At 49.0% G+C, this 72,089-nt stretch overlaps 1 protein-coding gene across 2 annotated transcripts; it reads right to left on the reverse strand.

Annotated features, from left to right (window-relative positions):
• Positions 1–10,305: 10,305 nt before the first annotated feature.
• On the reverse strand, positions 10,306–56,073 carry WDR62 (WD repeat domain 62). 2 transcript variants are annotated; one of them, XM_066581547.1, is made up of 31 exons: positions 55,968–56,073; positions 52,638–52,729; positions 49,444–49,506; positions 49,004–49,061; positions 48,758–48,928; positions 47,226–47,363; positions 46,184–46,366; positions 45,926–46,086; positions 44,778–44,955; positions 43,579–43,701; positions 40,081–40,235; positions 39,885–39,976; positions 39,009–39,134; positions 38,786–38,856; positions 34,154–34,275; positions 33,863–33,935; positions 31,993–32,104; positions 29,771–29,834; positions 27,550–27,672; positions 27,283–27,401; positions 26,884–26,945; positions 23,657–23,839; positions 23,467–23,582; positions 21,171–21,244; positions 20,432–20,530; positions 17,627–17,738; positions 17,453–17,540; positions 16,335–16,395; positions 13,968–14,645; positions 11,737–11,822; positions 10,306–10,585 (listed from the first exon to the last, which is right to left on the reverse strand). In XM_066581547.1, the coding sequence occupies exons 1-31, from the start codon at positions 56,061–56,063 to the stop codon at positions 10,382–10,384; spliced, it is 4,083 nt and encodes a 1,360-aa protein (XP_066437644.1). In that variant the 5' UTR covers positions 56,064–56,073; the 3' UTR covers positions 10,306–10,381. The 2 variants fall into 2 exon arrangements, with proteins under 2 accessions (XP_066437644.1, XP_066437645.1); XM_066581548.1 differs by lacking the exons at positions 27,283–27,401; positions 27,550–27,672; positions 29,771–29,834.
• Between the last annotated feature and the right edge of the window lie 16,016 nt (positions 56,074–72,089).

The raw sequence follows: 72,089 nt of genomic DNA on the forward strand, positions 1-72,089 counted from the left end.
CCTCCAACCACAGGCCAATAAGCGGCACATTTAATTACAGCGTTCTGTTTCTGCACTACTGGTAATACACCATGCTGAGGGGTAGGGGTAGGCCAATAGGACGTGGACGCGGGCGAGGACGCGGAGGCCCAAGTCAGGGTGTGGGCACAGGCCGAGCCAGTGCGGTGGCCAGGGGTAGAGGCAGGGCCAGACCGAATAATCCACCAACTGTTTCCCAAAGCGCCCCCTCGCGCCATGCCACCCTGCAGAGGTCAAGGTGCTCTACGGTGTGGTAGTTTTTCACAGAGACGCCTGACGACCGACGAACAGTGGTGTGCAACCTGTGTTGCGCCAAGATCAGCCGGGGAGGCACCACCACCAGCATGCGCAGGCATATGATGGCCAAGCACCCCACAAGGTGGGACGAAGGCCGTTCACCACCTCCGGTTTGCACCACTGCCTTTCCCCCTGTGCCCCAACCTGCCACTGAGATCCAACCCCCCTCTGAGGACACAGGCACTACCATCTCCTAGCCTGCACCCACACCCTCACCTCCGCTGTCCTCGGCCCCATCCAGCAATGTCTCTCAGCGCAGCGTCCAGACGTCGCTAGCGCCTCTGTTTGAGCGCAAGTACGCCGCCACGCACCCGCACGCTCAAGCGTTAAACGTGCACATTGCCAAATTGATCAGCCTGGAGATGCTGCCGTATAGGCTTGTGGAAACGGAGGCTTTCAAAAGCATGATGGCGGCGGCGGCCCCGCGCTACTCAGTTCCCAGTTGCCACTACTTTTTCCGATGTGCCGTCCCAGCCCTGCACGACCACGTCTCCCGCAACATTGTACGCGCCCTCACCAACGCGGTTACTGCCAAGGTCCACTTAACAACAGACACGTGGACAAGCACAGGCGGGCAGGGCCACTATATCTCCCTGACGGCACATTGGGTGAATTTAGTGGAGGCTGGGACAGAGTCAGAGCCTGGGACCGCTCACGTCCTACCCACCCCCTGAATTGCGTGCCCCAGCTCAGTGGTGGTATCTGCGGCGGTGTATGCTTCCTCCGCTAAACCACCCTCCTCCGACGCAACCTCTGTCTCGCAATCAAGATGTGTCAGCAGCAGCACGTCGCCAGCAGTCGGTGTCGTGCGGCACAGCAGCACAGCGGTGGGCAAGCGTCAGCAGGCCGTGCTGAAACTACTCAGCTTAGGAGAGAAGAGGCACACGGCTGACGAACTACTGCAGGGTCTGACAGAGCAGACCGACCGCTGGCTTGCGCCGCTGAGCCTCCAACCGGGCATGGTCGTGTGTGACAACGGCCGTAATCTGGTGGAGGCTCTGCAGCTCGGCAGCCTCACGCACGTGCCATGCCTGGCCCATGTCTTTAATTTGGTGGTTCAGCGCTTTCTGAAAAGCTACCCACACTTGTCATACCTGCTCGGAAAGGTGCGCCGGGTCAGCGCACATTTCCGCAACTCCAAGACGGACGCTGCCACCCTGCGGACCCTGCAACATCGGTTTAATCTGCCAGTGCACCGATTGCTGTGCGACGTGCCCACACGGTGGAACTCTATGCCCCACATGTTGGCCAGGCTCTATGAGCAGCGTAGAGCTATTGTGGAATACCAACTCCAACATGGGCGGCGTAGTGGGAGTCAGCCTCCTCAATTATTTACAGAAGAGTGGGCCTGGTTGGCAGACATCTGCCAGGTCCTTGGAAACTTTGAGGAGTCTACCCAGATGCTGAGCGGCGATGATGCAATCATTAGCGTCACCATTCCTCTGCTATGCCTCTTGAGAAGTTCCCTGCAAAGCATAAAGGCAGACGCTTTGCACTCGGAAACGGAGGCGGGGGAAGACAGTATGTCGCTGGATAGTCAGAGCACCCTCATGTCTATATCTCAGCGTGTTGAGGAGGAGGGGGAGGAGCATGAGGAGGAGGGGGAAGGGACAGCTTGGCCCACTGCTGAGGGTACACATGCTGCTTGCCTGTCATCCTTTGAGAATGTATGGCCAGAGGAGGAGGAGGAGGAGGAGGAGGAGGAGGAGTAGGAGGAGTAGGAGGAGGAGGATCCTGAAAGTGATCTTCCTAGTGAGGACAGCCATGTGTTGCGTACAGGTACCCTGGCACACATGGCTGACTTCCTGTTAGGATGCCTTTCTCGTGACCCTCGCGTTACACGCATTCTGGCCACTACGGATTACTGGGTGTACACACTGCTCGACCCACGGTATAAGGAGAACCTTTCCACACTCATTCCCGAAGAGGAAAGGGGTTCGAGAATGATGCTATACCACAGGGCGCTGGTGGACAAACTGATGGTAAACTTCCCATCCGACAGCGTTAGTGGCCGAAGGCGCAGTTCCGAGGGCCAGGTAGCAGGGGAGGCGCAGAGATCAGGCAGCATGTACAGCGCAGGCAGGGGACCATTATCCAAGGCCTTTGCCAGCTTTCTGGCTCCCCAGCAAGACTGTGTCACCGGTCCCCAGTCAAGGCTGAGTTGGCGGGAGCACTGTAAAAGGATGGTGAGGGAGTACGTAGCCGATCGCACGATCGTCCTCGGTGACGCCTCTGCCCCCTACAACTACTGGGTGTCGAAGCTGGACACGTGGCCTGAACTCGCGCTGTATGCCCTGGAGGTGCTTGCTTGTCCTGCGGCTAGCGTCTTGTCAGAGAGTGTGTTTAGTGTGGCTGGGGGAATCATCACGGATAAGCGTACCCGCCTGTCAACCGACAGTGCCGACAGGCTTACACTCATCAAGATGAACAAAGCCTGGATTTCCCCAGACTTCTCTTCTTCACCAGCGGACAGCAGCGATACCTAAAGCAATACGTAGGCTGCACCCGCGGATGGAAGCATCGTTCTCTATCACCATCAAAAACGGGGACCTTTTTGCTTCATCAATCTGTGTCTAATATTCCTCCTCCTCCTCCTGCTCCTCCTCCTGAAACCTCACATAATCACGCCGAACGGGCAATTTTTCTTAGGCCCACAAGGCTCACTCATAAAATTTTTGTAAACAATTTTTATACGTTTGAATGCTCATTAAAGCGTTGAAACTTTCACCTCAACCAATTTTTATTTTAACTGGGCTGCCTCCAGGCCTAGTTACCAATTAAGCCACATTAACCAAAGCGATTAATGGGTTTCACCTGCCCTCTTGGTTGGGCATGGGCAATTTTTCTGAGGTACATTAGTACTGTTGGTACACCAATTTTTGGGGGCCCTCGCCAACAGTGTAATCAAATTAATTTTTAGCCCACCTGCCTTAAACATGACATTACCTCAGCTGTGATGGGCACTGCAATGGGATATATTTATGTACCGCCGGTGGCTTCCTGGCAGCCACCCATGCTGTCGGTCCACACGGAGTTGTAACTGCATGTGTCCACTTCTAAAGAACCCCAGTCTGACTGGGGTATGCAGTGTGGGCCGAAGCCCACCTGCATTAAGCACGACATTACCTCAGCTGTGATGGGCACTGCAATGGGATATATTTATGTACCGCCGGTGGGTTCCAGGGAGCCACCCATGCTGTGGGTGCACACGGAATTCCCATTGCAGAGTTGTACCTGCCTGTGACTATTTATAAAAAACCGCGGTCTGACTGGGGCATGCAGACACCTTGACAGAATGAATAGTGTGTGGCACATAGGTTCCCCATTGATATGCCCACGTGTGCAGCTCCAGATGGAGGTGGCACAGGATTGGATTTCTCATTGCTTCTGTACAGCATTGTGGGCTATCGCCCCGCCCCTTTTAAAGAGGGTCGCTGCCTAGCCGTGCCAACCCTCTGCAGTGTGTGCCTTCCTCCTCATGGCAGACGCACTTATAAATAGACATGAGTGTGGCGTGGCATGAGGGCAGCTGAAGGCTGGGCAGGGACAGTTTGGTGTGCGCTGTGGACACTTGGTCGTGCGGGGGGGGGGGGGGGGGGAGAGTTAGTCAGCATGTAACCCAGAAGTGGCAGCGGAGTGTCATGCAGGCAGTGATTATGCTTTGTTGGAGGTAGTGTGGTGCTTAGCTAAGGTATGCCATGCTAATGAGGGCTTTTCAGAAGTAAAAGTTGTTGGGAGGGGGGGGGCACTCTTGCTGCTATTGTGGCTTAATAGTGGGACCTGGGAACTTGAGATGCAGCCCAACATGTAGCCCCTTGCCTGCCCTATCCGTTGCTGTGTCATTCCCATCACTTTCTTGAATTGCCCAGATTTTCACAAATGAAAACCTTAGCGAGCATCGGCGATATACAAAAATGCTCGGGTCGCCCATTGACTTCAATGGGGTTCGTTACTCGAAACGAACCCTTGAGCATTACGATAATTTCGTCCCGAGTAACGAGCACCCGAGCATTTTGGTGCTCGCTCATCTCTAGTTGGGATCCATTGCTGATGCATTCCCGTGGCCATGAGGAAAGGTTCTGCTCAAGCTGCTTAACAGTCTATCCCTCCCCTTGGCCTTGTAGTTGGGATCAAGGATGGTGGCCACCCAGTAATGATCTGATGTTTTGATATGGGCTATGGGATTGCCCTTCTGCAAGCAATGCAGCGTAAAATGTCGCTTAAAAAGGGAATCTGTCACTAGGTTCACTCTGCCAAAACTGCAGGTGCCATGAACACAGGACAGGCACATTGTTACCCATGTATGTCTTATTCTGCAACACTGCGGTGTCTCAGAATAAACATATCTCAAAGTTTAGTTCTGAAGGGCGCTCCAAGTCACTGGGGCAGCACCATGCTGGATCATCTACAGTGGCAGCTCTACTTGCTTGCATAGGGAGAAAGTCACCACGGTAGGTGATTTGGGTGGGGAGCGGCCAGCCAGACGCTAAGACAGTGACTCAGGATGGCTTTTGAAATTAAACTTCAAAGTGCGTTTTAGAATTGCAGAATAAAACACACATGGGTACAATGTATATGCCTGTCCCGCAGTCATGCTGCCCATGGTTCAGGCAAAGTAAACCTAGTGAGAGATTCCCTTTTAAAACCCAATGTACATATCAATTAGGGAGCATTGTGACCTATTTAAAGACTGCCTACACCCTTGGGCTGTGCTCTCTGGTGGTGCTTTCAATGAGAACAACTAACGCCCGGACTCACATGTATGGCGTCTCACCTAACCAAACCAGAATCTTACTGTGCACTGAAGAGGAGCAATAACACAGAAACAGCTGTCTGTACATGGATATTCTGGTTTGGCTCACATCCCTAGTCATATCGCAAGGCCCGTTTAAAGGTTGGATATTGACTGAGCTTTGTGGAGATTCCATCGTTCTTTTACATGACTTTTAAACATGACTATAAATATTCCTACAATAATAATAAACTTTATTTGTATAGCGCCAACATATTCCGCAGCGATTACATAGACAGGGGGAATACAGAAAGACAAAAAATACAAACATTACAGAACCACGGTTACATAGTAATCAGTTGATGGAAACAATAGGGGTGAGGGTCCTGCTCCAACGAGCTTACATAATACAAGTAATGGGGTGATACAGAAGGTAAAGGGCTGGAGATGTGCACAGTATGGCAGGGTGGAGAGTGAGGGATGCTATACACATAGACAATGGTCAGACATTTAGCCGTGTGACGGCAGAAACGGTGTGACTGCAGGAGCGGTTTATGATGGCTAGCAGGGATTGCAGTCAGTAGGTCAGGGAGCATGTTATCAGGCGGAGTACAGAGTGGTTTGTTTAGGGAATGCGGTATGCCTCCCTAAAGAGGTGCGTTTTTATAGCACGCCTGAAGTTCTGTGAGTCCTGGATTGCTTGGGTAGCCTTTGGTAGTGCGTTCCAGAGGACCGGTGCTGCTCTGGAGAAGTCTTGGAGGCGGGAATGAGAAGTTCGAATTAAAGGGGCGCTCAATCTGGTTTCATTTGCAGAGCAGAGAGCCCGGGCTGGGTGATGGATTGAGATGGGGGAAGCAATATAGGGGGGCGCTGCGCTGTGGGGGGCTTTGTGGATGAAGGTAGTGAGTTTAAATTGAATTCTGTATTTAACTGGCAGCAAGTGCAGTGACCGGCACAGGGCAGAGGCGTCCGAGTAGCGGATGGACAGGAATATGAGCCTGGCTGCCGAATTTAGGATGGATTGGAGAGGGTAGAGTCTAGTGCAGGGGAGGCCGATCAGCAACGAGTTGCAATAATCAAGCCGGGAGTAGATGAGGGCAACAGTAAGCGTTTTTTAACGTCTCCACAGTGAGAAAAGAGCGGATTCTTGCGATGTTCTTGAGGTGCAGCTGACATGTTCGGGTGAGAGATTGGATGTAGGGGGTAAAAGAGATCAGAGTCAAATATGACCCCAAGGCAGCGGGCGTGTTGTCTAGGAGTTATGGTGGCGCCACACACTGAGATGGAGATGTCAGGATAAGGTCGGTTAGTGGAGGGTGGAAATAGCAGTAAGTCAGTTTTAGAGTGGTTTAGTTTTAGGTAGAGAGAGGACATAGTGTTAGAGACAGCAATAAGGAAAAACAAAGAACATAAACAGAGTTCATAGTCAGTTACTGAAGGTAATGTTAAAATACATTTTGTAAAAAAAAAAGAAAAAAAAAAGTCATTTCCCGATACAAAGGAACGTATTTAAATTCAATCCGAAATATAGTTTAAAGAAGCAATTAGATAAAAATCGTTAAGAAATTACACAATGGTGATGATTGAGTTTTCCAATCAGGAGAGAACTTCCGTTGACTTCCAAAATTCACTTGAGCATTGCACTCAACTCAAAGAGTCTGCTGGCAGGCTTGGAACAATCTGTGAGACAGCAAAGATCCCAAAGTAGACTTCCCTTGGCCCTCAGAGATTCAGCATTTGAAGTTTCGGTAGAAAGTATATCTCCCTGTTCAAGTTTGAAAAGTCCTCCTTGATATATTGGTGGACCTAGGGGAAAGAATATTTCACCTCACATACTGTTGTGGTGCCCTATTAGAAACACCCAAGTTTTGCAATAACCAGGCGTGGAATACTGCAGGCAATGACTCGCTACCCAAGCATACGGCTGGAGATTGGAGGGTGTAGTGCATGGACCTGTCATAGTGGCACTTACCAACTCCTGTTCCCGGAGGAAGTTACCACAGCAAAGGAAAGGGCCAGTAGTCCTCAGGATGAGGGGGGTAGTAGTTGTCAGTTTGTGACGCCACCGTTACATACACCGGCATTCATACAAGCCCAATCAATAACATTGGACAAGTGTATGGTACCTCGGGTCCTTGGGTACGGTAGAAGCCTGGTAAAACGTTACTAGTGACTTTTGAAACCGTACAAACAACTTCAGCAGGCAGACTGGTATAAATTTTAGCGAAACTTGACATGAGAGTCAATGGCCACAGCATGGCAGTAATGATCAACCCGCTCTCAGACTTCAGTACACGTCGGTGTCAGTTAAAGGTGTACCACTATATGGTGATCCAGACTTCAGATGGCCACATAAGCAAGCATACTCATCCGAGCTTATAATTCCTATCTCTACTAAACATGCTACCTGGGTCTTAGCGGTTCCTAATACACCCACTATGCCTTGGAAGAGAAAGCGATCAGCTGCTAATCCAGGCAAATTTATTATATTTGTTTTTTAGTGACCACCACAGGATCAAGATGGCGTGGCTGGACGTCCACAGTGCAGCTCTCCCTCTTCAGAGACAGCAGAGAGCACACCTGAGTGCACAGAATCCATGGAGAAGCGACAAGGGCACAGCACATAATACTCACATTGCAAGGTTTCCTTCCTGGTTTCGCTGCTCTGATCATTTGTACGAGCCGTACTTCAGAGAACCCCATGGAAAATAACCGAAAGTCCTCACGGAAGCAGTCATCATTATCCAAGATTGAATACACGGTGTCCACCGCATCTTGCCTTGCACGTTCTGCATAGTTTGGAGAGGGTTATGTCTTCCATTCACAAGTCTACAATAGCTGCTCACGGATCATCATGTTTATACTTGATAGGGATTTACTATCATTATCCCACGATTCAATGATTGAGACCTTTGAATGGTCCGATCATGCTGCAATATCCTTGACTATGGAAGGATATAACTGTCCCCCAACATACATGCGGTGCAGCATAAACTTATCTTAGCCTAAACACAAGAGCACCCCTGAAAATGACAAAGGGAATATTTCAACATTAAACGTATTTAATAGAATTTAATATCACAAATGGGACTCAACGAGGCTGTCCACTATCTCCATGGATGTTCATAGCATTAGAACCTCTTGCTCAATTTTCCCTAATTGGATACTGCATACATCTAATATCTATAAGCAGATGAGATCATACCCTATACACACTTTAGATGCTGCGCTGGACAGTTAAAGATTTTGGCAAGACCTCTTATTTACATGATCACCATTATCTGATTGATAACAGCGATCATGCGGCTGGGAACTGCATACAGCGGACCCCGGTCACATCTCCCTGCACTTGGACATCTTTGACAGCCAGGTGCAGGCAGATTTTACATTTGCCAGGCCCTCCGACCTTCTGCGCATGCGCGCCACAAGCGCAGGAGCCCGCAGCAGGTCCAGATCGCCGCAGGACATCACGGAGGGTATTTTCAGCTGCCCCATGGATTTTATTTTAACTTTTCTTTGATCGCCAGTATTCATTCTTTCACTTTTCAGTGATTGCATTGTCAGGGGTGGGAGGCCAAAGGAGGTGTCCCCGCGACCCTCCCATGACAGCTCCATGTTGTCGGCTACCTCCGGGAACCAACAGCATGTAGCTGTCATGTCCACAGCCCACGTGGCTTTAATCCTCAGGGGATGCATGTTTTTACATCTCTGAGGATTAAAGCCCACTTAGCTAGGATATAAAAAGGCAATGGGGCCGTCACTAAGGGGTTAAGATATTTTCCAGAAAAACTAAACAGGGTTAAAATTTATTTACATACTATTGAATAACTGAGAAACTTTCCAAAATACATAGCCAATAAAAGAAGAGAACTTGCCCAGACTGATACAGAATGGAAAAAAAAACCCTTTCCCTAATCTACAAAGTGCTTACATGCAACTCAAGTAGAAACGCTAATGAAAATCCTGCTACGTTGGTACTACACCCCGTGGGGTTGGCCTGGCCCAGATGTATCCTCGCTGCTCTACACATTGTTGGAAAAACTGCAGGAATAGAGGAAGAATACTACATATTTTGTGGAGCGGTCCACTTCTCCAGTAATGTAAGATCTCCTCCTTGGTGGGTCGGGTTGTATTGAAGACTCTTCTAATGAATTTGGTCTCGCACCGTCCCAACGTTCCAGCTACTAAGATGTAAAATATTAGCTTTGTCTAAACTTGAGTATAGAGACACTGGAAACGTGTGGACACTTCTAACATAGGGGAAGCTCACGTTAATGAATCGGGTGCATTACATTATATGAATGCACATCTGGTTAATGAAGGGGAGAGTTTCCAAGTTTCATCATATTTGGAGAACATGGTCATCTAGCCCCTACTGTGCAGCAGATGGAACACGAGCCTCATTGCCAGACAAATCAATCTACGACTGAAGTGAGATGCAAGCATGCGGAAGACTACCTTTATGAGGTTACTAAACCTGGTAATTATAGATCTATAGGTTTTTTTTTCTCGCTCTTGTTTTTTTAAGTTTTAAGCCTCTTAATTGTAATTCAAATTTCATAATATTGTCCAGTTGACTAACCTGCTACACGACCCCCTGAGTATTCCTGCACAAAGAGTTTTATCATTACTGGATTCAGCTTTAAAAAAGGAGTGTTTTTGGTGACCACGTTTGCTTTAATGAGTCAACCCCCCTCCCCCTCCTATACAACGACGCTTCAGTCCAGCTTACATTGCGGAATTTTGATCTTATTATTTTAATCTAATTACTCCTCCTGCTAGAAGAATCTGAACGATTTATCGGCCCGTGTAGGAGGGCCCCGTAGGGTGATCCATCTTCCGCAGAGAACAGAATCAGGGGACTCTTGCATCATGCTTGGTTGCCATGCGAGTAATAGAGAAAAAACATCCTCTGGGTCTAAACTCCAATCTCTTGTTTGAATATTAGGGTGTCCCCCATGGGGTCTTATGAGCTCTGAGCAACATTAGGTTATTAGCTTCCGCCCTAGCAGGGAAGAATACGGATTACCCCCTTTGTGGTGCTGCTGGAGGACAGTATGGTAAGTATTAGAGCCGAGTACACCATGCTTCTCTTCTGGGCTCCACAAGCAACTGGAACTTTGAGCAGTTGAAATGCAGCAAATGCCTTCATAGAAGCAGAGAAACCATCAGGTAAGATTTTGCACAATTCATTAGTCCGGCCGAGTCCTCCAGCCTGCGGTATGTTGGAATACACGAGGAACAGAAAACAACGGTCAGAAGTTTTCAGTAACAATTTATTTAAAGTGAAAAAAAAACAAACAAGAAAGTGCTCCCCTCGTCCGCGCCGCAGAGTCATTTATCGTCCCTTTTCTCCCTTAGGAGCTGCAGCATCATCTCCGAGTAATGCTCCAGCAATCGCAGGGTTGGCGTTGTTGCGCTCCGGGAGTTTCCCCGTCCGACTCTTACCAAGTCTATTTCACTGCTAATTTTATCAAACGCATCATCAAATAACGACCGGAGACAAGACTTCTGTTCAGGAGTGGCGCAGCTTTCCATCTGTAAGTGACCAAAAAGTCAGGAAAAAATGTGATCAGAGGCAAAAAGTAGGAAACCTATGAGACAACGAAACCTGCGAGACGACCCCCCACACTGCGGTGAGCAGCGGGCTTCTAGGGGGGGTCTATCAGAGGGGGCAGCTGATCTACATAGGATAGAGGGGGGATGTAGATTACAGACGTATCCACTCCAGATCAGGGCTTCTCATAGAGGTGGAGCTCAGTGCACAAGACTATCATCATCTATCCTCACCAGAAGAGCTCACGCTCTAATTTGTATTAAAAGTGCAGTATAGATCATAACATCTCACAGTATGGACATGTAAAGGCTACAGATATTCTGTGTATATTCAGACACTATATAGACTGTATAAGAGCCTCAGCATTACAGCATCCTTCATGTACAGCAAATAGTAGTGCCATGCGAGACAGAAAAACCCGTGAGATGTGAAATCCTCTTGTGTGAAGACAGAAGCATTATACAGGAGGTCCTTTACCAGCCAACTGTTAATACCGGGCGTCTCGCTGTGTCCATACACAATCCTAGCTTATTGCCCCGGCTTATCTCAGTAACGCATCACCCCATCTACAATGTCTGGAAGTAACTTATAGGTTGTGCTTTTTCTCTCAGGGCTTCATGTGTTATCTGCCTGATGAAGGGGCCTCTGAGCTCCAAACAGAATTTTTCTGGTTGGCTGATAAAAGTATTATGGTGGTGATACCTTTGTCTTTTATAAACCCGTATTTAAAAAAGGATTGTTCATGTGTAAACTATTAATGCCCCATCCTTAGACTAGACCATCACTAGTAGGTCAGCAGGTATCCGCCACCTGGGCCAGTGTCTTTATGCACTGAGCTCATTTCGGCAAGAAGCAGACAGCTCCTTTCTCAGTGCAGTGGCCAGATTTGGCATTACACCCATTCACTTCAACTAGAACTTTGCCTGTCATGCCAAGACTGGCCACTGTAGTAAGAGCGGAGCCATTTTCTCCCTGCAGAAATAAGCTCCATACACAAGGAGGCAGACAGGGATTACGGGCAGCAGACCACTGCTGGTCCACCACTGATGACCTTTCCTGCAGGAAAAGCCAGTCAATAGTTTGCAACTGGACAACCTCTTTAACACCACGTTGTGTCCTTCTGATCACTTACCTCTTTGTATGTTTGTAGTGTCTTTTGGAAGGCGTCATGTAGCTCTTCTATAATGTGTTCACAGCGGCTCAGCAGTACATCCGCATCTGACAGAGGCAGATTACACATTAGAAGACAAATTCTCCCAGAAAGCAGCATGTAATACTCAGACCCTTATAGGAATTCCAATCTATAGGGGTTTTCTGGGACTTGACCTATCCTGAGAGGTAATCAATAGTTGGTCAGTGGAAGTCCCCACCAATCTGTTCACCGTGGAGTTGTGAGCACAACCGAGCCAGAAGCAGACAGCACTGTCAACATTGCAGTGGCCAGAGGTGGTATTGCATTAAATTTAATGAGAGCTGGGCCTGCAATACCAACCCAGACCACTACACTATGGACATCACGTATGGACAGAAGGCTAGGTGAACAGCTGATCAGCAGGAATCCTGAGTGGTGGACCCTGCCTATCAGCTATTGATGACCTATCCTGAGGACAGTTCAACAGATAAGTCCCAGAAAACACAGATAAAACAGATGCTTTCGGGAGGTGTTTCTATAATGACAGAAATGGCACTAATGCCCGTGGGTCTAGACTGGAGGGGGCTCTTTAACAATGCTTAATAGAGGTCGTCCAGGAGGGCCGCTCACCGTTTGCTAGGCTTCTACATGGCCTTCAAGGCCGTCCGTGGTGCTACTGAGGCAAGCCAAATATTGCGGTTCTCCAACTGCAGGCTAAACGGAGTCAACCGCCTAGTTCCCAGAGTAGGGATTTAAAAGTGGCACTCTAGCGGGGGTAAACACTGCTTCCAAAGAGGCACACTATAGCTGTGCCCCTTCCATATAGAGTGACTCCTAACACCATGTGGCACGCCCACGGCAAATATTTGTACACAGCAATGACCACCACCACAAACACAGCACTGAAAGATCATGCAACAGAGTTGGCGCATCTACCATTGCCTCAATCACTCGTAACTTCCACCGTGAGAGGGAGAAGAGCCAAGGGACCGCACAGGGTTTTTGTCCTGAAGTTCGGGAAGGAAGGACGCAGCCCCCTGATCAAGCCCAGTCCACAGAACCCACACAAAAGATACTGTCTGTGTCCACTTTTGGGGCAGGGAGGACACTGGACGTGGGTGGGGGAGGAGGGACTTATAAACTCAGTGTTCCTGCCCCTACAAAGGTTAGAGGGCAACCTACAGTCGTGCTGTCATGACTTGACGATGTGGAAATAGGAGGTTGAAGTGGGAGAAGCATAAAGCTGCAGTTGTCACTTCTGACTATTTCTACAGGTTCTGCCTCCAGCCAGATCACAGTAAGAGTCAGGATCCTGGTCTTATTTGAAAGCCACAAATCTCAACTTTGAAACAAGACCAAGAGAACTCTAGATGGGATCTAGTCTGAGACCACAGGTTGACCGTTTCAGGTCCGAGGGCAGCGATTGGCTACAGTAGTCACATGAATGATGAACAGCACATGACCACTGCAGGCGCTGAACGCATGAAATCTGCTGGAGAGGTGCAACAAAATCCACCACGTGTGAACACACACTTAAGCTTAAGTTCCCTTCATGTTGAACCCTGTTCAATTTTGTTTGCAACTAACATGAACTGCACACAAGAACCACTCCAGTCAAAACTGGTACACTGCGGTTAAGCCAACCCTAGCACAGTGTCTGAGGGGGTCGAGCATGACACTGGTTCAAGGCATATACAAAATAAGTCCTGCTCCGCCCCCTCCAGCCCTGCGTGAGGAATAACAGTTTGCATTATTCCTTGACTAAGGTTACTCAAAACTTGCGTTTGCGTTTTTTGTTAACACGATTGTCAATGGGACTTTCTAATGTTAAAAACGCAACGCAATGCACCAAAAACGCAATTGCGTTGCGTTTTTAACATTAGAAAGTCCCATTGACAATCGCCTTAACAAAAAACGCAAACCCAAGTGTGTGGGAGCCCTTATAGGGGTTCAGTAAGCAGAGATCTGGGGTGATGTTTGAGGGAACCCTCACACTGTAGTTCCAGTTCATTTGCCCGTGACATGGAAGAAAAACATTGGGCAGTCACTAAATATATTTTCCTAATAAAAAAAAACCCACGATACTTATTTCAGGTCACAAAAGCAACGGCTCAGTGTGAGAACCCCAAATAGCTCCCCATATCCCAGCTGCCAGGACATACAGGAGAGAAGCAGGATGACAGGGGTTAACTGTAGCAACACCTGACATGCTTTAAACAATTAACGTTTACTTGGTTCTCCAGCGCCGCTGCATGAAGTCACTTGTGATGATGATGGATTGCAGCTTGAGGTGAGCACATCTTCCATGATGCCGCTGCCTGCATGGATATCGGCACCTGCGACGTCTGGACAGGCCACCACAGATGCTCTTCTGGGCAAGTCCTGGACGTCCGGTGGCCTGCTGGTGGATGAAGAGCTTTTTCTTTTAGGGAAATCTCCACCTTTGAGCTTCGCACCAATTACCTCCTCTTTTCTAGAAGTCTTTGAGAGGTTACTGATGGACTTCGCCTTTTTCTTGAGGCGAGGAACAATTCCATAGGTGGATGGCGGTGGCATTAGGAGTTTATCAGATAGCGGGTCGGAGGAGTTATGCTCACAAGACGCAGAAGGCTGGAGAGGTTTATCGGAGTAGTTCTCTGCAGGAACAGCCTTATTCTGCTCCAGGAAGCACAGGCTCGCGCTGGACCGCCCTCGGGCCATATGAAGAGACCTCCTGTGCTCCTCGGCAGCGTTGATATCCCCCATCGATGCGCTGCGGTACATTTTTGCCTTGAAACTAGCAGTCGCTTCCATGTAAGATTTCAATTTGTTAGATTTGTTCTTATTTGGCCAACCACCTGGGTACGAGGAGCGCGACGACTTATCATTCAGTTGAGGTTTTTGTAGACTGGAAGCCGATTTTGAGATTTCTGGGTAAAAATGTAAAAGAAATAAAATTGTACAAAAAAAAAAAAAAAGTGCATTAATATGTTATGTAAAGGTGCCCCGCCATCTTATACCCATCACAGTGCCAGGCAGCCAGATCCCTGCCGATTGCTCTGCTTTTTCTATCCCTCCGCCCATTCGGTCACAGTGGATAATACCAGTCAATGGAATGGGCAGTCTCCACTGTCCAGCATCGTTAAGCCAGTCATTAACACTGAGCAGTGGAGAACGTTCACTTGCCAAACAAATAGTATCCGGCTGCAAAAGTAACGGGAGTCACATTACAGGCAAACAATAAGGAGAGCAGGAGAATGCGGCCCGTCTTGTGGGTCAGAAGCCACGACAGGTTCTCTTTAACGCGTATCCATGGAAGGAGGGAGGAACGGGTGGATCTCAAACCTTTGTGACCTTTATATAATAGGGGAGCGTGAATGCAGTCGGCGAAGTACCCGGCCAGCGGCATCCAGCATGCGCGACACATTCACAAGAATTACCCATCATGTACAGCTACCATTGGACCTACACCACACACCTTTGGAGATGGGTTATCGGTCGGTTGGATGTTGTATAGGGAATTAACCCTTCCTGCCCCAGGATTAAAATGTACATCCTGATTGGGAAGGAGTTTATGCAAATGAATGTAAATTAATATCCTTTGGATGGTGTTGGCTCAGAAGTTGAGCCTGCATCATCCGCAAAGGGAGGTGGCTGTGACTGACTGCAGCATGTCCTATCATTGGGCGTGCCCTCGCATAGCCGGCAAAGCATTGAAAACAATGGGAAACACTCCGCAACTAAGAGTCACGACTGAGGGGGAAGCTAATTCCCCGAAGTGATATAAGGCGGTTTTAACACAGAAACGTCCCACGCATGTTGATAAGCGCGATATCAGGCCTTAAAGGGGAACAAAAAGGGCAAAATGTCTTTTCTCCCTGCCCTCCAAAAAGAATAAGAGTTATACAATACCTTATATGTACCCAAAAACAATACCAATAAACTACAGCTTGCCACGCAAAAACGAGCTCATCTGGCCATGTCGATGGAACAATGACTTTTTTAATAGATGAAAATCCCCCCAAAATCGTTGTGTCCTTAGGTTTGTGTCACTAAAGGGTTAAGCGTCTTTTTTTCCAATTATAATTAGGCTGCCTTCACATGGGCAATAAAATCGTGTGATTAGAGTGAAAACGCAGAATTATGAAACCAATGATTTTCCTTGCTTTCCTCCACATTTGCGATGTTTTTACTCATGCGATGTTGCGATTTAATAAATCAATAAATAAATCGCGGCATGCCCAATCTTTCTGTATTTTGCTTTTTTTTTTTTTATCACCCACGTTTTTCTCAATAAAAAGCATCGCCGACTCAAAAAATGCTTGAATACAATTGTGATTTTTGCTGCTATTTTCTTGCGGCAAAAACGGTGATCGGCAGTGTGAAGGAGTCCGCACTCTTTCTGCATTTACCAGGCACAACAGGTCGAGCGTTGCCTTTAGTCTTCTGTAGACGGTTCTGTCTATTCTGGAGCGCGGCGGTGCATTGCAATATCCAATACAACTTCAGGGTGAAAAATCCTTTAATTGGATGCAGAAAGGACATCCGGATACACGGCGGTCCGGCAGAGGTCAGAACATAAAGCACCCGGAGGAGAGTAAACCTATAGAAGCACTTACCCGCGCTGCAGTCAGAATTCCTCCTCTCCGTTGTGTCCAGCGCCTCCTCTGACTGCATCTTCTACAAGAATAAATGCTTAGGATTACTGAAAACGATTCCTGTTTATTAAGGGGTTTATTAGCAGTGTTCCACTTTTACAGCATTTCACAGAAACTACTTCCAGCAGCAAGGTACTATTACATTGATGGGCAGTAAGGGGTTAAGATAGGGGAAGGGGGCATAGGAAATTTTCCTCATTGTGAGAAGTCCTCTACAGCATGTATGTGGAAAAAAAAAATTAGGAATTCTATTAAAAAGTTAACTGTACCAATTGCAGACCGCCATGACAACTACTGAGGGACAAGTCACTACAGCACAATGTGCTGTCACAGTCTGAATTCAAGCCCTGGCCTAAAAGGCATTCCCATCTTAGACTAGCTTGGAGAAGTTGTCAGATACTAAAATCAGTGGAGGTTTAACCTTCAGGACCCTGCTGAATCAGCCAAAAAGTGGTCCCAAATTCTCTTATTGTGCCCCCCTACACTGGCTAAACAGGGAGATACAGCAGGTCCAGTGATTTGGATGGCTATAACTCCCTGTTCGGAGGTGGCTGGTGGGGAAGAGCTGGAGGAGCCACAGCGCTCATCTAGTGCTGCTGACCCTTCATGCAGAATCAGTCAGGGTCCAGGAAGTCCCAAATAGATGACCCCACCTCAGGCCTCACCTGACATATTAGACCTAACTGTCCGTATTCCAGACGTAGCACTCAGTTCCCACGATACGATGAGGGGCAAGTGTAAAAATCTGAAACATGGACCGTTAAAGACAGGCCTAATATGGCCATGTGAGGGACTGATTAGACTGAAGCCGCCCCACAAGTCAACCGATCCAACAGTCCAGCTTCTCTATCCGCAGGTATTACATGGAGTTCATAGCACTGTGCAGGGACTCTGCTCTGGCCCATGCAGATCCCCAGAGGAGCGCCTTCCTTTAGGATGCCTTGATGGGACAATCCCTGAACATATACGTATTGTCAAGAAATAGGTGAAGAAATGAGACCCTATAGACACACAGTCCGGCACTGGAGACGGATTGTAGCTGTCAGTATAGACTGTCACTCATGTTCTGATCCTCTTACATCAGGAAGTTGCCCTTCAGATCGTTCAGGTTCGGTATCGATGCCTCTCACCCTCTGGGGTCCGCCAATTATGAAGTCATGTCCTGCCCTGTAGTATAAAGTAAGATACAGCATCCGGTAAGTGTGGTGGCCCGGAGCAACGGCTGTTACATCTCCACAGTGCTCAATCGTTACCGGTCTATTCTTTGGCTCCGAGAAAAGAACTTGGTGGATAAGCTCTGGCGTGGGTTCACAACTTCATCATCTTCGTCTGGCTTCAGGTCACTTAATGTGTTGTCAAACCTCTCTGCAAACACAAGATATAAGACATTGTACTTATCAGCTCAGCAGCTCCTTGCCGTTTACACAAGGGTCAAACCTCCAGTGTAAACTACTGTATACCTCACTATATACCTCACCTATCCATATGATGTCCAGGCGCCCCCATATGGTAAGTCAGTATACATTGTATGTGGGCGCATCCCACCCAAACATATGCTGTAAGGACGCTCTTGCTATAAGTTGGGTTAGTTTGTGCCGGTGGATAAGTTTGTCGTTTGTCCAATATCTTGTCTTGTGGACTGGAATGAATCCCTTAGAGCTACTATAAGCCGAATCCCATCACTGAATGGGATTTTCTGGTTATAAACCATTTATGCCCCATCCTTAGGACAGATCATCAATCAGTAGGGTGAGTCATGCAGAACAGCTAAGGCCAGCACACTAATGCACCAAGCTGGTTTCTACAGGAAGCTCCATTCTTACTGCAGTGGCCAGGCTTTGTATTGAAGGCCAAGTTTACATTCATTTCAGTGGGAACTTTGCCTGCAATACCAAGCCTGCCCACTGCAGTTAGAACGGAGCTGCCTGCTTCCTGCCAAAATCAGCTCAGTGAACAGCTGTTTGGCAGGGATCCTAGGTGACTGACCCCCAGTGATCCACTATGGATGACCTGTCCTAAGGATAGGGCATAAATAGTTTACAACTGGATAACCCTTTTATTTCTCATTAAGAGGTTAGAAGGCAAATGTTTGCCTATTTTGCAGAGTGATTCACAATTTGCTCGCCACTAAATCAAGATGGGGACAATTCTGATTATTTGCCAAAAACTAATCTGAAATTTAGAGGTTAATGGCCGTCAAATAACGATTATTCCCTGGAGAGGAGGGAACGTGCAAACCGTACCTTAAAGAAAGCTCCAAAATTCCCATCATAAACCGAACCAACTGAAGGGGGACAACGACAAGTGTAACTATACCATTTCTTCCCTGCACAGCCGCTCCATGGCCCTGAGAGGGGGCGCTGTTTTTGCGCTGTATGCAGGTTAACTGTAGCTGATCCGATGGGAGTTTCAGTTGCCAGACCGGTCCACATCCTTCTCACCTACATGGATTCAAAACATCCCTTGGCTTGACAGAAGTTTCCAGCTCCCTGGAGTGGAGATGCTGCACAAGTGTAACAGGGTTTTGGGGCTCCTGCTGTTTAGTGGATGTTTTTGTTTTGTCCAATGGTGGAATTACCGCAAGAATGTGACGAGTTTTGTCTCGATTTTATATTGAACCTCCCTTGGCTTTATTAACTAATAAGAAAAGGTTTACTTGTTTGCGTGTAAAGGCCCATTTACATGCAACGATTGTCGTTTGAATGGATGGCTCAATGTTTTTTGGCCTCAAATGCTCAGCATTTACACGTGAAGCTAATTGTTTGAAATCCCCACCATTCCCCTCATTAGCTGTGTAAACACTATATGTTGTTTGCTCAGGTGCGCAGAATCTCTCGACAAAAAGTTTTTAATTCAGGCAAAGAAAAAGCCGTTGTTTTCTGCCTCATGAGTCGTTGTGTTTAGCTGGGCAAATAATCACCCCTCCCCTCAAGGTGTTTGAACTGAGCAAATGCCATTTAAACCTAATGATGGTGAATGACAAACTCAGCGATAAACGACAAGTGAACGAATAGTGCGCAATGGCTTTGTGTTTAAACGTAAAGATTATCGATCCCTTTTGCTCGTTTGCGTGATAATAGTTGCGTGTAAATAGGTCTTAACTGGGTCTATAAATCTGTGTGCCTGCGGTGCTGGAGGACTGGTATGATGGTGCGGAGTGGGAGCTGGGGAGTTTGTAGTGGGAGTAGCTGTAGATGCAGCAGTTATTGGTCTGGGCAGAAGGGAGCTCTAATCCTACGGACCGCTGAAACGTCTAGAGACCAGCGTTGCTCACCGGGGTGGTGTCACCGAATGCCAAAAGACTAAGCAATATAACCAAGCAAGAACTTCTCTGCCAGCGATTGAGAGCGTCGCACCATCTGTTACACAAGTCCAGCATCAGGTGATCCGATTGGCTTACTGCAAGAAAGCGTCGCTGCGTTTCCTCAGTGAATAAAAGGCTGAGTTACTTCAGCAAACATGCGGTCCATCTGAAGATATACCGACCTGCTGCTGGACTACTGGAAAGGGCCAAATGCTTTCCTGTGGAGGTCATTGGTCGGAGCAAGGTGTTGCCTAGCCCTGCGGTCTTCCCCATGGTAAGTCTACAGAAGTCCCTGCCTGAGGTTCAACCAGCTAAGGGCACCTCGTCACACGCACTGCACTTCCGAAATTGGTGCATGCACAGTGACGTTCTATGGCCACCGACCCTGCTGACGTCACATGCATGCAATTCTGGAAGTTAGGCACATTTGCTGTATGTGTAAGGCATGGCGTCTATCTCAAGCGAGCTGGAAAAGTCAGTAAAGAACTAAGGAGCGTCTTATGAGCTAATGAGGGTGTCGGGGACTGGACTGATTTAATGCCTAGTAACCCCGTGGGGCCATCAGTGCATGCTGGGAGTTGTAGTTTTCTGTAATAACCAGAAAGCCACAGGCTGGAGACCGTGGGTGAGGGAACATGGGCAGAAAAGATTCTCTTCAAATGAATAGACTGCAAATCTTCAGCTCCAAACATGCCAACACCACCACTGAGCTACAACCCCAACGCTTCCCATCCTGAACTTCATCCTGAGTCACCTTCAGCCACCGCGTCAAAGTGCTTCAGCAGAAACTTCTCTTCTGGCGTCTCGGAGGTCCCATTCTCTGCATCATCATTCAAGATCAACAAGTCTTCATCTGCAAAGAGAAATCTCCATCAACCGAGTAATAGAGAAATCCAGACACTGACAGAAAATGAGGGGTCCTGGGGATGGGCAGAGGGGGGACACTGAAGGGACCACAATGAATATATATAATAGGAGACCAATAACGGATTACTCCAAGTAGACTTATAGAAACATGATCAAGAGCAGCATCTAATCCGCATGTGTTCACAGACCCTCCACAGTTGTTTCTAGGTCAATTCAGCCAGGAGTTGAAGTGATCTGACAAAATTTTGGCAAGTAGGGGTGGGGGTGGGGACATTACATATGTGGGGTTGTGAGGTAGCATGCTCCTTGCAACTAAGCTATTTTAATGACCATCATTTTGTTGTATCTAATAAAACCAAGGAGTAGGAGGAGGATACCCCTTTAAATGCTAACTGCACAGCTCTTCCTCTGAACTTAAGAGGGTTTTGCTGAGACTTCAATAGCAGCTGATCCTCAGAGAGGTGGGGTCTGATGGTCAGCACCTGCAATGCTCCAGAGGGCACCGTCCCCTTCACAGATGACCAGGAGCAGCACCATACTTCAAGTAGCTGCTAGGCCAGGTACTGGAGCTCTATCTCATTCACGTGACCCGGGATGAGGTGTGAAACCATTATTAGTACAGTTACCTGGGTCACTGCCAGATGACAGTGTGCACATGTCGCTGCCCTCATGAAAAGTTGGTTCTTCAGTAGGAAAATCACTGAAATATAACCAAGAACATATTAGAGGGTCATCTCAATGATTAAAGGAAGTCTGTCAGGCGAAAATAAATGGACAGCTCCCTACTGCAATCATTAAGTTAGAGTAGGGGCTGATGAAGGCCCGAGAACAGAGAAGCACAAGACCAGTCTGAGCCGAGCGGCCGGCCATTGGACCATCTGGGGCTTCTTTTCATACAGCACATGGGGCAGGTAAAATATTCAGATTCTCCAAGATGCAAGAGTGGCCAGAAGAAATCATGGTATGGTTAGCTTCACCTGACAGACTTAGGGATAGGGATAACTTGCTGATCGGTAGGGAAAGTCTCACTGCAGATCTCCAGAAAGGGTCTCCAGTGCGCTGCCTTCCTGTCACTGCAGAATTCGCTACACTTTTATCTTTAGGTACGCAGTGCTCATTGAGCGCTGTGCACTCAGGTAAGGAAAAAGGCAGAAAGGGTTAAAAACCCTCCTGCCTTCTCCTCTGGGTTATCAGCTGTTACTAACAGCCCATCCTGCTTCTAGGATTGATTGCAGGGGCAGGAGGCTTAAAGCGCTGCTGTTTTACATAGGCTAGGCTTTAAGCCCAGGAGCCGTATATTTACAGTGCCTGGTCCTAAACAGGTTTAACACAATCCTTCTGTGCCCCACCATACATTCCCTAGTGCCAAGTTTAATATTTCTGCTTTGCTGCCACTTATTTTCACCAGCAGCACGCAGAGTATGGAGAAGCTATTCTATGCTGCAGACTGCTTCTCTTCACAGCGTGCCCGTTTCCCTACTTGACCCGATGTACTATCTGTAGAACAAGAAGGGATGCCAGCAGCACAACTTAGTGCCAAAATATGGCTGGACAGGTAAATAGATGCCAAGTCACCTGGAGAGGTCTGACCCAAAAAAGACCCTTCTTCATCACATGGAAGAACAGCATAAAGGTGACAGCATGCAGGGTGCAGTATATAATTCTTCCTTTTATTCCTCCAAACGTAAAAGCATACAACGTTTCGACTCAGTCTTTTTCAACTTGAATCCAAAGTACCATCTGTGTCTCAGTGCATGGGGTGTACAGCACTGTAGGTCACAATCTAAAGCTCCGAGACCCCGTCAATGCATCAGGTCCAGCTGGAGCAGTTATAGGAGAAGCTGTCTGCAGCACAGAACAGCCTCTCCATATGCAGCGCGCCATAAGGGAAAGAGCAACGGAGGAAGAAGAAAATTATTAAAACCATGCTTGAGACAGATGTGGGGCACAGAAGAACGGATAGTGTTTGTAGACACACACAGGATTCCTTAATAAAGTGTTATCATAGGAACAACTGTGCCTGCAGCTGCATTAGGTCACCTGTTCACGGGTGAATTTTCATTGCGTTCCCCGTTGTGATAATCTGGCCACGGGGAACGCAGTGAACGCTCTCCATAGCGTTGCTATGGAGAGCGTAGCCCCCTAGTTTACGAGCGGAGAATCATAGCGATTCTCCACAGTGAGCCCATCTGTCAGATAGGCTCACTGCGGAGATTAGTCTGCCGGGTCCTGCACCCGGGTGGCGGCTCCCGCAGCGGAGATCCGCCACTGGATTTTGCAACGCCCGTAGACAGGCAGCCTTAGAGAACACTGCAGACACAGCTGCGGCGCCCTCTTCAGCTATGAAGTTATGAAAGCAGATTCTCCTAGCAATGACTAAGCTGCATAGCAGAAGAGGGGATGTATAGGAAAAATGGACAGAACAAGTTAATAAAACCTATTTTGCAAATGCTCTGAGTAATCCATTCTGTACATTAAAAAAAACATTTTCAACTCCTCCCCAATTCACAGGACAGGGAATAAGTGTCTGATCAGTGGGAGTTAGACTGCTTATGCCCCAATGATCATGAAAACAGGGGTCTTGTGTCCCCCATATGAATGGAGCAGTGGTGGATGGTCAGGTTTGCTGTCAGTCCATTCATACATGAGGATATGAGACCCCTGAACATGTGATCTGTCTGAACCCCCATTTGTCAGACCCCCGCTGATGGGACATTTTTTCCCCTATACACAGAAAAGTGGAGAAGCTTAACTCTTGGAATGACCCCTTTACTATCCTCAGCATGTGACTAGCGCAAGGGGTTAGGTAGGGCTGTACATAGGCGAATGGTAAGGGGAGACCCAGCTGTGACTACTGGAAATGTGGAGAACAATGTGATACTAGAAGAGCCTTCCGGGCCCGGCTGCACTAATTAGAATCACCTTTCTTCCTGCAGGCATATACCACTAGACTCTGAAAACTGGGAGAGAAGGTCTGTGTCCTCCGAAGATGCCTCAGTGATGACAATCCTCTCTGGAAAGTAGTTTCCGTCCTCCGACTGCAGAGAAATTCAGTCAAAGCCAGATTGGAACATTTTGGGTTAGCGGCCGGTGGGGTCATCCTGTCACTCACCTCCACACTCCGATCACAGTCCTCGCCTGAGAAGCTCCCATGCTGCTTATTTGGGGTACTGCAGCAGCTGATGTCATGAGAGAATTTTACGATCACAGCGGCGCTGTCACTTTCAGCCCATCTTCCTTGCGGCCGGTACCGATACGGGGAGTGAAAGAATTGAGGGTCGCTCTTATCTTTATCCTATGAAGACAGGGAACCAATAAGCATTATGGGAGCCTGCTCATTGTGGGACCAAACCGTTTCCATGTGCCATTGTGGGGGGGGGGGGGGGGGGATATAAATGATATAAAATTATTGAAGACACAAACGTGCATTTAATACATACCTTTCTCCTTCTACAGTGCGCCATGTACTCCTGTATATAATTAGGAATCAGCACAAGTTAGCGCGCGCTACTGCTATCATCTGACGGAGTTTTACAAGACCTATATCTAGTCTCAGGCAGTCTTCCAGGGTGACATGAATCCTGGTGATTGGGCAGCCTGGGCGCTCACTGATACCAGACGGTGTCCTCACCCCTTCCCAGTACACTGTCACAATGAGGCTTGATTGCAGCACTAAGATGGTTAATTGTCAGGATCAGAGTTGTGAACCTGAGTGCGCAACTTTGTATGACAGCCATCTTTGCCTCCTGGCAGGGATCACGTGGGCCCATGCAATCTCCTTGATGTAATAGGTCTATATCTGAAGACTACCTGAAGCCCTCGATGTACTAGAATGTGCAGTAAGCATAAGGGTAGGTGCATTGCGTATTACGTGTGCATAACATTGTTAGTAGAGTCTATGAAAGTACATTGATTCAGTCACACTTACATATATGCATTGCGTATAACATGTGCCTAAATAACGCAGTGTAGTGGCCCGAAACACGCATTTCTGGCCCCTCCATAATTGTCATATGGGTCATGTCTTATGTGGATGCTCTGTGCAATGTGTCTTGTCTGCTGTTGTGTATTGCACAGCTGCAGCACGTAAGAGGTTAATGTCTGAAAGTGGCTGGGATATGTCTGGAAAATGTAACAAGTTTGTCTAGTCACATGGTGTTGTACGATATAAATATGAGTGATTGTGAGAGTCTAGGAGTTCCATTTTCTGCAACGGTTGAGAAAGGAGGGAGGGTGCCGGCCACATGGGGGTACCTTCAACCCTCATGTGTTGAAGTGATGAAAGAGAATGAAAGGTACCCTGATGCCCTCAATGCCAAGAACCACCTTTTTACTCCTTTCACTCCTCAGGAGTCCGCCGTGCAGCGTCTACCTCAAGAATACTGAGCGAGTGTCAGCGGACTGTTTTCTTCTGCAGATTTATTCAGAGTCCCAAAGTGTGTGTGTCCACAAGCAGAACATTACAGATAACAGACTGTAGGCCCGGTTTCAACCCGTGTTCTCCTCTCTGACCGTCTACTGAAAAGCTGTATTTATTATAAGTTCACCAGTCATTGCCCGTTCCCAGTGATTGAGTTTTCAAGTTCAATTCATCAGTCTGAAGGAACGGTGGCGTCACGCGTTATAACTCATCTAGTCCACTACACTTATTCAAGCAACCACCACCCGGCGTTGCCTGGAAGAGGCCTAGCGGTGCCTTGGCAGAGGTTCCGAGCGTCCTTCCGTGGAGAAAACTGGTAGAGCCACCATGACAAGTGACACCTCCACTCCCGCCAGCTCCTTAGTGTAGGCCTCGTGTCTTGGTCGTCATGGGACACCACAGCAGCATGTTCTATTTTACAGCATATTACTTGTGATAGAGGCTCATTTTTCTCTATAGATGTGTATGAAAACGCTGTACATGCACAATTATATTGCCTATGTGTGGCGTTTTATACGCATGTTGCTAGGAAACAAAAACGCGGAAAGAAAAACATACCAGGAAACCAGTGGACAGCGTGCGGTTTACCATATGCTCATGTCAGCCTGCCCTTTAAGTAACCCTCCAGTTTCAGGCCAAAATTCTGCCCCAGTACTGGAGGGGAAGGGGGGGTATATGACCTGCAGTTCTTTGCCCTCCGATCTGCTGGTTCCAGGTGAAGTTTTTGGTTGTCCAAGATGGCGAATGCAGTCCTCAGACTACCTAATCTACACAGTGGACTGGTAGGGTTAAGGCCCATTTACATGGGACGAATATTGGGCACACTATACCTGACCCTCTCTCCCTGTGTGTACTCGCTCTCGTGTTGCTGCACAGGAGTGAGTATCGCTCAGCACAGAGGCACAAGATTTCACCCCTCGCTCTCCCCTGCCCCTCTGCATTCACTTAACACAGTTGCTGTTCAGTACTGAATGGCTGCTGTTTACACTGAATGATCATTGCTCAGTTCATCATCCATCGTTTATGCTGCATAAAATCCTGAATGATGAGCGTTCAGTGTAAACAGCAGCCATTCAGTACTGAACGGCCGCTGTGCTAAGTGAATGGAGAGGAATGGGGCAGAGCGAGGAGTCAAATCTCCAACCGTCCCAGGCCCCTGCTGAGCGAGCTAGCAAGTACACACAGGGACGAGTGTCGGGAATCATTTTCCCGACATTCGTCCCATGTAAACAAGCCTTAAGACTATCAATGCACTGTGTTAGGGTCGTTTTACACGCAACGATCACTCAAAATTCACATAAGCGATCAAAAGTGAGCGATGGTTTTGCTTTTAAAGACAACCGTTTAAACTTAACGATTATTGTTGGAAAATGGACGATAAACGATAATTGAACTATAGTTTGCTTGAAAGAAGTGCATCAGGAAAGGTAAAAAAATGAGGTTAAAAAAAAAATTGTTGAACAACTGAACGAATTTCATTTAACCCAAAAAAAGCGCGAACTGCCAAACAATGGATTTTAAGCGGACTGAAAGACAACAATGAACGAATTACTAACGTCAAGTACACAATATGATTATTGCTCACTTTCAACGAATTTTGAGCGATAATTGTTGCTTCTAAATGGGCCTTTAGACTAGTAATGCATTGTACCTGCTTTCTGATTGGCTAGAGCTGCTCGCATGAGCAGCACTAGCCAATCAGACGTAGCGCACAGTGTGTATTACATAGTTAGAAAATTGCTGCAGTCATCTTGGACATCCAAAAATGGGACCTGGAATTGGCAGATTGGAGGGACAGCAGAGAAAAACCATCTGCAGGTAATAGACTCTCCTCCCGCTCTGGCCCGTTCAGCAAAGGACCTCGTGCCAAAGAGATGGAGTAATTACGTAGTATCACCCGCATTACACTGTACACGTACCTGGTATAGCAGCTTCCGTGCCCACAGTGGCAATCTCCCGTTAGTCTGCAGAACGGCGGGATCTAGGAAAAAAAAATGGAATTGTAAAGATTTCCCCGGTAAATCCAGTATGTTATGTAACAGCTACAACAGAGCAGGACACCACGATCATTTTCTACAGGCTGCACCATCCTGCAAACCACCAGCCCCCCTGTTAGAGGGCAACTCTGACAAAAACACAATGTAATCAAGGTAACACTAGATCACTTCTATACACTGGGGGATAGCAACATAATAAATGCATAAAAATATAATTTAAATCACCGAAGTGGCCTGTTAAGTGACTCGCTATAAAAGAAAGTTGCTTCCATCAAGTTCTCTATATCCAGCTGTGATAAGTGACGACAACACGAGTATTACCTGCTCCAAAGCGCTCATTTATTGGGGTATGACATGAGGACTCATCTCCACTTCTATCCAAGGACAGGCCGTCATGGGAGCTCTCGTCCAGGAGACCAGACATGACAGAGTCGTCTCTCCTGGGAAGAACAAAGGTCACTAGACAGAGTCTGAACAGCTGTAAGGGCAGCAGTTTTTAGGACACTTCATGTAGGAGTCAAAAGGACAAAAGTGCCCCATACTACAAATATCAACATGCCGCTTTGCATGGGAGATGGCCGCCCTCACCTGGTATTAACAGGACATCCTCCATCCACCACCATGCTGGTAACCCCCTCTGCAGCCATCGCAGCCAACTGCTGCCTCATGCAGGCGGTCATGAGCGGGTCCAGCTGCCAGACGAACACACAGCTGCAAAAAATAACCAATCATGTCACAATGTAATATATGACCCCTACAATACAGGCACTGGGGCAATAAGCAAGAGCAAGAGGGGATGTGGTCATGGGGCCCGGTGATGGAAGCACTGATACCTGAAGATCCCGGCAGGAGTATTCATCCCGAACTATACAACAAGCAAAGTACATGATGAGCCGAGCCAGTGCGAAGGTCCAAGAGACTGCCGAGGAGACTACAGCCCCGCTCAGGGGTCTTCACCTCCAAAGCATTTTTGTCCTCTCGGAGAGCATGCAGCGGCCAACGCAGAAGCTGCACCCTCCTCCCTTCCTACCATGTACTTTAATCTTGGAGTCTACTCAAGATTGTCTGGAGTAATAAAGGACAATAGGGACCCCCTCAGAAGTTTCCAGCATGTTAAACCATCCGTGCCAACATGACGGAAGTTTAGTTTATCCCAAATCTGCTCATCGCACAAGTATGGCACCCTAGAAGATTGGGTTTAAGAAGTTCCCATGCCATATGTAGGGATGCACTAGTCCAATGGGCGAGCCTGATCGCCTCCTCCTGCTCAGCTCAATTCTTTTAACAACCCTGCCCCCTCCTAGCACAGAGTGAATGGTGCTTGTGACAGATGAAGTTACCCCATTACTTCCGGGCTGTGCATACGCAAATGACAGTGTAGATCTCCTCAGGACAAGTACAATCTTGCATGTGTGGGACTTCGCAGCTCAGCCCATGCATGAGATTTTACTCATCCTGGGGAGATCTGCCCTATTTGCGCATGCACTGCCTGACTATCTTGGGAGATTTCACCTGTCCTGTGGAAGATGCCGCAAACGTCATCCACTTTGCACTGCGAGGGGTGTTTTTTTTGTTTTTTTTAAAGAACTGAGCAGAATATACAGTTCGACCCGCCTATCAGACTAGTGCATCCCTATTAGCATACGGCATGGGGATTTTTAGGTATGCCACTGTCATGACTTAACCCAGTGTTTCCCAAATCCAGTCCTCAGGACACCCCAACAAGTCATGTCTTCAGGATATCCTATAGTAAGAACACATGTGGCAATGTCTGAGGCACAGACAATAAATTACATCAATACTGAGGAAATCCTGAAAACATGACCTGTGGGCTTGCCGACTTCTACAATAAGCAGATTTGGAAAAATCTCACTGCCACGTTGGTACGGATGGTTCAACATGCTGGGAACTGCTGACAGGTTCCCCTAAGGTTCCGACGGATACCTGCGGATGGGTTTGGACTGCCCTTTTCACAAGACTGAGGCTTCCCAACACAGGCCAGTAATACAGGCACAAGTCCTGACCAACCCCCGGTCTGACCGCCTCCACTGACCACCTCCGTGCAAAAGCCACAAAAGCTCCTGTATTGTGCTTGTGTGAAACTGGCCAATAAGACATAAAAGGGGAAATATAAAAAGTCCGGAATTTTAAACACTAGTCTTATATGATTTCTGCCGTTTCACGATGTCCCAATATATGAAGAGGAGCGCACTTCTTGATATATTAATTGCATCTCAGCTCCTCCATGAACCAACACAGATATGTATGCCAGGTAGGATCTTGCACGTTTTCGGCATAATTTACATGCCACACTCTTTTCCATAAAGTGTTGCAAGTTGGTGCAGTAGTCAAAATGTAGCAAACTTTTTGTGCAAGTGGGGCACCAAAATTAGCGTTTTTTTAAATTGGTAAATTGCTGGTGTAAAAGGTTTTGCAAATTTCCGCCAGTTTCATGTCTTACCGGTTTATATGGTGGATCCTTTTTTAAAGCAAAGAGGAACATATAGATGTTAGTTCCATCTAGAAGTAGAAGATGCTGAAATTCTGCCCGGGGTGAGTCATTCCAATTAAGGCTCCAGATGGCGACTAAAATACTCATCAGTGGGTGGGAGGGGGGGGGGTGTAATCAGCTTAAATGTTTTAATGACAGCCCTTAGACTCTAATTTTACACCACGTACAAGATGAGGCAATCTTGGACCATGGTGGTACATTTAAGCCACACCCCTTTCTCTACTAAGCCACACCCCCTCAAACAAGGTGCAGGATATTTGCCAGATGCAGTGGGAAATCCAAGTGAAGGTAACAAACCTGTCCCCGGACACGGTGATCAGTCTCCTGCAGTCTGAGGTGAACTTTATGTCCGTCACGATATCTGGAAGAAGAGGATTATAGTTATGACGCGCCAATCACACATAAAAGAATTGTAAGCGGCTTCTAGAGGACACCTCAATGGTAGCAGCAAGTCATCCAACTACAGACCAAAGTACTTCACGTTTTACCGTTACTGACAGATAACAGAAAACGACGCCTGTGCTCCTGCGTGGACGCCATTAAGGGGCCCCTAAAGGTTCAATGAAATTTAACATGATTAATCAGTAACAGGAGATCTTCCGGGCACCGCAGAGTAGATGGTCAGCGAGCCTTGATGAAATAAGTGGGTCTTCTATCCAACATGCCTTGGGATGGATACTGCTGAAAACCGCAATACTCATCCTTCTGTGCCGGAGAGATCTGGTAGTAGCAGAATACAGGCAGTTGACAAATAACCCTTTACTAGAGCCCCGGCCCCTCTAGAGCCCTTGGCCCTCTCACAATTGGTGTTTCTCTGTATGGAAGTTAGGACAGTATTGAAAAAGAACGTGGAACCGACAGAATACGGATTAAGGCAAAAAAAAAAAAAAAAAAACAGCAACAGAGATTTATCTTCTGTCACTTGCCGAAAGTCCACAAAAATCCACCCAAAGAATAGTGTAACTGAGGAAAACATCTAGTGAAGGGATCCTGTGGATGGAAACAACTCGACACTAGAAGGGGTCAGAGGAGGATGTCAGGAATCATTCTGACCAGGAGACGCTGCACAGTCAGCCGCATACAACGCTGGTGCTCCAACTAAGACATCATGTCCACGGGCGGATTTTTGCTATGAAATCTGGAGTGGCCGTCTGCTTTCAGATTCCGCATCAATAACCCTTCATGGAATGGAATGCAAAAAAGATTCTTCATGCACACGAGCAGAAACCAATTGCGGTTTCCACTTGCGGACGAAAAATTGCAGCATGTGTTATTTTCCCTTCCACTCCCACACAAACGGCTTCCATTGAAGTCAACGGAATCAGTCCGATCTGCAGGAAAAAGCAGGAGTTTAAAAAAAAAAATCTGTACTGCGCATGTCCGACGTAGAGCTGTGCAGAACATCCGCAGTACAGATGAACCGGAGGAGAGGTCCATGTGGACATCGACGCAGCCTGCAGGCACAGGTACGCAGGGTCAGTCGTCGTGGTCACAGTCGGATTCCCCGCGCGGAATCAGTGCATGCGGTGTACATGAGGCATAACGTGTCCGAGCACACAACTAGTTGTTCCTCACCATGGATGGGCTATAACAGCAGACGACCAGTTCCAGCGCCATTGTGTTTAAAGGGGTTGTCCCGCGCCGAAACGGGTTTTTTTTTTTTTTAAACCCCCCCCCCCCGTTCGGCGCGAGACAACCCCGATGCAGGGGTTAAAAAAACCACCCGCACAGCGCTTACCTGAATCCCGGCGGTCCGGCGTCTTCATACTCACCTGCTGAAGATGGCCGCCGGGATCCTCTGTCTTCATGGACCGCAGGGCTTCTGTGCGGTCCATTGCCGATTCCAGCCTCCTGATTGGCTGGAATCGGCACGTGACGGGGCGGAGCTACACGGAGCCCCATTCAGAAAAGAAGAAGACCCGGACTGCGCAAGCGCGGCTAATTTGGCCATCGGAGGGCGAAAATTAGTCGGCACCATGGAGACGAGGACGCCAGCAACGGAGCAGGTAAGTATAAAACTTTTTATAACTTCTGTATGGCTCATAATTAATGCACAATGTACATTACAAAGTGCATTATTATGGCCATGCAGAAGTGTATAGACCCACTTGCTGCCTCGGGACAACCCCTTTAAGATAAACAGAAAGGCGAGACTCCAGGGGGCAAAACAGCGAAAAACGTGTATCACTGAGCAGCGGAAAAAACATCTCCTGCTTAGATTTCTGTTGCCCTATGCTGATGGAAGGTCAGAATTTGGCACAAGCAGCATGAATCGATGACCCCTTGCTGTCAGGCTACTGGAGGCGTGGGGAAGGTTTTCTTGACACACTTGAAGTTCTCTGATGTCTTTGGATAATTGGCACAACAAATTGCTGCGGTTTTGGAGGCCAAAGGAGGTCCAAAGCGCTACTAGATGGGGGTGTAATAAAGTGTCCCTTCAGTGTATAGAGCACGTGTATTCTGTATACGAAAGGTATGTAATGAGCGATATGAAGGCTGATGACACAAGCTGTACCCACCGGAATGTCCGTGTATCACAGCCACACATTCTCCGGTTTGTAAATCAGAGATGAAGATGTTCTTATTGGAGCAGCTTGTAGCACAGAATCCCCCCGACGGATCCATCTGTACCTGGTGGGACATTAGAGGCGGCACGTCAGTAATCAGAGGGAGACATCTGCAGATTGAGGTTTAGAGAGGAGCAGCTTGAAGTAATAGATGGCGGTTTTAGATGACCCCTATACTCCTCTCCTTATAGGGAATAAGTCTAGATCAGAGACCCCTGCTCAGGACCCCACTATTAAATCAGAGAGGAGAACTGTTGCAGAGAGACCCAGAACTACATGGACGACCCGTTCATGTCAATGAGCACCATATCATTCTTCAACCAGTCTTTGGTTCTCGGCCATGGCGGTAGAAGTGGAGTCAGCAGATCTGCACCAACTTTAACATACAAATAATTTATATTAACCCCTTACAAGGGTTGTCCCATAGTTTGAAGTGTATGTGTACACTTCTGTATGACCATATCAATGCACTTTGTAATATACATTGTGCATAGGATATGAGCCACACAGAAGTTATGTACTTACCTACAGGGGTTTCCCCCCCCCCCCCTCCCATGTTGACGATTCCGTTGTCCTGGTACTGACCATCGCGCTTCTTCTTTCTTCTCCCCTAGTGGTACATGCGCAGATCGAAGTTCCCTGGTCCGTGGATGAGCCTTCTGATCTTGGCGCATGCGCGGTAGCGCTGCTCGAGTTGTGGGTGCGCGCCTGTTACTTTGCGCATGCGCAGTAGCACCTACGGACGGCGATCTAGCAGGAGGATGAAGGTGATCCGGAGGGAGGGTGAGTAACACTTGGGGGGGAGGGAAGTGGGTGTGTGCTGTCACTTTACTTGCGGGGTTCAGGGGGGAAGGGGGGGGCGCCAGCTGTCAGTTTACTTGCGGGAGGTGAAGGGGGCCGCCGGCTGTCACTTTACTTGCGGGGGTCGAGGTGGGGGGCTGTCCCTTTACTTGCGGAGGTTGGGGGGGGGGGGGGGGCAGGCTGTCACTTTACTTGTGGGGGGGCTGTCACTATCAAGCTCCTCGACAGACATGACTTCATAGGCAATCTGAAATGGCAGCTCTGGGCCTTTCAAAAAGCCCCCAGCTGCCATGGTAACCTGAATGGCACCCCAAGAGCTCATTTAGGGGCCGGTCGCGACGCCCGAACATCTATCAGGTCATTTAAATGCTGCTGTCACAAGTGAAGGGCATTTAAAGGGTTAGCAGCTGTGGTCAGTGGTGGTGATGATCGGAGCTGTAAGGGTGGGTGTTGGCTGTAAGAAAGAGCCGGCACTCGCATTGTATGGAGCCGGATCATCCCCCAATTACCCTCCATAAAACCTCCATGACATAAATGTACAACCTGAGCGTTATGGGGTATATATAACCCTAATGTATTAAATTGCTGACAGAGGTCAGAGAGTGCAAAAACAAAAAGGAGTCTGAAGTTAAACTTACCGACTCCACAGCCCTGCATATTAAGGACAGGTCAATAGTACGGTGCCCTCGGAGGTATAAGGGCCATTCTGTAGCTTTTCCCCTCTACTATAAGCATTCAGTGACACAGCACTATGGGGGTATTCTCCATTATAATTATTGCTACATGGAGGCAGCACACAGTACCCAACACTCTGCAATAGCGACCCATAGGGACCATGCGCCTCCGTACAGAGCCTGTGCACAAAGCCGTGCCACATACATGAGGCCGGACCATCAGGTCATCAAGACTAGATGACAAGTAGCGACGGATGGGGTGACATCAATGAAACCTAAAGTTATCACTGCCTGACATGGAGAAGTAGACGAAGGATGGGACAAGAGGTATGAGACTGGTCACCTACCTTCAGCAGAGCGCCTCCACTAGGAGGAAATTTCAGGGCCTTCTCCTGCTTCCCCGATGAAATATTGTACAGCCTGAAAACACAACCGCAACTAAGACATCACAAAGTCTAAAGAGTAACGCGAGCGCAGGAGAGCGAAAGGAGAAGCAACAGGAGAAAGAGAAGAGGTCCGCCATCTGCGGGTCGGTGGGTCTATTATACTGGGTATATGGTGGTACTCTATTATACAAGGAGGCTGGGGTTTACTACATGGTGCGCAGGTTGACCGCATGGCTCAAACACAATACTTACCGGACAGTTCTATCCTGACAGGCGACGGCTACCATCTTCTGGGTGACATCAATGTCCAGGTCATACAAAGTGTTTTTTTCCACAACATGGTGCAGACGCACAAAACTGATCCCATCAGAAAGCTAAAGAGACACAAAAGGAACTAAAAATCAGGAAACAAAAACCCTGATCGAATCCTTGAATGGTAAAGTTGGAAGGGACCTTTAGGGTCATCGGGTCCAACCCCCTGCTCAGTGCAGGATCACTAAATCATCCCAGACAGATATTTGTCTAGCCTTTGGTTGAAAACACTTCCATTGAAGGAGAACTCCCCACCTCCCGTGGCAACCTGTTCCACTCATTGATCCCCCTCACTGTCTAATATCTAATCTGTGTTTCCTCCCTTTCAGTTTCATCACATTGCTTCTAGTCTTTTCTTGTGCAGATGAGAATAGGGCTGATCCCTCTACAAATATCTGAAGGGCTGTCACAGTGCAGACAGCTAATAAGTCTCCTCTCAGCCTTCTCTTTTGCAAGCTAAACATTCCCAGATCCTTTAACAGTTCCTAAGATGACATGATTCGCAGACTGCTCACCATCTTGGTAACTTCTCTGAACTTGCTCCAGTTTGTCTATGTCTTTTTTAAAGTGGGGTGCCCAGAATTGAACACCGTATTCCAGAGGAGGTCTAACTAAGGAAGAGTAGATCTAGATTCTATGCTTCTCTTAATACATCCCAGAATTGTGTTTGCCTTTTTTTGGCTGCTGCATCACATTGTTGACTCATGTTCAAGCTGTAATCTATTAGCATACCCAAGTCTTTTTCACATGTGCTGCTTAGCCCAATTTCTCCTATTCTGTATGTGCTTTAGGTTTCCAGAAACTAAGGTGTTCCTGGACCTGCGATAATCTGGCCAACCAAGACCAGTCCCCAATTCCTCTATATCAGGGGTGTCAAACTCATTTTCACTGAGGGCCACATCGGGCTTATGGTGACCTTCAAAGGGCCGATTGTAAGACAGTATAGTAAGGGCTTGTTCACACAAGCATATTTGCGTACATAATATGCAGTGAATAGAAGCCATTGATTTCAGTGAGTCCATTCACATGATGTACATTTTCACACAGCATGACCTATTTTGTTGCGTACTACGCACCCCAATAGGCCATTGAAGTGAATGGGCCGTGCAAATATGTGGTGAATGTGCAGGAAACCTATGTATTCACTGCATATTTGGGCACCATCTCAGTGGGCCCATCTGCGTTCTTTTTTCCGTGCCTAAATATGCAGGCATAAGCAATTTTTGATTGCGCAAATACACAGCGTATTTGTGCTACCGAAATACCCATGTGAACAAGCCCTAATAGTGACCCCCCCAGCAGCCACCATTATCCCCCCCCCTCAGAAGCCACCATTAACCCCCCCCCTCTCAGCAGCCACCATTAACCCCCCCTCAGCCACCATTAACCCCCCCTCAGCCACCATTAACCCCCCCCCCCTCAGCCACCATTTACCCCCCTCCTCCAGCAGCCACCATTAACCCCCCTCCTCCAGCAGCCACCATTAACCCCCCCCCCGTAGCTACCATTAACCCCCCCTCTCAGCAGCCACCATTAACCCCCCCCTCAGCAGCCACCATTAACCCCCCCTCCTCCAGCAGCCACCATTAACCCCCCCTCCTCCAGCAGCCACCATTAACCCCCCTCCTCCAGCAGCCACCATTAACCCCCCTCCTCCAGCAGCCACCAATAACCCCCCTCCTCCAGCAGCCACCATTAACCCCCCTCCTCCAGCAGCCACCATTAACCCCCCTCCTCCAGCAGCCACCATTAACCCCCCCCCCCGTAGCTACTATTAACCCCCCCTCTCAGCAGCCACCATTAACCCCCCCTCTCAGCAGCCACCATTAACCCCCCCTCTCAGCAGCCACCATTAACCCCCCCTCTCAGCAGCCACCATTAACCCCCCCTCTCAGCAGCCACCATTAACCCCCCCTCTCAGCAGCCACCATTAACCCCCCCTCAGCAGCCACCATTAACCCCCCTCTCAGCAGCCACCATTAACCCCCCTCTCAGCAGCCACCATTAACCCCCCCTCTCAGCAGCCACCATTAACCCCCCCCTCTCAGCAGCCACCATTAACCCCCCCTCTCAGCAGCCACCATTAACTCCCCCTCTCAGCAGTCACCATTAACCCCCCCTCTCAGCAGCCACCATTAACCCCCCTCCTCCAGCAGCCACCATTAACCCCCCTCCTCCAGCAGCCACCATTAACCCCCCCCCCCCCCGTAGCTACTATTAACCCCCCCCTCTCAGCAGCCACCATTAACCCCCCCTCTCAGCAGCCACCATTAACCCCCCCTCTCAGCAGCCACCATTAACCCCCCCCTCTCAGCAGCCACCATTAACCCCCCCCTCTCAGCAGCCACCATTAACCCCCCCCTCTCAGCAGCCACCATTAACCCCCCCCTCTCAGCAGCCACCATTAACCCCCCCTCTCAGCAGCCATCATTAACCCCCCCTCTCAGCAGCCACCATTAACTCCCCCTCTCAGCAGTCACCATTAACCCCCCCTCTCAGCAGCCACCATTAACCCCCCCTCTCAGCAGCCACCATTAACCCCCCCCCTCTCAGCAGCCACCATTAACCCCCCCCCCTCTCAGCAGCCACCATTAACCCCCCCCCCTCTCAGCAGCCACCATTAACCCCCCCCCTCTCAGCAGCCACCATTAACCCCCCCCCCCCTCTCAGCAGCCACCATTAACCCCCCCCTCTCAGCAGCCACCATTAACCCCCCCTCTCAGCAGCCACCATTAACCCCCCCTCTCAGCAGCCACCATTAACCCCCCCCCCTCTCAGCAGCCACCATTAACCCCCCCCCCTCTCAGCAGCCACCATTAACCCCCCCCCCTCTCAGCAGCCACCATTAACCCCCCCCCTCTCAGCAGCCACCATTAACCCCCCCCCCTCTCAGCAGCCACCATTAACCCCCCCCCCTCTCAGCAGCCACCATTAACCCCCCCCCCTCTCAGCAGCCACCATTAACCCCCCCTCTCAGCAGCCACCATTAACCCCCCCTCTCAGCAGCCACCATTAACCCCCCCTCTCAGCAGCCACCATTAACCCCCCCTCTCAGCAGCCACCATTAACCCCCCCCCCTCTCAGCAGCCACCATTAACCCCCCCCCCTCTCAGCAGCCACCATTAACCCCCCCCCCTCTCAGCAGCCACCATTAACCCCCCCCCCTCTCAGCAGCCACCATTAACCCCCCCCCCTCTCAGCAGCCACCATTAACCCCCCCCCCTCTCAGCAGCCACCATTAACCCCCCCCCCTCTCAGCAGCCACCATTAACCCCCCCCCCCTCTCAGCAGCCACCATTAACCCCCCCCCCTCTCAGCAGCCACCATTAACCCCCCCCCTCTCAGCAGCCACCATTAACCCCCCCCCTCTCAGCAGCCACCATTAACCCCCCCCTCTCAGCAGCCACCATTAACCCCCCCCCTCTCAGCAGCCACCATTAACCCCCCCCCTCTCAGCAGCCACCATTAACCCCCCCTCTCAGCAGCCACCATTAACCCCCCCTCTCAGCAGCCACCATTAACCCCCCCTCTCAGCAGCCACCATTAACCCCCCCCCCTCTCAGCAGCCACCATTAACCCCCCCCCCTCTCAGCAGCCACCATTAACCCCCCCCCCCTCTCAGCAGCCACCATTAACCCCCCCTCTCAGCAGCCACCATTAACCCCCCCCCCCTCTCAGCAGCCACCATTAACCCCCCCCTCTCAGCAGCCACCATTAACCCCCCCCTCTCAGCAGCCACCATTAACCCCCCCCCTCTCAGCAGCCACCATTAATACCATTAACACCCCCCCCCCCAGCAGCCACCATTAATACCATTAACACCCCCCCCCCCCAGCAGCCACCATTAGCCCCCCTAAACCACATACTTACCTCCTCCTTGCTGTCTGCGCTGCTTCCCCTCTGCTCACATATTAACATTTTCCACATCACTTCTGCTTATTCAGCAGTTCCAGCAGCCTGATTGGTTGTTTGGGTTGGCTGATTCACCAAGCAACCAATCAGGTTGCTGGAATTGCTGAATAGGGCAGAAGTGTTGTGAAAAATGTTAATATGCCAGCGGGGAGCTGCAGCACTCCAGCTGGTAATAGCTTAGTGGTGAGCAGCGTCGGCACGCCGCGGGCCACATGAAACGAGGCAGCGGGCCGGATTCGGCCCGCGGGCCTTGTGTTTGACACATGTGCTCTATATCATGTAGGTTAGCCTGGCTGGGCGAGAACATTACGCATTTTGGGAGAAACGAATGGCTGCTAGCGATCTCTTGTGCCATGAGCACAAGTAAAGACACTGGGGCGCCACTGATATAGGGCCGCTTTCCACCATGATCACGTTCATTAATATATAGGATTTTTTGGTCCCTCCCTGTTTTTGATTTCCCATTGAGCTGCCTTAACCCTTCCACTGCCCTCACCCACTATGCTCTATGATTAATGGGGTGCTCACAAAGGTAGCCCCACAACTAGTGCCAAAAAAATTAAAAAAAGGGCAGAGAGGAGCAGTCCGTCTACCACAGTATACCATCTCCCAAAGCAAGAGAGACCTTGGTGGGAGGTCACAGAGGAAATCAGAATTTACCATCTGAGCTGGATGGAAATAAACGCTCCTGTCTGCTCCGCAGCTTATCATGTGCATCTCCTCGTCATCACCTGGAAGATACAAGGGGCACAAATATACCAGCTGTAGGAAGTTCCCAGTAACCACACAACACCTAATCGTACCACCACACTACACATAGGGGGCAGCAGAGTCCGGCAGTGGTCTCACCCAAGTGTCGGGCACATTCATGTAGACGCCGTACCTGCAAACTTCACTGCTGTTACGGAGGACGAGTGATCATCCAGGGTCTGCAGCAAGCTGTAGTCATGCTCCACATCTAGGATGTGAATTAGCCGATCTCTGCTGGCAGAAGCCAAAAGTGTCCCTCCTATACGGGAGAGAAGGTCATATATAGGAAATTATTGCAGAGCGGCGCTATATGCCAAAAAGATGTATGATATATGTGCACAACATAATGGAACACTAATCATGCGGACTAATGCAACCTCTATTTATAGTAGTTCTATCCTTGTCCATAGGGGCAGTATTAGAGTAGTTATATTCTTGTCCATAGGGGGCAGTATTACAGTAGGTCTATCCTTGTCCATAGGGGGCAGTACAGAGACTCTGTTTAAAGAGGCATTTACATCTCAGCAGATTATGACTGAGATGGAATAGTCTCCTGAAAGCAATGACGACCAGTGACCAGGATCACAGAAATGGCCAAACTAACTGTACTTCTCCATTTCTGTAGTTCACATTCACTTCTATTGAGTTAGAGAAGGTGTGGAACAGCTAGCTCGGCCCTTTAGGTAATCCCACCCACCAGTGGCTGTACAGGTGGGCCTGGATGGGGTGAGAGGGACCACTTTGAGATAAATGTGGGTCCCAGAGGTGGGCCTTACATCTATCAGACCACTGGTTCCTCCTGAGCATAAGATTTAAGTGTGTGAGATGGGAATACCCCTTTTTATTAGAACACAATGTATTCTGGTAACATGGATTTTGTCTGGAGTCCCTCTTTAGTTTTTTTTCCAACTCCAAGTAAGCCCCAACTATAGGCGAAGATACTTATATTGTTAGTTGTTCAAGTGACAGTAACAGCATAGAAAAGTCGGACAGTTCTGGTAATACGTACCGCTCCAGGGCCTGGAGTAGTCAAGGCACAGAACCTCGTCATCATGTGCTTCAATGGCGAACAGTTCCTCAAAGCTCTGCAAATCATAGATACTAAAAAGAGACAGAAAGAACCAACACTATATGACTCTTCCCTTTGCTGAATTTCTCCAAGCTACAAGTACAAGATTTACAAGCACATGACAGAAGAGAACTACCGAATGTTTCCTGTCCGGTCTCCGGAAGCCAACTGATGCCCATCATGGCGAATTTTCAGGACACGAACTCCAGTTTTGAAATCCTTCTCTGTGGTGTCCAAGGTGTTCTTCAAGTATCTCACATTGTCGTTCACATAAATTACTTTATACAAGTCCTAAATAATAAGAATAATGGGGAAAATTAAACCAAGCCAACACTACAAGATTAGAGAAGGAAGTATGAAGGGTGTATATAACAGAGCGCCCCCTGGTGTCACCAATCAGTGTGAGCAACATTAAAGTGTGCGCAATACTTCTGCAAATTGTATTCTTAAAAATTGATCTTAAACCCAAAGCAAGTTCGCTATTACTCTTGATGAAAACTAGCCTCCTGTTTTGTGTATACAGCTCCTATGCAGAACTAGGTCTCCATGGTGACAAACAAACCCTCAGTAGCCTCATGTTGCAACCATGCGTCACCATCTTTCTGGAGGAACGAGTCGTGGGTAATTTTGCGATGCAGATTCAGAATATGATGCAGCAGAAAGTTACAAAAGTTTATTTATGAACCAAAGATGGTAACGATATAGTAAGAATTGGGCAATTTAAAACGGTTACCATAAAATTATCTATTGCTAGATACGACCAACAACCTTAAAAAGAAAAGGTTACCAGATGAATGATGAAGAACACTTAAAGGAGATGTCTCGAGGAAGCAGTGAATTTTTTTTTTGCCCAGTCCCCCCCATTAAGTACACATTACTAAGCCCCCCTGTAAATGACATTTCTAGCTGGTTCGTACTTACCGTTCCAGCGTTTCAGCAACTTATAAAAGTTTCCCCAAGATGGCCGCCGTCTCTTTTCCCGTCGCTCGCTGCAGCCCTACGTGCGCGCTCCCGAGACGCTGCCAGCTGTGTCTCCATGACAACACGACGCCCCGCAGCCGCCGACCGGACCCACCGCAGCCGCCGACCAGTCACCCACCGCCAGGCAGCAGGTAACCGGCGCTAGCCCCCGGCTCCCCAGCGCTAGACCCTCAGCCCAGGTGAAGGCCCCGGAGCCCCGCGCTAGGTTCCGGAGCCCCGCGCTAGGTTCCGGAGCCCCGCGCTAGGTTCCGGAGCCCAGGTGAAGGCCCCGGAGCCCAGCGCTAGGTTCCGGAGCCCAGGTGAAGGCCCCGGAGCCCAGCGCTAGGTTCCGGAGCCCAGGTGAAGGCCCCAGAGCCCAGCGCTAGGTTCCGGAGCCCAGGTGAAGGCCCCAGAGCCCAGCGCTAGGTTCCGGAGCCCAGGTGAAGGCCCCGGAGCCCAGCGCTAGGTTCCGGAGCCCAGGTGAAGGCCCCGGAGCCCAGCGCTAGGTTCCGGAGCCCAGGTGAAGGCCCCGGAGCCCAGCGCTAGGTTCCGGAGCCCAGGTGAAGGCCCCGGAGCCCAGCGCTAGGTTCCGGAGCCCAGGTGAAGGCCCCGGAGCCCAGCGCTAGGTTCCGGAGCCCAGGTGAAGGCCCCGGAGCCCAGCGCTAGGTTCCGGAGCCCAGGTGAAGGCCCCGGAGCCCAGCGCTAGGTTCCGGAGCCCAGGTGAAGGCCCCGGAGCCTAGCGCTAGGTTCCGGAGCCCAGGTGAAGGCCCCGGAGCCCAGCGCTAGGTTCCGGAGCCCAGGTGAAGGCCCCGGAGCCCAGCGCTGGGCTCCGGGGCCTTCACCTGTCAGTGAACATCACCCCCGACCCATCACTTACCTGGGCGGCTTCTCGGGACAGCTGGACACCTGGGCGGCTTCTCAGGACGGCAGCTCCAGTTTCTGCACCTTCCTCTAACAGAGGAAGGTACAGAATGGCCGCTCCAGCGCGCTCCCGAGCAGTGACAGCTCGTCTGCGCATGCGCAGAAGAGCTGTAGCGGGGAGCACACTGAAGCGGCTCGTGCTGGAAGGAGAAGACCGGACTGCGCAAGCGCGTCTAAAAAAGCAAGCTGCCAGCGAATTTAGACGGAACCATGGAGACGAGGACGCTAGCAACGGAGCAGGTAAGTGGAATAACTTCTGTATGGCTCATATTTAATGCACGATGTACATTACAAAGTGCATTAATATGGCCATACGGAAGTGTATAACCCCACTTGGTTTCGCGAGACCACCCCTTTAAGAACACTAGCAGTAATATTTCCTATCACACCAGAATGCAGTTCTCTCAATATAATCTGCAGTTCTGCTTAAGACTTCACTACAATCCGCAGTCTAGAAAATACAATATACCCAACTTACTCTGAGCGCCCCTCCTAGAAAGGCTCACATCTGTAATAACTCAGTCCGTAAGTGCGATGAGGATTTACTAACAGTCCAGACCTGTTGGCTATACCACCGTACAACAGGCCTGTAGTATAGCTAATGAAGTCCTCGATGGCGCGCACCTATAGTTTGCAGCACAGGAGCAGTAACCTTGACTGACAGGCTAATCCGGAGTCGGGAGCGTTCCTCAACTATAGTTTGAAGAAGTCCTTGCCGCTGTGCAGACTGGTTCAAATCAGTGTCCTGTCGCTCAGCAGATTGCCCCAAGACCTCGTGGTTGCTGCCCTCATAAGTTCTGTAGCCGGTAGAGGTCGCTTTCCCTATATAGCAGGCTATAGCATACAGTGTGTGCTAACATGTTGTAGCTGTCACTCTGCAGCTAGCAGCCTCCTCTTCACTCTCTTGCGCTGTCAGCTCACTCTGGCGGCACAGAAGTAATACCCTTTATACCAGCCCATCACAGAACAGTCCTTCACGCATGCTCAAGTCTACAGCGCCCAAATTTGGCGCAATGTCTGGTGCATCTGTTCACTGCCACAGAAATCTATTAATCCTGCCTGGGACCCCCTTACAGATAAGCGCAGGTTCAGATAACAGCATTTATGTGTAAGCCTGGAGATGCAGTCCTGCATGGGAGCTGTAGACCCATAACGGTAGGACATTTATCAGTGACAGGATTTGCAAAGTTGCTTCATTAATTTTATATGCAATCATACATTTAAATTTAACTTCATTATCAAAGTAAATATTATTGGGCGTCCAAGAGCCTAAACTCCCGCTGATCACAAGAACAAGACGTCCTGTGTCCCCAGACATCCGACTGCTCACTTCATGACAGGCTAGGTGCAGCGCTCGTCTTATACTACTATTCCTCCCGGCTGGATTATGGAAAACAGGGGGCGCAGGACTTGTCCTCTGGATGTGTGGTGGTCCCGGGACTTGGATCCACACCGAGCACTTCACCATGTTCTAACAATTATATCAGGACGCCAAGTCTTCAGTATGGACCATGGATGGTCGGCCCAGGGAGAGTACCGTTTAAATCCCAGCACGCACTTCCACCACTGAGGGCAGCACTGGAACCTCACCAAGTACATGCAGCCCTTGATCAGAAGACGGACTATGTACCCTGTGACTATGGAGTGACTGATGGGAGGGACAAGCCATCGGAGCTCTATACATGGAGTGTGGTCAGACCCGGGCCACGTGGGGAGTTCAGGTTGTGTGCAGGTAAGAGGTGTACATAATCACATTGCTGTAGATGTTCCTCTTCATCCCAAGGTCCGAGTTCCATAAGCGGATGGTGTTGTCGGAAGAAGACGTGAAGAACGAACCGTGAGGCAAGCATGGTGTCTGTCCGCTGTCTGTGGAGACCTATATAATAAGAGGGATATGAAGACTGTAATTAAGGTTCCAACCGGGAAAAACATTGGCTCTACAGTCAGCAAACAACATTTAGCATCTAAGCTATTTGGGTCCGACTCTTTGTGCAGTGTAGAATGCAAGAACGTCCCAGTGAGATTCGGAAACCATTAAACTGCTGTTTTCAGATGTGGAGACCAGCCGAGAATGAGGTCAGGGTCACATAACACTATTAGGGTCACTACACCCATAATAGAAATTGTGGTACAAGTCTGCTAGGAAATGCAAGATGATATTCTGCAACAATGTAGGTGATCCCACTGTACAGAATAATTGCGCAGCTGATCCACAGTCTGCGCGTCGCAGAAAAGCAGTAGATTTCCACTGCGGATTTCATTCATTGCAATGCAATGAGTGAAATCTGCAAAAAAGGCAGCTGCCGAAAATGTGCGCTGTGTGCTCATACCATTAGAAGTACGGCAGTTATAATGTACACAGCGCTCCATACTGAGCAATATAAACATGAAACCCAAATACACAGTGGGGGGGTGGGGGTGGGGTTGGGAGGCCGAGTGAGCAGACAGTGAGGTGTGCAACCGACAGACTTCCAGCCATTATCACGAATGTGTCCCATTTTAATTGGTAGGACTTGTGCACGATACTTGCTGGGCGTCAGATGTCCGGCTGTTGGATAAGGCGGGAGAGAGGAGATGAACAGCCCCTTTAACAAGGTGAAATGTGTGTCTAAGGCCGTATCCACACAGCCAATGAAGTAACAAGAGTTCTATCTGCGCCCGACATGAAAATGAGCCCATTAATTGGAATGAATTCATTCACATGAGTTCATTTTCACTTGTAGCCGCGGTCTGACACTGAGAAATGGCTGTATGCCCCATTTTCGTACGGTCAGTGCAGAAGACTGAGACGTGAAATGCGGTGTGCCCTACTCAGCACATGCACAGGGTGTCCTAAATGTGCGCCAATCAGTGAGCAGGGAAGATTGGAAGCTGTGCTGCCAAACAGCTTAGAGAGAACACTGGTGCCAAGGTGTTAATACGAGGGTGCGGGCACAACCACCCCCCACACACCTCTATATTCCATATGTAGGAGCTGTGGTACAAGGCCGAGTACACCTTCCGGGGGCTTCGGAGATCCCAGACATAGATGCTGTGGTCATTGTATACACAGCACAGCCAGTGGTTACCTCCGTCGTACACCAGGGCACACGTGTCTGGGTAGCAGCTGTTGCTCTCTGTAAGCAGCTCGCTGAAAATGAAAAGAGAAACAAGAATTAAAGACAAGTAAAATCACAAGTCTGCAGATGTCGGATCTGTGCAGGTGATGAGGAACCTCATGTGGAGCCATCACTGTATTATGGGCAGACCTGCAAATACTGGTATATACGAGGCCTAAAGGATTGCAATAAGTTCGTTTTCTGTAACCTCCCAAGTTCCTCCATTAGTCGTGGTCACAAAAGGGTTATGATTTAAAAGAAAACTTGTCTCAATAATCAACCCATTATAATGAAAAGGACCAAACGGGGCAAAATAGAAAGCCCCTCCTAGTTCTGTTTAATCACATGCTGCGTCACATGATCCCTCTCATCCAGTCAGTGGCTCTGAAAGGGACCATGTAATGCATAATCCAGACTCCTCAGAAGCAGGATTCCCCACTGACTCACATGACCATTTCCCAGAGCTGATGACTGGATGAGAGGGATCATGTGATGCACCACGTGCCTCCAATTAAACAAGAAGGGCAGCGTAGTAACCAAGCGCAGAATATCGAAGTTTGCCACAATTAAATTTCTCCGACAGTTGCAACATAATTTCCGACTTTTGCTGTATAGCTAGCTGGACTGAAGCCGCATAGCCACCGTAATTTTACCACCATTCTCTGTGACCTGAACAGACCTAGCCTAAAGGAAGGACATTTTCACACGTGGTAGATTTGGTTACCCATAGCAAAAGATTACAGCTTTAATTTTCCAAAGGCAATGGAGTCTTTCATTGTTACAGGCAATTCCCTTCTGCCCTCCATTTTGAAATGATCTCTGCTTCGGTCATGATATAAATGCGGGCGTAGTTATTGAGATGCACCAATCAGAACCATTCGATGACCAGAGAGGCAGAGAGAGATCATCCATATGATACAGTGTAACACCGCAGGTCCGGGCAAGGATTTCACTACCCTGGACAACCCCATTAAGACAACTTTAAAGCACAACTAAACTTACTGAGCATTGAGGCTTGGAGCGACATCCACGCCCAGGCTGTGAGGTTTCGGGAGATCCGCCATGTATTGGAGGTTGTGGGCATTAAACATCCTAACGACTCCTTCCTCACAGCCACAGAAGACAAACTCCTCAGTCACACACAGACAGCTGGATGAAGACACCTGAATGTAAAGTGCGGAGAACAAACCGTGTCCAATGAGTGAAGCCAACCGGTAAAAGACGGGGCACACGAACAGCGAATATTGGCGATTCTCTCACCTTCAGTTTCAGCCATTTCTCCAGGACTCTCTTCTCATTGAGCTGACACAGGAGTCCGGAGTAAGAGACACAATACGTTCTCCCTGCGTTCTTCCCCCGGCCACACGCCACTCCGCCAAACACATTATTGTAGAGTTCGCCCAGCAGTCCTGAGCGGCCCACCAGCGGAACAGTCCCGTTTACCTGCAAGAGATTTATCGGTTTTGTGGCAAGAGGCCTCAGTAAGAGCGGATTTAAGAAAAAAAAAAAAAGTACAAGTTGTGCCAAGTGTGAAAATAGTGCACATTGTGCGTCTGTCACAATTTTCATGTTATACAAATATCTTAGGTCCCCTCATGGCTTTCTTAGGCATTCATAATTTGCATGCCTTATAAACACGGCGCATTTTAGGATTTCCTTAGCCACGCCCCTTTGCCAGTTACTTTTGGAAGCTGTTTCAACAGTTCTGAATAGAAGTTCTGGTACATTCACTTTATTACCTATACATAGGATAGGTGCCAAAAGTCTGATCGGTGGGGGGGTCTCACCACTGAGACCCCACCAATCCCAAGAACAGCGGTCCAAGTCCCATGCCCCCCTCACTGCGCTCTCGCTGCACCCCTTGCATTGAGGCGGCAATTGAATGGAGCGGCAATCACCAGCGCTGCTCCATTTATTTCAATGGGGCTGAGGCAGATATGCTAGTACAAGCGCTTGCCTGTCTCTGGCGGTCCCATTGACAGTGAAGGAAGCGGCGCCATACATGCACAGCCGCCACTCCATTCAATCTCCTTCTTACAGCGGGTGGGTACAATGAGCCTGAAGTGAGGAGGAGACATGGGATCTCCAGCGATCAGACTTTTAGCATCTATCCTACGTACACATGGTACAAAAAAAAAAAAAAAGAAGGATTCTGGTAAACCCGTTATATACTTGGCCTCAAGTACGGCCATGGATTTTTGGTGAAAGTTGCAGTAGATGTACAATTTTACATGCAGCATAGAAACGTGCCGTCAGGGGAGGGGGTGCTTATAGAGAGACTGACGTGGAAAAAATAAAGTACCTGAGACTGCTTGGAACTCTCCAGATACCAGAACTTCAAGTGGCGGTGACCGGCAGTCACAAAGTAGCCGCTGTCTTCGGAGAATGACAGAGCATTGACCTTACTGGAGACTTTGTTCTTTGCCACAATGTTATTGTTCTGTGAAGACGAGACGAAGATCAATTACAAATCACTAAAATGTGTTCTCCAGGGTATAAATGGGGTAAAATAGAGAGATTGCGATATACACTAGCGTACCAAAAGTCATGGGACAGGAAATAATGTCTGGAGGGATGTTGAGCCGTCAGGATTGCCCCCAAAGCTCCAGGGTATTTGTAGATGCAGGATCCCCGGTGTGAATTGACCTCTGCACCATATCCCATAAATCGTATATTTGGCTCATGTCGGGTGAAGGTCCAGGCCGCATCTAGGAACTCCTAGGAACTCTCCAGAATGTGCCTCTAACAAATTCTGGACAACTTGGGCCCAATGCATTATCCTGCTGGGATATCCCATCATTGTTGGGATCCATGAAGGGCTACAAACGGTCACCAAGAAGCGAGTCGTAGCAGGCACCAGTCAATGATGGGTTTAGGCAGACTAGTGAACCCAACCCATGCCACGAGAACCCCACACCACTATGGAGCCCCCAGCCTGCACAGAGCCTTGTTGACAACCGGGGTCCATGGCCTTATGGGGTCTGCACCACACACCAACCCTACCATCAGCCCAGAACAATTGGTACCATGACAGCTGAACATATTGCCGATCCTCTAGGGTCCAGGTGAAGCGCTGTGTCCGGTGTTGGGGTGATAACAGCGACGCTCTGGTGGGTCTTCTGCTCCCATATCCCATGGAAGCTACAGAACGCTGCACTGACAAGTGGGATCTGTGTGTGGGGTCTCCTGCAGTGTATGTGGATGGGATTTGCTGGTCTATTCGCAATAACAATTCTAGCTGGACACCACTGGTCAGCAATCATTAAGCAGCCGCAGTCGGCCCCTGCGCTGTCATTGCGGGTGGTAATTCCGTCTATGAAATTCCCATGTGACACTGAATTGAGGAATGTTAAATGCCCGAACAACTTTAGAAATGGAACGTCTCACCCATCTGGCACCCACTACCACACCTCCTTCCAGCTCCCATAAATCACGTTCCCTCGCCATGAGCACGCTGGCCGGTGCTCAACCTCATAATTTATACAGGTGTAGGGGTTCCCTAGCCGCCTGCTGAGATAATGCCACTTCATCAATTTACATTCTGCTATCCCAGGACTTTTGGCGGATCAGTGTACCTGCATTATAGATTCGGCGCCTTACACTGTGCAGGGGCGCTGCAGACAAGAAGGAGGGGGGACCGCTCAATATGGTCCTACATTTTCAAGAGAAATAACAAAGGAACAGCAAAATGCAAAGTTCCAAGAGAAGGGGGTCTCTCCCAGGACATAGCGGTCAGACTGGTGGGGAGGCGCACCCTAACCCATCAGACATTTATGGCAGATTTCTGGGAGGAACTATAAATATGTAAAGGTGATTCCAGACACAAAGCGTTACCTTCCAGTCCCAGACGTTGACCACCATGTCATGCTGATAACCCACAGACACGACATACTTCATATTAGGGGAGAAGCAGACGCAGGAGACGCCATATTTGTGACCGAGCATCTCGGAAATCTGCACCTTTTCGGTAACATCCCAGACTCGCACCGCAGGGTTGCGACCGCTCTAAAAGTAAAAGACGATTAATGCAGAGAAATAGAGAAAGCTGGAAAGCAAAGAGCGTGAAAAACCGCCACTCACCTCCCCACTGACAAGAAGCGTCCCATCGGGGGAGAAGGCGAGTGCGCTCAGGTGTTTGCTATAGAGGAAGAGGTGACATGTCAGCAGCGCACCGCGTACAGAACTACTATTACAGGAGCACTCTACCCACCACCGATCCACTGCCTGAGGGGGCGGAGTCTGACAGGGATCCTCTCCATCTGTCTGGCTCCGCCCTCTCAGGTCCCACATAAGGCACAAGGGTTCCATTTTGCCCAGAAGGTTTCTTTAAGACTTTTGCAGCAGATTGCATCATGGCGTCATTTGGTCTTTGAAGTTTTGACCCCCATAAAGGTGAATAGTATAAACGTTTCTATCTCCATCCAATAATCCAGAATATCAGATCATCTTCTGATTTAAAGGAATAGCACCAGATTATTACAAAAAAACTGACAAACAGATAAGCCCCTCCCACAACTCACCTGGTGGTATTGAATATATGGGATTGCTTGTTCTTCCTCGGACACAGGAGAATAATGACGCATCTGAGAAGAGATAAGAAAGTCAATGGGGCGATCACCACCCTACTCACGTGTCCTATACAACAAGCTTAAAAGTGGGGCAAACTGCTGTCACCATAGCAACACCAACAGAGGTGACAGGGTTCAGCCATTTACAGGCCCCCCTGCACCCCTTCGCTTTCAGCAGTACGGTGTTTTGATGCTACGTCCCACTACAGACAACTATAGCCCACCCACAGGACTGCTGAGGAGCGATCACTAAGGAGCCTGATATATGGGACCCCTAGTGGTCATAACGATGCACTCCAACCGCCCCGTGTGAATGCTGCAGCGGTGCCCATGTATGATTAGGACTGAGCAAAACAATCTCCCCCTGTCCCATAGAAGTAAATAGAGCAGTCAAGAAGGTGGGGGGGGGGGGGGGGGGGGAAAGAGACACAGACAGCTCCCCGATCAATGCAGGTCCCAGGCGTCGCTGGGGATGCGCCATTCTCCCTATCGCTGGGACACTTAGTGATCAGGGTTGCGTCCAGCCATTATACATTTATCACCCCGTGGAGAGGTAAGGAAGTGTTTTTTGTGAGAAACCCCTTTAATGAACAACTCAGGTAATGAGCTTCATGTGATACCTGAAGGAGCCCTAAAGATTTATGGCCCATCTAAAGACTGCCCCCTACAGGACAGGTGTTGGAGATGAAGGAATGTGGAATCTCTGTGGGTAGAAATACAGAGGGGGAAAAATAACATCCTGATAGAGGTTTGTCTATAGGCCGCCAAAAATAACAAGAAACTGACAACTTATTAATAAGAAATAGAAGAGGCGTCAAACCGCAGTGAAGTAATTATCTGGATATAATATGGGAAGACGAAACCTGAAAATCTCACAAGGGTGATTAATTATCCTCAAGAACTTAAGATAAATACCTTAGAAAAAAAAGGGCACTGGCCCTTTAACAAATAATGAAGTTGAAATCATAGAAGATAGGTGTGGGTTGGGGGGGATGGGGAGGCACATCTATTACCTAGTTATTTTCTCAAGTGTATTCACAAAGGGAAAAGAAATGTCACACGAGATAAAGGGGGATAAAACAACATCCCCCCTGCAAAATATCACTTACCCAACTCAAGAGGAAGTGCGGAGCTGGTTAAAAACAATTAAAATCGACAAATCGCCGGTCCTAGATGGAATACACCCAAGGGTTATAAGAGAACTAAGTGACGTGATAGACGCCATTTCTTATATTTAGGGAGATTATCGAGAACTGGGTTGTACCGCTGGATTGGTGTATTGCCTATGTGGTTCCAATATACAGAAAGGGGTCAAGAAGGGAGCCTGGTAACTACAGGCCAGTAAGTCTCACTAACTGGAAAAATATGCAAGGGATTTCTGAAAGATGCCATCCTGGAATACCTCAAGGAGAACAACGGAATAACTCCTCATCAGCATGGGTTCACGAGGGGTCGATCATGTTAGACCAATCTGATCAGCTTCTACAATAAAGGAAGCTCTAGGCTGGACTTAGGAGAGTCTATTGATCTTGTATATCTGGACTTCTCTAAAGCATTTGACACCGTGCCGCATAATAGGCTGATATATAAAATGAGACAGCTCGGTCTGGGCAAAGAACTGGCTCAGAGATAGAAAGCAGAGGGTGGTAATAAGTGGTTCATACTCTGATTGGTCCACCGTCGCTAGCGGGGTGCCACAGGGTTCAGTATATTTATCAACGACCTGATAGAGGGGCTGCACAGTAAAATATCAATATTTGCAGATGACACAAAATTATACAAGATAATTAATACAACGGAGGACAATGTGCGGCTACAAAAGGACCCAGATAAGCCGGGGGCTTGGGCAGAAAAATGGCAAATGAAGATCAATGTTAGGTTATGCACATGGGCAGGAGAAACAGATGTCACTAATATACACTAAATGGGGTACTGCTAGGGAAAGTGATATGGAAAAAGACCTGGGGGTACTAGTGGACTATAGGCTTAACTGGAGCAATCAATGCCAGTCAGCTGCTGCAAAAGCTAATAAAGTCTTGGGGTGCATTAAAAGAGGTATAGGGGCGAGAGACGAGAACATTATCCTTCCATTATATAAGGCACTTGTCAGGCCTCACATGGAATACTGCGCACAGTTCTGGACACCGGTGCTCAGGAAAGATGTTACAGTGCTTGAGGGGGTTCAAAGAAGGGCAACTAAACTAATACATGGAATGACGGGACTGGAATACCCAGAGAGGCATCAAAACTGGGATTATTTACCCTGGAAAAAAGACAGTTAAGGGGCGACCAAATAACTATGTATAAATACATGAGAGGACAATACAAGGATCTCTCCCAGGATCTGTTTATGCCCAGGACTGCGACGGTAACAAGAGGGCATCCGCTACGTCTAGAAGAAAGCAGGTTTCATCGCCAACACAGAAGGGGGTTCTTTACTGTAAGAGCAGTGAGACTGTGGAACTCTCTGCCTGAGGATGTGGTGATGGCAAAATCCATAGAGGAGTTTAAGAGAGGACTAGATATCTTTCTAGAGAGAAAGGATATTACAGGATGTAGACATTAAGCACGGTAAATTTACGGCACTTGGTCCTGGGTTTTAATCCAAGCAGATAGTAAAAATACGGCGGGGTTAGAAAATTAAAGCCCCTGCTTCTCCAATCAATCAGAAGCAGGTCAGGTTATCAGCTGTTAGTCACAGCCCTTATGCACTCTGTTATCCAAAATTATACATATTATATATCAAAACGTCCAAAACAAAATGCAGAACCCATCCCATACTTTATTTTAAAGTAAATACACTAATTAAAAAAAAATAAAACCACCCCCTTTTTTTTTTTTTTTTTTAAGCTGTTTACCCCCAATAAAACGGGAAAAAAGTCAGTGGAAAAAAAGATATTAAAATATCCCTGTAGAAAAAAAAACTACAAAAATTTTGGTAGCTGAAGGAAGAAAGACACTTAGGGTAGTTAAACCATCATAAGTGTAAAATCCCTAAACGTGTCTGGTCCTGAAGGGGTTAAGTAACCAGCAGGGTTCCACGAGGAGATACTCCACATATAACGTAGCTGCGGGGCTCCTATATACGCCGACAATGTTACACACGGCAGACGACCATACACTGCAAACAGCGACTTAGTAATTACCCAGCAGGATACGCAATTCGCCCGCTGCCGGGGTCACACGTTAGAGCGCTGCTTCTGGTCACCGTCATCCCCAGAACCTTCTCCAGTGTGACCTACAAGAGAAAATGGTACATAACATCCCATAATAGTCCTAAGGGTGGAGTCAGAGTAGTTATATTCCTGTACACAAGGGGGCAGTATTGTACTGTAGTAGTTATATTCCTGCACATAGGGGGCAGTAGTGTACTGTAGTAGTTATATTCCTGTACATAGGGGGCGGTATTGTACTGTAGTAGTTATATTCCTGCACATAGGGGGCAGTATTGTACTGTAGTAGTTATATTCCTGCACATAGGGGGCAGTATTGTACTGTAGTAGTTATATTCCTGTACATAGGGGGCAGTATTGTATGGTAATAGTTATATTCCTGTACATAGGGGGCAGTATTGTACTGTAGTAGTTATATTCCTGCACATAGGGGGCAGTATTGTATGGTAATAGTTATATTCCTGTACATAGGGGGCAGTATTGTATGGTAATCGTTATATTCCTGTACATTAGGGGGCAGTATTGTACTGTATTAGTTATATTCCTGTACATAGGGGGGCAGTATTGTACTGTAGTAGGTATATCCCTGTACATAAGGGGCAGTATTGTATGGTAATAGTTATATTCCTGTACATAGGGGGCAGTATTGTATGGTAATAGTTATATTCTTGTACATAGGGGGCAGTATTGTACTGCAGTAGTTATATTCCTGCACATAGGGGGCAGTATTGTACTGTAGTAGTTATATTCCTGCACATAGGGGGCAGTATTGTACTGTAGTAGTTATATCCCTGTACATAGGGGGCAGTATTGTACTGTAGTAGTTATATCCCTGTACATAGGGGGGCAGTATTGTACTGTAGTAGTTATATTCCTGCACAAAGGGGGCAGTATTGTACTGTAGTAGTTATATTTCAGTACTCAGGGGGCAGTATTGTACTGTAGTAGTTATATCCCTGTACATAGGGGGCAGTATTGTACTGTAGTAGTTATATTCCTGCACAAAGGGGGCAGTATTGTACTGTAGTAGTTATATTTCAGTACTCAGGGGGCAGTATTGTACTGTAGTAGTTATATCCCTGTACATAGGGGGCAGTATTGTACTGTAGTAGTTATATTCCTGCACAAAGGGGGCAGTATTGTACTGTACTAGTTATATTCCTGCACATAGGGGGCAGTATTGTACTGTAGTAGTTATATCCCTGTACATAGGGGGCAGTATTGTACTGTAGTAATATCCCTGTACATAGGGGGCAGTATTGTACTGTAGTAGTTATATCCCTGTACATAGGGGGCAGTATTATACTGTAGTAGTTATATTCCTGTACATAGGGGGCAGTATTATATGGTAATAGTTATATTCCTGTACATAGGGGGCAGTATTGTACTGTATTAGTTATATTCCTGTACATAGGGGGCAGTATTATATGGTAATAGTTATATTCCTGTACATAGGGGGCAGTATTGTACTGTATTAGTTATATTCCTGTACATAGGGGGCAGTATTGTACTGTAGTAGTTATATCCCTGTACATAGGGGGCAGTATTGTACTGTAGTAGTTATATCCCTGTACATAGGGGGCAGTATTGTACTGTAGTAGTTATATCCCTGTACATAGGGGGCAGTATTGTACTGTAGTAGTTATATCCCTGTACATAGGGGGCAGTATTGTATGGTAATAGTTATATTCCTGTACATAGGGGGCAGTATTGTATGGTAATAGTTATATTCTTGTACATAGGGGGCAGTATTGTACTGTAGTAGTTATATTCCTGCACAAAGGGGGCAGTAGTGTACTGTAGTAGTTATATTCCTACACATAGGGGGCAGTATTGTACTGTAGTAGTTATATTCCTGCACATAGGGGGCAGTATTGTACTGTAGTAGTTATATTCCTGCACATAGGGGGCAGTATTGTACTGTAGTAGTTATATCCCTGTACATAGGGGGCAGTATTATACTGTAGTAGTTATATTCCTGCACATAGGGGGCAGTATTATATGGTAATAGTTATATCCCTGTACATAGGGGGCAGTATTGTACTGTAGTAGTTATATCCCTGTACATAGGGGGCAGTATTGTACTGTAGTAGTTATATCCCTGTACATAGGGGGCAGTATTGTACTGTAGTAGTTATATTCCTGCACATAGGGGGCAGTATTGTACTGTAGTAGTTATATTCCTGCACATAAGGTACAGCATTATACCGTAGAGGTTATATTCCTGTACATAGGGGGCAGTATTGTACTGTAGTAGTTATATCCCTGTACATAGGGGGCAGTATTGTACTGTAGTAGTTATATCCCTGTACATAGGGGGCAGTATTGTACTGTAGTAGTTATATTCCTGCACATAGGAGGCAGTATTGTACTGTAGTAGTTATATTCCTGTACAGACAGGGGGCAGTATTGTACTGTAGTAGTTATATTCCTGTACAGACAGGGGGCAGTATTGTACTGCAGTAGTTATATTCCTACACATAGGGGGCAGTATTGTACTGTAGTAGTTATATTCCTGCACATAGGGGGCAGTATTGTACTGTAGTAGTTATATTCCTGCACATAGGGGGCAGTATTGTACTGTAGTAGTTATATTCCTGCACATAGGGGGCAGTATTGTACTGTAGTAGTTATATTCCTGTACATAGGGGGCTGTATTGTACTGCAGTAGTTATATTCCTGCACATTGGGGGCAGTATTGTACTGTAGTAGTTATATTCCTGTACATAGGGGGCAGTAGTGTACTGTAGTAGTTATATTCCTGTACATAGGGGGCAGTATTGTACTGTAGTAGTTATATTCCTGCACATTGGGGGCAGTATTGTACTGTAGTAGTTATATTCCTGTACAGACAGGGGGCAGTATTGTACTGTAGTAGTTATATTCCTGTACAGACAGGGGGCAGTATTGTACTGTAGTAGTTATATTCCTGTACAGACAGGGGGCAGTATTGTACTGTAGTAGTTATATTCCTGTACAGACAGGGGGCAGTACTATTCCTGTGCACAGGGGTAATACATGTGTTATGGTTGCCCATAGCAAACAATCACAGCGCCGCTTTCATCACGTGTACTGCTAAAGTAAAACACAAGCGGCGCTGTGATCGGTTGTTATAAGCAACCATAGCAGATTTTCCGTTAGCCAGTCTTCATTAGAGAACAGCGGCGGGTAATCTCCCCCTGCAGGACACATGAGGTATTACATGCAGTCACCCGTCATACAGGACAGAATATAGAAGGTACTATGAGGCAGTAATAACAGGCGTCCCCCGTACAGCACATGAGGCGGGCGCCGCCCTCTGACCTGGCTGCTGCCCTTCCCCGGAATTCCAGTGGATGAGGTCCGCCGTCCCGGCGGGGAGGAGAGCGGCCGCTGCGCCGTTCGGTGCTTGTCGGCCATGTTGTCAAACTCAAATCTGCCGCTAATACTCATAAAACAAGCAGCAGCTCGCTGATTGGATCACACACAGAAGGGGCGGGGTTATAATTCGGGGCTGTCGCTCATAGAGTGTCACTATATGTAGTAATGATTGGACAGAGCTCAGGAGTGGGTGGTGCTACCGGCATTGCTGCAGGTCACATGGCAAGGACATAACCAATAGAAGCAGAGCTCGCGTAGAGGGAGATGCGGAGCGGCTATATAAGGGTCTGGCGGCTTCTGTTTTCCCTCACGTTGTGTTATGCGTGGGCGGGCTGGACTACAAGTCCCAGCAGGCTGTAGCTTTGTAACCCGATGTGTTATGGATTGGAGACAGCAGGCTGTCATGCGGCTCTTCCTTCTGCCGTGATGTGTGACTTCTCCCCCTCCTGTCCCCACAGTAATAATGGCGGCCAGCAGCCCTTGTGTGATGCGAGTGCCACAGTGTAACCAGCGCTCTGCTGACTTGTTCTTCCCAGTATTCCTGCTTGCTGTCAGTGAATGGGAACAGTGTGCAGTGACGTCTGCGCCGCGGCGGTGCTGCTCCGTCAGCTCGCTGCGGGCCTGATAGTTTGTAACACTGTGTCGGCGCAAGCCGCGGCTCCTTCATGTCCGTACGGGTCCGTTAGATGGCGGCGAGAAGATTGTGCGCTGCGTCGCCGGTCAATATACCGCGAAAAGTGCAGAACTACGCAGTGGCCTGAAGTGCGGCGGGAGACCGGTCACCGGGGCACCGAAGACTACGGACTAACAGAAGCTTAGTGACGCCACTGCGGGCTCATTCACCCAGCTGCCCAACCTGCAGGGAGTAGTCAATAGACATATGCGGGCGGTCAGTGATCTGCGCTCATGAGCGTGTACACCCGCAAGAGGACTGGATGGCGGCGTGTGCTATTTCACCGCACACGATGGTGCGGCTGGGAATTATAAGACGGACCGCTGGTTACATGGAGTCACACTGCGTCAGACCGCGGGTTACATGGAGTCACACTGCGTCAGACCGCGGGTTACATGGAGTCACACTGCGTCGGACCGCGGGTTACATGGAGTCGCACTGCGTCGGACCGCGGGTTACATGGAGTCGCGCTCTGCAGACTGCGGGTTACATGGAGTCGCGCTCTGCAGACTGCGGGTTACATGGAGTCGCGCTCTGCAGACTGCGGGTTACATGGAGTCGCGCTCTGCAGACTGCGGGTTACATGGAGTCGCGCTCTGCAGACTGCGGGTTACATGGAGTCGCGCTCTGCAGACTGCGGGTTACATGGAGTCGCGCTCTGCAGACTGCGGGTTACATGGAGTCGCGCTCTGCAGACTGCGGGTTACATGGAGTCGCGCTCTGCAGACTGCGGGTTACATGGAGTCGCGCTCTGCAGACTGCGGGTTACATGGAGTCGCGCTCTGCAGACTGCGGGTTACATGGAGTCGCGCTCTGCAGACTGCGGGTTACATGGAGTCGCGCTCTGCAGACTGCGGGTTACATGGAGTCGCGCTCTGCAGACTGCGGGTTACATGGAGTCGCGCTCTGCAGACTGCGGGTTACATGGAGTCGCGCTCTGCAGACTGCGGGTTACATGGAGTCGCGCTCTGCAGACTGCGGGTTACATGGAGTCGCGCTCTGCAGACTGCGGGTTACATGGAGTCGCGCTCTGCAGACTGCGGGTTACATGGAGTCGCGCTCTGCAGACTGCGGGTTACATGGAGTCGCGCTCTGCAGACTGCGGGTTACATGGAGTCGCGCTCTGCAGACCGCGGGTTACATGGAGTCGCGCTCTGCAGACCGCGGGTTACATGGAGTCGCGCTCTGCAGACCGCGGGTTACATGGAGTCGCGCTCTGCAGACCGCGGGTTACATGGAGTCGCGCTCTGCAGACCGCGGGTTACATGGAGTCGCGCTCTGCAGACCGCGGGTTACATGGAGTCGCGCTCTGCAGACCGCGGGTTACATGGAGTCGCGCTCTGCAGACCGCGGGTTACATGGAGTCGCGCTCTGCAGACCGCGGGTTACATGGAGTCGCGCTCTGCAGACCGCGGGTTACATGGAGTCGCGCTCTGCAGACCGCGGGTTACATGGAGTCGCGCTCTGCAGACCGCGGGTTACATGGAGTCGCGCTCTGCAGACCGCGGGTTACATGGAGTCGCGCTCTGCAGACCGCGGGTTACATGGAGTCGCGCTCTGCAGACCGCGGGTTACATGGAGTCGCGCTCTGCAGACCGCGGGTTACATGGAGTCGCGCTCTGCAGACCGCGGGTTACATGGAGTCGCGCTCTGCAGACCGCGGGTTACATGGAGTCGCGCTCTGCAGACCGCGGGTTACATGGAGTCGCGCTCTGCAGACCGCGGGTTACATGGAGTCGCGCTCTGCAGACCGCGGGTTACATGGAGTCGCGCTCTGCAGACCGCGGGTTACATGGAGTCGCGCTCTGCAGACCGCGGGTTACATGGAGTCGCGCTCTGCAGACCGCGGGTTACATGGAGTCGCGCTCTGCAGACCGCGGGTTACATGGAGTCGCGCTCTGCAGACCGCGGGTTACATGGAGTCGCGCTCTGCAGACCGCGGGTTACATGGAGTCGCGCTCTGCAGACCGCGGGTTACATGGAGTCGCACTGCGTCGGACCGCTGGTTACATGGAGTCGCACTGCGTCGGACCGCTGGTTACATGGAGTCGCACTGCGTCGGACCGCTGGTTACATGGAGTCGCACTGCGTCGGGCCGCGGGTTACATGGAGTCGCACTGCGTCGGGCCGCGGGTTACATGGAGTCGCACTGCGTCGGACCGCTGGTTACATGGAGTCGCACTGCGTCGGACCGCTGGTTACATGGAGTCGCACTGCGTCGGACCGCTGGTTACATGGAGTCGCACTGCGTCGGACCGCTGGTTACATGGAGTCGCACTGCGTCGGACCGCTGGTTACATGGAGTCGCACTGCGTCGGACCGCTGGTTACATGGAGTCGCACTGCGTCGGACCGCTGGTTACATGGAGTCGCACTGCGTCGGACCGCTGGTTACATGGAGTCGCACTGCGTCGGACCGCTGGTTACATGGAGTCGCACTGCGTCGGACCGCTGGTTACATGGAGTCGCACTGCGTCGGACCGCTGGTTACATGGAGTCGCACTGCGTCGGACCGCTGGTTACATGGAGTCGCACTGCGTCGGACCGCTGGTTACATGGAGTCGCACTGCGTCGGACCGCTGGTTACATGGAGTCGCACTGCGTCGGACCGCTGGTTACATGGAGTCGCACTGCGTCGGACCGCGGGTTACATGGAGTCGCACTGCGTCGGACCGCGGGTTACATGGAGTCGCACTGCGTCGGACCGCGGGTTACATGGAGTCGCACTGCGTCGGACCGCGGGTTACATGGAGTCGCACTGCGTCGGACCGCTATTATAAAGAATAGGATGAAACCGTATACCGTGTCCAGTTTTAAAAACGTACGCTTAAAATGAATGAATTTCTACACGGTTTTCCATGTTTGTGTCTCGCATACGTGTGACATTCGGGATAGCGCCATAGTGGACGAGCGCTTATTCTGGGCAGTAACGGCAGCATACGGGATTACACAGGAAGTGGCGTTTTGGCGGTACATGCACTTCTCCCTGTGGCCCGCCCCAGGAGCTGCGCTCTCAATCATGGCTCACTACCAGCGCCTCAAGGAAGCGACAATCGCTGAGCTGGTAGACCTCACCGCCTGAACGTTGGCCGGGGACTGTAGACGCTCGTGGGGTCTCCTGCTATGCTGTACTGAAGATGGCGGCCCCTCGGATGATAGGGAAGCACTGCTGTGTCTAGAGGGGCTCTCGCTGGCCTGAAGTTACTAGAAGTCTCCGGAGTGTGCTTGAACGGTCGGTTGCTCTCGTCTCTTTGTAATTTCCCTTTTCTCACCGCAGACACGCTAAAAACACTCACTGTTGGCCTGATCAGTGAACAAAGGGACAAAAGGTTTCAATAAAGACTTATGAAAGACCCTGTGAACCCTCCATGTAGCTGGAAGTCCAGTTCATAGGACAGAAGATTGACTACACGTGTGACAACAAAGGGCCCACGTCACGCGGTTCCAGCTTCAAGGACGGGACCTTTAATTTGAGATTTTTAGAAGACAGGTATACCTTCTGCCCTACGCTGTACGGTCCAGACACTAATAGACTCCTCCTACTGCGCAACTGCATACGAGTCCCCGTTGCTTCCAAGTTTTTCTGTACTTCTTTCCATACTCCTTGCAGCATTTCTGTGGCAACGTCAGCTGCAGGGCAGACAGACGGAGTAGGAATCGCTGTAAGAAAGAGAGGATGCTGCCCGTATACACAAAAAAAAGGAGACACCCCATTGGAAGAACAAGTGCGGTTGTCCAGCGCAAACTCTGCCAACGGCAGGAACTCTGCCCACTGATGAGCCCTCGCTAGCAAACAACCGTAGATCTTGTACTAAATCTTGGTTCTTTCGCTCAGTCTGACCATTGGTTTGCGGGTGGAATGCTGACGAGAAGGAAAGCGACGTTCCTAGGTTTCTGCAGAAGGCTCGCCAAAACTGCGCCACAAACTGAACCCCGCGATCAGATACAATGTTTTCGGGCACCCGATGTAGGCGAATGATTTCTTTTACAAAAATCCTTGAAAATTCTATTGCCGAAGGTAGTTTCTTTAACGCCACAAAATGTGCCATCTTCGAGAAACGATCGACAATCACTAAAATAGTGGTGAGCTTCTGAGATTCCGGTAGGTCAGTGATAAAAATCTACCGATACCTGCGACCACGGGCACGAAGGTACCAGTAACGGTCTCAGAGGCCACTCCGGAGGACGCCGAAGACTTTTATTGCGTGCATATACAGAGCATCTCTTAACAAAGTCGTGGATCTCCTGAACCATGCCTGGCCACCAGAAGTGTCTGGAACAAAGGTCCAGAGTCCCCTGTACCCCCGGATGGCCTGCGAAAATCGAAGAGTGAGATTCTTCAATGACTGAGACGTAAGGTCTCTGGCACAAACCATCTGCCCTCCGGTACCCCCGAAGGAGCGTTCTGCTGACAGTTCTGTAGTTGGGGAACGAGGTTGGTTTCTACCGCTACCACCACCACCCCAGGTGCCAAGATATGATCAGGAGTAACTTTCTCACTTTCCAGCAATCCGAAACTCCGTGACAGGGCATCCACCTTCACATTCTTTTCTCCCGGAATATAAGTCACGACGAAATTAAACCTGGCGAAAAACAACGCCCACCTGGCTTGACGAGCGGTGAGTCGTTTAGCATTGGCGAGATATACCAAGTTTTTGTGCTCGGTATACACGGTAATGGGTTATCTAGCTCCCTCAAGATGGTGCAGCCACTCTTCAAGGGCCCATTTGATCGCCAGTAACTCACGGCTATCCACGTCATAGTTACGTTCTGCCGAGCTAAACTTTCGTGAAAAGCACGCACATGGGCAATACCAGGATCTCCCACTGACTTCCTGAAACAATACATCTCCTGCCCCCACCACAGATGCATCTACCTAAATGAAAAATGGCCGCCGTGCGTCCGGCTTTAGTAACATCGGGGCAGTAGTAAATGCTCCTTTTAGATGACTAAAAGCCTCTAGGGCCTCAGGTGGCCATCTCACCAAGTCGGCCCCTTTCTTAGTAAGATCGGTCAGGGGTTGAGCAATAACTGAGTAATTCTTAATGAACTTATGGAAAAAATTTGCGAAACCCAAAAACCGCTGGAGAGCCTTAAGGTTATCTGGTCTGACCCATTGAGAGATTGCAGCTACTTTATCAGACTCCATCTGAATCTCCGTGGGTAAAATTCACATTTCGCCCAGGAAAGATACTTGTTTGGTAGCAAATATACATTTCTCCAATTTGACAAACAGTTGGTACTCGCACAAACGGGTCAGAACCAACCTCAAGTGCTGCACATGTGAATCCCAGTCTGGGGAATATACCAGAAAGTCGTCAAGATATATGACCAGAAACACCCCCAGGAAGTCATGGAATACCACACTCATAAAACCCTGAAACACAGCGGGAGCATTACAGAGTCCGAAGGGCATAACCAGACATTCAAAATGTCCTAACGGGGTGTTGAGCGCGGTCTTCCATTCATCTCCTTCTCGAATGCGAATTAAATTGTAAGCCCCCCTTAAATCCAGTTTGGAAAACCAGTGGGCCCCTACCACCTGATTCAACAAGTCCGGAATCAGGGGCAAGGAGCACTGGTTCTTCACTGTAACAGAGCCCGATAATCCACACAAGGATCCTCAATGTCCCATCCTTTTTCTCTACAAAGAGACCTGCCCCGGCAGGAAACCTGGACGTCCGAATATGTCGTTTGGCCAGAGACTCTGAGAAATAGGACTTAAGGACTTCGTGCTCAAGCCCTGACAAATTGAAAATGGCTCCCTTAGGGATGGGACTGTCGGGAATCAAATCAATACCTCCCTATGGGGAGGCAAAGTCTCAGACAGTTTCTTGGAGAATACATCCAGGAAATCAGACAAATACTCCGGGACAAACACGGTATCTGCCGAGCACAGGAATATGGTAGTTAAGTGATTATGACAAGACGACCCGCAGTGTGTCTATTCCCGGGTGGACCAATCAAATTGGGGGTTGTGCTATGCCAACCAGGGCATACCAAGCACCACATCAACAGACATCCTTCCATAATCAGGAAGGACAGATTCTCAGAATGGAGAACACCTACAGTGAACTGTAGAATGGGAATCCTCCATTGGACAACACCTGCGGATAAAGGAGTTGAATCAATACTGGTAAAGTGTATGGGGAACTTTAGCGTGGAGAATTCGGTTATCGGGGTCAGACAAAATTTAAATCAATCAGATTGGTGGCAGCACCCGAATTAATAAATGCTTGACCGGACTGAATAAAATCCCGGACGCTAACCCGACAAGGTACGAAAAACTTAGGGAGTACCTGTGATCATAGGCGATCCTCCTGACAATCGCATCCGACTGATGTTGCCATTGCTTCCGTGGACAGGTTGCTCTCCGATGTCTGGATTCCCCACAGTAGAGACAAAGACGGTGAGTCATCCGGAACCATCGCCGTTCTTTGGGACTTAGCTGGTCCACTTCCATAGGCTGGCCTCCAGGAGATGGCATGGGAGAAGTGGGAGCAGGTCCGTAGGACTCCCTAGTTTTACAGGCCTGTCGTTCCTTTTGTCTAGATCTCAATCTCCTATCAGCTTTTACTGCCAATTCCACCGCCTCACTAAGTGTGGTGAAAGCAGGATGGGAAATAAGTAGATCCTTGACAGTATCAGAAAGGCCCAACAAAAACACATCCTTGAGGGCACTATCGTTGCAGGAGGTTTTACCGGCATACTGTCTAAATTTGGAGCAATAGTCTTCAGCACATTGCTACCCCTGACGTAACGCCATGAGATGAGATTCTGCTAACCCCGCCCGGTACGGCTCATCAAAAATACCTCCCAGTTCCCAAAAAAATGAATCAACAGACTGCAGGAAAGCCGAACTCTCGGGCAAGGAGTAGGCCCATGTCTGAGGGGGACCCCGCAGTAGGGACATAATCAATCCTACCTCAAAAACAAAAAACATACTTCTCTCCCCGGAAAACACCTCAGGTAGAGGACACTTAGTCTCAGGGCTGGGAGATTCGGCAGAAACATACACATTCTGCCGCTGCTCCTGGGGCATCATACGACTGGACAGGTCTTGGACCATGCCCACCAAACCCTGCAACCGACTTGCGAGGTTACTCACAGCCTCCATTGGAGAGCAAAAACAAACTCCGCTGGGCAATTTTAAGGGCCAGTTATTATGTTATGGTAATCTATCCTGGATAAACCAGCCCAGGTTGCCCTGGATCTTACCCGCAACCCCTGTCCCTGCCTGCTTTCCTCCACTCCTGACTAACCCCAGGCGGGCAACTGAGCGGCGGTCCATACGCTATCTAGGGATCGAGAAGGAGTGCTGGTGTACATAGATGAAATGGGTAGACTACCGACAGGACAGGCAGATGTAAACAAACCAACACGAACCAATACTGATAGTATCGAGGCAGATGGAACAACCTGGCAGATGGTAGCAAAATACCAGACAAGCTGACAGAGGCAGGAGACCTACAGATGCAGACTAGTTAGCAGCCTAAGGGAAACCAATAACTGGCAGTGAATGCACCTCACTGCCAGCCTTATAAACAGAAGCCTCTGCCCAGGGGTGGAGAGAGGGAGGCGCTACCTCCCAGCAGGATCCAGTATATGGGAGCTCATGCATGGATCCGCAATCGCAGGTGCTCGCGACGCTGCCCAGAACTACGAGCGCGCACACCGTGCCGACTAGCCACCCGCGCCCCCAACAGCCGGACAATAAACCAAGAGGACGCGCCCAGACCACGGGACCCAGCGCCCGGCCGCCGCTTCATGGTAACAAAACCCCTCTGTACGCTGCCTGATAACATGCTCCCTGACCTACTGACTGCAATCCTTGCAGCCACCATCAACTGCCCCTGCAGTCATACTGATTCAGCCGTCACACGACTAAATGTCTGACCATTGTCTATGTGTATAGCATCCCTCGCTCTCCCCCTCGCCATACCGTACACATCTCTATCCCCTTTACCTTGTGTATCACCTCATCACTTGTAGTATGCAAGCTCGTTGGAGCAGGACCCTCACCCCTATTGTTTCCATCAACTGATTACTATGTAACCGTGGTTCTGTAATTTTTGTATTTTTTTTGTCTTTCTGTATTCCTCCTGTCTATGTAAGCGCTGCGGAATATGTTGGCGCTATACAAATAAAGATTATTATTATTATTGTTTTGCTTGTGGCATGAATCAGACGTTCTGTATATTGCATGTTTGCAGCACCTCAGGGGTTAATTGGCTGGGAAATGTTACAGTTTGTGTGTATCATTTGTTGGTCATGTGACCATGCTTTATATGTAGTTGCAAGGTGTATGCTAGGGACTTGTTGGGTCGGTCTGAGGAGAGTCTACCTGCATACAAACACCATCGCTCTGTGTGAGGAGAAGGTGGAAGAGGCCAAGAGATTAGTGGCTGCTTTTTCTTTTTCCATTATTGTTTTTTCTTCCCCCCTTCAAAAAAATCATAACTCTTTTATTTATCCATCTACGTCGCTGTATGAGGGCTTTTTTTTGCGGGACGAGTTGTATTTTTCAATGGTGCTATTTAAAGTACCATATAATGTACTGAAAAACTTTTTAAAAATTCTAAGTAGAGTAAAATGAAAAAAAAAAACATTTCGCCATATTTCAGTGCGTCTTGTTTCTACGGTGCACAAACGGCAACAAAAGCGACATGATAACTTTATTCTATGGGTCAGTACAATTACTACGATAGCAAACTTGTATAGGTTTTTTTTTTTTACTACACTACTTTTTTTTTTTCTCAAAGACATTTAATTTTTTTCAATTATTTTCTGCGATCATTTTGTGCGCGCAATAGCTTTTTTATTTTTCTGTCCACGTAGTTGAGCAAGGGCTCATTTTTTGCGAGATGTCCTTTAGTTTCTGATAGTACCAATATGGAATACATACAACTTTTTGATCGCTTTTTATTGCGTTTTTTCTGGGAGACAGGGTAACTAAAAAAAGGCATTTCTGGTGTTCTTTATTTTTTTTTCGGATGACGTTCACCATGCAGGAAAAATAATGCACTACTTTGATAGATCAGACTTTTACGGACACAGCGATACCAAATACATATTTTTATTTTATGGTTTAGATTTTTTAATAATAGATATGGCTAAAGGGGGGGTGATTTAAACCTTTATAACTTTTTTGTCTTTACAATTAAAAAAACGTTATTGTTTTTGTTTTTTTTTAACTGTACTTTAAAGTCCCCCTGGGGGACTACAACCAGCGATGCTTTGATCGCTTCTGCAGTATGACAGGCAGTTTATCAAGCCACCCCACGGGGATGGCTTGATAGGTAGTCTGCTAAGGCAGCCCTGGGGCCTTTCTAAAGGCCCCCAGCTGCCATGACACCGATCTCATGTGGAGGGGTGCGGGAGCCGCGCTGTCACCACTGGTGGGGGGGGGGGGGCGGGTGCCGGCATGTTACTCAGCGCCAGGGGGGGCTGCGGGAGCTGCGCTGTCACCACTGGCGGGGGGGGGTTGCGGGTGCCGGGGGGGTTACGGGAGCCGCGCTGTCACCACTGGTGGGGGGGGGTGCGGGTGCTGGCATGTCACTTAGCGACGGGGGGGAGGGGTGCGGGACCCGTGCTGTCACCACGGGTGGGGGGCGGGTGCCAGCATGTCACTTAGCACCAGGGGTGGGGGTGCGGGAGCCGGGCTGTCACTTGGCACCGGGGGAGAGGGGTGCGGGAGCCGGGCTGTCACTGGTCGGGGGGGGGTCCCATCAGGACACTGGTCTGAGAGGGGGGTGCCGGGCCAGTCCTACGAGTGGCGGGGAGGGGGGTTCTATCGCATAGACTTTTTGCAGTGGGGGTGCTCTCACATAGGGGTCATTCCGTGTCAGTTCAACCAACGCTCCCGGTCGACCATCTCAGATTTCAATGAAACTTTGCACAAAGATAGACCCTGACCCTAAACTAAGATAGCCAAAATATTAGGCTTCAAAGAGCTTTGGTTCACGAGCTACAGGTCTTAATCTAGGGGGTTGTCATGTGATTACAGCGCGCAACCTGAAAAAAGTGGCCATTTTAATCCATTGCCAAGCCAGTTCCAATGACTCTAGAGCAATGAAACTTCACACACTAGGAGAACTGTAGGTAAATTATTTTTGGAATGAGACAACTTTTTGTGCTCAAGAAACTTATGTGATCAAAAATTGCCTGGCGAGTTCAGGTGAGCCACAAGCTTTGGCCTAAGATGGTCAGAATATCATTGAGTGTTGCATAATGATTGTGGTATATTACAGTGATCACTGGGCTTATTTAGCACTCTATCCATATTGGATACTAAGATTATCTAAGGCTAGCATTTGTGTAATAAATAACTAGAATATCACTCAATGATATTCTGACCATCTTAAGCTAAAGCTTGTGGCTCACCTGAACTCGCCATGCAATTTTTGATCACATAACTAGTTATTTATTACACAAATGCTAGCCTTAGATAATCTTAGTATCCAGTATGGATAGAGTGCTAAATAAGCCCAGTGATCACTGTAATATACCACAATCATTATGCAACACTCAATAATTTACCTTCTCATGATTTCTAAACTAATTATACATCCATGCAAAACTTACACTTATTTTATTATTTGACCTCCGCGACTGCATAGGACCTTCACAGGCATTGATATTTTCCCATCTAGAAGGTCTGGGAACAAAATGAAAAACATCGAATCTTGTAGAGCAAAAAATTCTCTTCCAAATAGAACAAAAATGAAAAAAAATAAAAATGGAGTACATTCCGATTTTCGCCTTTGAAAAAGGGAAAAATTAGCAAAAAAGTGTTTTTTGCCATTTTTGACTCATTGTATCTTAAGAGCTATGCATCCTTTTGGGTCCATAATGTGAATAATGAGAAACATTTCTATGGCGTACACATTGATAAATTCAGAGCTGAGTTGGATTGCATTGATTATGAGTTATTGCTGCTTAAAATATGAGTTTTATTTTGCGCGATAGAATTTTTCAGCTACTTTGACATGCAATGGTGGCAGAATGATGATAAGAGTGGCAGTCTGAGTAGCTTAGCTGGATTCAGCACCAAAGGTTCTCCTAGTGTGTGAAGTTTCATTGCTCTAGAGTCATTGGAACTGGCTTGGCAATGGATTGAAATGGCCACTTTTTTCAGGTTGCGCGCTGTAATCACATGACAACCCCCTAGATTAAGACCTGTAGCTCGTGAACCAAAGCACTTTGAAGCCTAATATTTTGGCTATCTTAGTTTAGGGTCAGGGTCTATCTTTGTGCAAAGTTTCATTGAAATCTGAGATGGTCGACCGGGAGCGTTGGTTGAACTGACACGGAATGACCCATAGACTTGTCGCTGTATTGTTTGCTGTCACATAGACTAGTTGCTGTGCTGCTTGCTGTCACAGACTTGTCGCTGTTGGGTGCTGTCACATGGACTTCTTGCGGGGGTGGGGGTGCTGTCACATAGACTTGTCGCTGTTGGGTGCTGTCACATAGACTTCCTGTGGGGTGGGGGTGCTGTCACATAGACTTGTCGCTGTTAGCTGCTGTCACATAGACTTCTTGCGGGGTAGGGATGCTGTCACATAGACTTGTCGCTGTGCTGTTTGCTGTCACAGACTTGTCGCTGTTGGGTGCTGTCACATAGACTTCTTGCGGGGGTGGGGGTGCTGTCACATAGACTTGTCGCTGTGCTGTTTGCTGTCACATAGACTTGTCGCTGTGCTGTTTGCTGTCACATAGACTTGTCGCTGTGCTGTTTGCTGTCACATAGACTTGTCGCTGTTGGGTGCTGTCACATAGACTTCTTGCGGGGGTGGGGGTGCTGTCACATAGACTTGTCGCTGTTGGGTGCTGTCACATAGACTTCTTGTGAGGGTGAGGGTGCTGTCACATAGACTTGTCGCTGTGGGGTATGCTGTCACATAGACTTCTTGTGGGGGTGGGGGTGCTGTCACATAGACTTGTCGCTGTTGGGTGCTGTCACATAGACTTCTTGCGGGGGTGGGGGTGCTGTCACATAGACTTGTTACTGTTGGGTGCTGTCACATAGAGTTCTTGCGGGGGTGGGGGTGCTGTCACAGACTTGTCACTGTTGGGTGCTGTCACATAGACTTCTTGCGGGGGTGCTGTCACAGACTTGTCGCTGTGGGGTATGCTGTCACATAGACTTCTTGCGGGGGTGGGGATGCTGTCACATAGACTTCTTGCGGGGGTGGGGGTGCTGTCACATAGACTTGTCGCTGTGCTGTTTGCGTTCACATAGACTTGTCGCTGTGCTGTTTGCTGTCACAGACTTGTCGCTGTGCTGTTTGCTGTCACAGACTTGTCGCTGTTGAGTGCTGTCAAATAGACTTCTTGCGGGGGTAGGGGTGCTGTCACATAGACTTGTCGCTGTACTGTTTGCTGTCACATAGACTTGTCGCTGTGCTGCTTGCTGTCACAGACTTGTCGCTGTTGGGTGCTCTCACATGGACTTCTTGCAGGGGTGGGGGTGCTGTCACATAGACTTGTCGCTGTTGGCTGCTTTCACATAGACTTCTTGTGGGGTGGGGGTGCTGTCACATAGACTTGTCGCTGTTGGGTGCTGTCACATAGACTTCTTGCAGGGTAGGGGTGCTGTCACATAGACTTGTCGCTGTGCTGTTTGCTGTCACAGACTTGTCACTGTTGGGTTCTGTCACATAGACTTCTTGCGGGGGTGGGGGTGCTGTCACATAGACTTGTCGCTGTTGGGAGCTGTCACATAGACTTCTTGCGGGGGTGGGGGTGCTGTCACAAAGACTTGTCGCTGTTGGGTGCTGTCACATAGACTTCTTGCAGGGGTGGGGGTTGCTGTCACAGACTTGTCGCTGTTGGGTGCTGTCACATAGATTTCTTGCGGGGGTGGGGGTGCTGTCACATAGACTTGTCGCTGTGCTGTTTGCGTTCACATAGACTTGTCGCTGTGCTGTTTGCTGTCACAGACTTGTCGCTGTGCTGTTTGCTGTCACAGACTTGTCGCTGTTGAGTGCTGTCAAATAGACTTCTTGCGGGGGTAGGGGTGCTGTCACATAGACTTGTCGCTGTGCTGTTTGCTGTCACATAGACTTGTGGCTGTGCTGTTTGCTGTCACAGACTTGTCGCTGTTGGGTGCTGTCACATAGACTTCTTGCGGGGGTGGGGGTGCTGTCACATAGACTTGTCGCTGTGGAGTTTCTGTCACATAGACTTGTCACTGTTGGGTGCTGTCACATAGACTTCTTGCGGGGATGCTGTCACATAGACTTGTCGCTGTGCTGTTTGCTGTCACAGACTTGTGGCTGTGCTGTTTGCTGTCACATAGACTTGTCGCTGTGCTGTTTGCTGTCACAGACTTGTCGCTGTTGGGTGCTGTCACATAGACTTCTTGCGGGGATGAGGGTGCTGTCACATAGACTTGTGGCTGTGGAGTTTCTGTCACATAGACTTGTCGCTGTTGGGTGCTGTCACATAGACTTCTTGCGGGGTGGGGGTGCTGTCACATAGACTTGTCGCTGTTGGGTGCTGTCACATAGACTTCTTGCGGGGGTGGGGGTGCTGTCACATAAACTTGTCCCTGTGGGGTGTGCTCTCACATAGACTTCCTGCGGGTGTGGGGGTGTTGTCACATAGACTTGTCGCTGTTGGGTGCTGTCATATAGACTTCTTGCGGGGGTGGGAGGGACACTATGGGGGGTCACTGGAGGGGGACACTGTGGGGGGGGGACACTGTGGAGGGGCATGTCTGTGGTGGGGGCACTGAGGGCGTGTAATGTGTGGGGGGGTAATTGTGAGGAGTGCACTGTGTGGCGGCACTGTGCGGAGGTCATTGTGGGGGGTGCACTGTGTGTGGGCACTGGAGGGGGGACACTGTGAGGGGGGCTGTGGGGGGGGGACTGGAGGGGGACACTGTGTGTGGGAACTTTGGTACTGCTGTGACAGCTGTAGCAGGAGATTCCTTCATCTCCCCAGCATGTCCCCTCATCACTGGACACTGGGACACTGTTGTCCCAGTGTCCAGTGATGAGGGGACATGCCGGGGAAATGAAGGAATCTCCTGCTACAGCTGTCAAAGCAGTAGCAGGAGATCGCACTGCTGTCCCTGCCCTCTCATCGCTTTGAATGGAGCCGGCCAGCTGCCGGCTCCATTCAAAGCAGTGAAGCATGCGTCTCCATTATGATGCCGGTCCTCCAGTCATGTGACCGTTGTCATCGGGAGTGCGCGCGCTGAGGAGAGAGAGGCAGCAGTGCATCATGGGAACTACCCAGCGGCGCCATCTTTGAAAAATTCTTCAGGCCAGCTTTATAAGGGGAAGAAAAGGAATAAAAAGGTGAGCAAAATATCGTTTTTTATGTGTAAAGCTGTAGTGTGTGATGCTTCTACTCTACTGGGCATTAATGGGGGGAAAAAATCAGTTTGGGCGGCGGGACAACCCCTTTAACTGATGTGACTAGTCAAGAAGCCTCCGGTACAGAAAGAAAAAGAGTCACCCAGACACACGAGTGCGTCGAATCAGTGGGGGCTAGCTGGTGTGGAGAGACCAGACACCGATAACTGGGACTGTGGACCTTGTGTGAGCACCCCTACGCACCGCTACAGTGTAAAAGACCAGGATCCCTCTGCCACCCAGACTCTTCTTTCTGACATTCAAACTGTTCGTATAAGACATTCCCCAATCATGTGGATCTTGTGTCCAAAGAATGGTCCATCCTGAATAAACATTTCCTCACCCCAAACGCACTGCCCTGCCCCTGACAAATGCATCATTTTTCAAGGACAAGAATGATAAGCGACTGAAATCCTTCACCAAATCATCCTTTGAAGTGACCGGATTGGCCCAGCGGCCTCCCTTTGCTTCATCCTGGGTTAGCAGGGCCTTGTTAGAATGGGTGAAACAATTGCGCCAAGACATTCTCCATTCTCTACAGTGCCCACTCTCAGGTCGGCAAGTTCATTTGCAAGGCTTTTTTAGATGCCGCCAAGTTCCTAGCCTGTTGCTCTGGGCTTTCTGTGGCAATTCGCCACACATTGTGGTTAAAATGTTGGTCTACAGCCACCTCCAAAAAGGTCTTTAACCAGCCTTCCCTTTACTGGATCTCTTCAAATCATGCCCTTGCTGGTGCCCTCACCCTCCTCAACTAAATCCTCTTCCACATGAAGGTCATCCAGCATGGGGGTGCTGCCTCCTCTCGCTCATGGTCCACAATTCTTGGGTGCGCAAGATCGTCTCCTCTGGGTATGCCAATGATTTTCTTCCCACTTCCCCAGTTCGCTTTTCTTCCCTGCCACCTGATCCAACCAGATCCACCCAGTACTTTTGAGACCTTTAAGATACTTGACCAGGGAGTCATTGCCCCAGTTCCTTCTCGCGAATGTTTTACCGGCTTTTACTCAAGCCTTTTCGTTGTTCCCAA

Source organism: Eleutherodactylus coqui, chromosome 10 (assembly GCF_035609145.1).
Source record: "Eleutherodactylus coqui strain aEleCoq1 chromosome 10, aEleCoq1.hap1, whole genome shotgun sequence".
NCBI lineage: Eukaryota > Metazoa > Chordata > Amphibia > Anura > Eleutherodactylidae > Eleutherodactylus > Eleutherodactylus coqui.

Bases quoted from the DNA above. Each gene is read 5' to 3' on its own strand.
- WDR62 (XM_066581547.1), bottom strand. From the start codon at position 56,063: ATGGCCGACAAGCACCGAACGGCGCAGCGGCCGCTCTCCTCCCCGCCG. The intron at 52,730-55,967 runs GTCAGAGGGCGG...TTTCTCTTGTAG, and splicing joins CGGGGAAGGGCAGCAGCCAG to GTCACACTGGAGAAGGTTCT. The intron at 17,739-20,431 runs GTGACTCAGGAT...TTGTGTTTGCAG, and splicing joins CTTTGACGCGGTGGCTGAAG to AGAGGTTTGACAACACATTA.